We start from the raw sequence: 72,089 nt of genomic DNA on the forward strand, positions 1-72,089 counted from the left end.
TGGAATGGTGAGCTCTAGGACAAACCTGCATGCCTCAGCCACCACCTTGGTCGTTTTCTCGTTTTTTTCTATGACGACTTTGACGAAGTTAACATTAGAATCTATTTTTAGCATCATATGAGCATTGTTGAATTTATACTCACTGATTACCTGTAACACGCGTTTTCTATAGGCCCAAAGTTCCACGATCACTCCATCCTACAAATTGTGAAGTGCCTCATTGAGAAGCGTCGCCAAATTGAGCCCAATTCCTTTAAGGGCGCTGATAGCGGGCCTGTCAGCTTTAGTCTTCGTAGTTAGCACTCCCTCTAGTAGCAGTATTTACTAGGGATCTAGGGTGCACACTATCCCTGCTGCTTCCAATGTGCTGGGTGCCAAACTAGTTGATGCCACATTGCTTCGTCCCACACAAGTTTGGACCTACGATGCCTAGAACTGTAGCTTGCACAGACCCATCTAAATGTCCCCCAATTTTGCAATGGTATCTCTGACCATATCATCGATGTCATTTAAATCACCTTCTTTTAATGTGATCGAATCAAGAGAAGTCTTATTGTCCTTAGACTTCTTGCATGGCCCTACCTTTTGTGGATCTTTGTTGTGCTTAACACGGAATGGAGTGGTCTCTAGGTCCACTCCTCCCTGGTCCGACTGATGTTTCTCCTCCTCTCTCTTTGGACAAGGCGACTTCTGACTCCTGTCAGAGCCGTGCTCCTCTTCTTCCACCTCTCCTCCCATCTGCTTCACGGTGGCATGCTCTGCCTTGGCCTTGTCCTCAGCCTCCTTTTTTCTTTTTGCGACCAACTACTCCATCTTCAGTTTGGTCTCCTCCTTTTTTCATTGCACTGCGGTCTTGCTAGACCCAACTGTCAAGTCCAAGGTAGTGCGCCAATCTGCTTGCCAGTGATTGAGGACTGCTGTAATTGCATTGTTTGTGGCCAGGTATGGCAGGTCATACCATTTCTGCTTAGGGTTCTTGCGTGCACGTATCGAGACCTAGCGGAAATCAGCCCTGAATTCCACATACTCTTGTAGCTTCTCGTACACTGTTGGCGACAGCCATGGTTTGCGGTTGATGGCCATATGGATGCTCATCTCCATTAAGATCCAAAATATCTTGCTATCCTTGACCATTTGAGGGTCCTTCGCAGCCCACAGTGAAGCGAACTTCGCTGCCTCTGGTAGGTCAGGTGCGACCGAAGGAAATTGGCTATCCTCTGGTAACTCCCACGCGACTAGCACTATGGATAATAGTAGCCAGGCATAATGTTATGTTTTGTTGTGATATTATGCCTCTCTACAATTCGCAAGGAACTCTCCGCAAAGGTAGCATGCCCAGTTAAACTATACGCCCTTCGCACACTGGGCTACTAAGGCTACTACTGGTGTCAGTACTTCATATGCCTGACACTTTCACATAATCTTTCCTACCAAGATTTTCATTGTGACTTCGGCCATGGGGTCAGCTATACTTGTGATGGAATAGCTACACGACTTCTTAGCGAGTTTGAATTTGTCCTTCCTTACTTCAGTGAGGTCATGCTCACCTGTCTTTCTGCCAAATGCCCTGGCCAGATTTTTCTCCCGGGTATGGCAGTCGAGTGATCCTATGGATCAGCATTTCAGTGATGGGTATTGACTCTTCTAGCCATAGACACCCATCATGCACCAAGCACAGCAGTTGCTTGATCATAACCATGTTTATGGGTGTGCGGTTATAATGCAGTACCCACAACATATTTAGCAGACCCGCCTTATCCACACATTTTACTCACTTCCTTAGCTCAAGCGCGTCACCCCAGAGTCTTCGTGGAAGATGCAATGCATAAGCTAGTCCATTTCCAAATGGGGAAAGTGTTCTACATCCGCCAAATCTTAGTCCTCCAATTTTAATAGGGGGATGCACCCCAGGTGCGGTCCGTCAAAGACAATTTGGTTTGGAAATAAAGGCGTGTTCAGTGTGACCTTACTCTCATCAATATCCTTTGGAACCTTCACCTTGCCTCTGTGTGGAGGAATGTACTCGGGTAGTTTAGAAATGGAGTCAGACCCCTCAACATCAATGTCCTCCACCTCCTCCATATCAATATCCTTCATGCGCACATGGGGTTCTTCAACCTCAGCTTCAAGCTATAGGTCAATCACCTTACCCTTTTCCTGCGCAGTCGTCTTTCTTGTCTATGGGTGCTTTCTAGGTGATGCGCACACTGGGTGTTGCGCTTTCTGGTTATCCTTCTTTGATTTTGGACCCTCCTGGGTCGGCATAGGCCTCGACGTAGGTGTCCTGGGGGATTTAGGCACTTCTGCCAGTACTTCTACACTTCAACCTCTGAGGAAGCTCCATCAGTTGGCATTACAACCTATGGGGAAGTTCCTTCGGTTATCATTGCTTCTCCTACACTCAGGGTTTCTGCAGGCACCAACATTATGCTAGACAACAACACCTGTGTCTCTGTGGGTAACTTCTCAAAGATGAAATTCGCTATCAGGGCTTCAAAGAGCTCAGGGTTCATATGCACCTGAGAGATTAATACCTCAATTCTCAAAATGCCAAGTGTTTTTTGTTGGGTAGCCACCTGTAATTTATAGGCACTTTTGAATTCAAATCTAACCATTCACCGCATAACTCGTTCATAAATGCTAGATTGACGACCAATTTTCACCGATCTTTCCCTTAAATTTCGACTTAAATGCCGCCCCCCCTGTCCATTTGGCCATTTTCTGACTGTCAAGTCATGAACAGTGACCATAACGGTCACTTTCTGACTGCCCTGCATCGTCCCTTCTTGAGTAGCACAACTCCTTGCACGTGTCTGCTGACACTGTGACATTCCTCCATTTTGCACAGTTCCCCAATCGTGCTATTGGAATTATGGCATAGGTTTGGCACTATGGCACAGGTGTTGTCCTTGATGGCAACCCACTCAAAGGGCAGATCATAGTTCAGGCTCTCAGAATGAAAGAAAATGAGGTATACATAGGTTAATCTTATCAAAAGCGTGTATACACGTGGGTGTACCGATCAAAAGGCACATATACGTATGCATGCACTTTCATGCAAAGAAAAGCGCGTACATGTGGGAAAACTTATGGGTGGTCCATGGTATTTAGTCCGTCATATTTGAACCTATGGTTTTGGTCCTTGGTATTGCATCCAAAGTGTTGAACCCTGGTATTGAGTCCCTAGTATTGGATCTCTATGGTTTTGGACCATGGTGTGAGTAAGGCCTAAGTCTATAAAAAGGGAAGGAGATCATTTGGAAAGAGAGCATTTGAGGCATTGAATATCTTATGAAGAGCAAGATCGAGAATACTATCATTGGGTTATGGTGCAGAACTAGATCTGAATCAAGGAGGAACCTGAGTGCAAGGAGAAGGATAAGTTCTTAAGGTGGTTTGAAGAGAAGTATCTTTGTGAAATCTTTGATCTGTTATATTTGGTGCATAACGTGATCTATAAATATGATAATCTGGGTATAACTAATGTCTGAATAAGTAAAAAGATAAATTATCTTTTATAGATCTGTACACAGGTTCAACGCAGCAGAGGTGTGTATACACACTGGTTCGCTAACTTAAAACAGCGTATACGCTGGATGGCCTTGATACAGAAGCGTATGCACGTAGGTTCCACATATTGAAGTAGCGTATATCTCATGAAATATGTTTTGGTTGTTCCTATTTATTGCTATAGTATTCTGCGTTCAGGATTGGTGTTTGGTTACTGGTACTGTTTTTTGGTTACAACATTCTGAGAAGTTATTGGTTGATTCAATATTTGTTTGTACAAAGGAGGTTGGTTAATGTAGATATACTTGATGTTTGATTGATATTCATGGATCCAGTCTGAAAATTTATGAAACAAGGTCCCTCGAAGAAAAGAGAAGGTTATAGCCTTTTGTAGGTCAACACCTACGTACTAGTACCTCAGCTAGTACAAGAGCTAAGGGGGTTGTAGCTCCCTTCCAGTAGAAGCTGGAGAAGGAGAGAAGGTTGTAGCCTTCTGCAGGTAGCAGTCTGCATACTGGTATAAGACTGCACCAATACAAAAACATTGTAAGAAGAAGTTTCTAATTGAAAGAAGATAGAGATAAATTGCAGTAGGTGGTTTTCACCCACATTGGGTTTCCACCTTATATCTTGTGTTGTTATGTGTGATTCCCTGTTCTGTTTTACTATTCATGGTTACTGTTCATATGGTTTGATGCATAGATTAATGTTCAACATCTGAAGAATAATTTAAATTACAAGTCTACTCATATACGCTTGTTTCCTTAACTGAAGTTGCGTACATACGCGATATTTCCTAACTTAAGTAGCGTATACAAATCTGATTGTGAAATGAAAATAATTGACCAAATAATACTGATTCACCCCCCCTCTTAGTATTATTTCCAACAATTGGTATCAGAGCATGTCCTTCAGAAGAAGCTTGATCGCTTGGAGGAAGATCTATCATCATGAGCAACTATGAAAGAGAAGCATCAATTAGGCCACCGATTCTTGATGGAAGCAACTTCATCTATTGGAAGGTAAGAATCACTCCCTATCTTCAATCTCTTGGTACAGAAGTTTGGGATATTGTGGAAACAGGATACAATTTTCCATTAGCAACTCCTACAGATATGACTGGTAAGAAGTAGTATGAAACAAATGCAAAGGCTGTCAATACTCTATTAGGGAGCCTATCTCAATCAGAATTCGTCAAGGTTATGCAGCTCAAAACTGCAAAAGAAATATGGGACAAGATCGTTCTAAGCTATGAAGGATATGAACAGGTAAAACGAGCAAAACTACAAAATCTCAGAATTCAATATGAAAATCTCATAATGTACAATGATGAAAGTTTGGCTAACTATTTCCTACGTATAGATGAGATTGTTAATTGTATGAAAAATTTGGGTGAAGAAACAAAAGAAGTTGTTTTGGTTGAAAAGGTTCTAAGATCTTTGTCTTCTAAGTTTGAATAAAAAGTTTCTGCCATAGAAGAAAAACAGAATCTACAGAGCCTTACCATGTCACAACTACACGAAATCCTAACCACTTAGGAAATGAGAAAAGAGGGACCATTAGACAAGAGAGAAGCCGCAGTCAAAGCCTCAGGAAAAAGATATTACAGTTACTTAGGACATACATCGGAAGAAGAGGAAGAATCAAATTTTGTCAAGAACCTTCAACGAGGTTCTGGAAGATTTAGAGGTAAGCTACCTTTCAAATGTTTTGCTTGTGGAAGAGTTGGTCACTATGCTTCCAAGTGTCCTCATAAAGATAAGATTGACAAAGGTAAGGAACCATTTAGATGGAACAAAAAAAAAAATGTAAGTAAGAAGAGCTATTACACACATGAAGAAAGTGATGGACTTTCAAATGGCGATGAAGATGAACAAGGTAATGATTATAGACTTTTTATGGCTTTTGAAGATGATGATTTCTTGGATGCTATAGATGAAGAAAGTCTTTATGAAGAAATTTCTAAACTCAAAATTTGCTTAGAAGAGAAAAATATGATTATAGATACTCTGACATCCCAACTTGCTGAAATGGAGAAACACAATGGAAAGTTAGAAGGTGAAATTGTGGGACTTAGAAAGGACATTGACAAAACGAAAGCTCTTAATCTTAGATTTGCTAAAGGATCTGAAACTTTAGATGAGATTATCAAAGTGCAATGTTCTCCTCTAATCAAGACAGCTCTCGGGTATACTAAAGAAACATCTCAAGCACAAAATCCACCTACCTCCAAAGTTATCTTGAGGTTGCAAGGAGAAGTGAGTAGGTTGACAATCGACAGCAAAGGCCTAGTGGAGATCACCAGGTAAATTAGGGACAATTTACTTCAAGAATGAACAGAAATCACCAAGTAAATCGAAGGAAATCTTCTTCAAGGATGAACAAAATCTACAACCAACCACAGGTAAATCATTCCATGTGATTTTCGCCGAAGTATCTCTCTCTAAATTATATCATTCTCAATTTAGCTCAAGCATGAATGGCTATTACAATGGAAGGTTTGATGATCGTAGGAATTTCTTCAATGGCCAATGTTTCTCTTGACATAATTTTGGACATAAAGCAGCTCAATGCGTTGCCTAAAAGACCATCATGACCAGAGAAGCACAAAATCAAAGGAGTGTGACTGGAATCATGAAAAGAACCTACAGCAACTTTTCTGCTCTTGAAAATGAAATAGAATGTACTATCTGTAACAACTTTGGTCATGAATATTCTGAATGCAAGAGTGGGTTTCGGCAAGCAACTCGAAAGGAGCAAGCTTCATTGAGCCCCAAAACATGGAGGAAGAAAGAACCGCAACTAGAAAGATGTGGTATAGCCTTATATGCAGAAGGACAGGAAAATCAGTGGTACATCGATAGTGGGTGCTCGAAACATATGATAGGTGATAAAGAAAAACTTCAATCATATAGCGCCTTGGAAAAGGAAAAGAATGTCTCATTCGGAAATGACACCCCTGCATTCATAAAAGGTAAAGGTTTAGTTCTTTTGAAAGACAAGGTCAAAGCTGGGAATGTTATGTATGTTGATGGCTTAAAGCATAATCTATTAAGTGTCAGTCAAATGTGTGATCAAGGAAATGAGGTAATATTTCGATCAAATGGATGTATTGTCCATGAGCTTGATACAGGGGAAACAGTGATCAAAGGCACAAGAACTCCAAATAATTTATACATACTCAAGGGAGTACAACATCAATGCTATCTTAGCAAGAATGATGAACACTGGCTATGGCATAGAATAATGGGGCATCTAAACTTCTCTCAGATAAGGAAAGCATGTAAATATCAGGCAGTTCGTGATCTCCCTGACATCAGAATTCCAGACAATGCAATATGCAAATCATGTCAGTTTGGTAAGAAAACTAGAACTAATTTCCCAGAGAAGGAAGGATCAACTAGCAAGCCACTTGAACTTATCCATACTGATGTATGTGGACCATATAGGAAAAGGTCACCTCGAGGAGAAGAATACTTTATATTGTTCATTGAAGTCTGCTTTTCTAAATGGAGACTTGGATGAAGAAGTGTATATTGAGCAACCAAATGGGTTTATCCTTGGAAATGATCCAAAGCTTTTATGCAGACTCAAAAAGGCTCTCTATGGCCTTAAATAGGCTCCAAGGGCTTGGTATTATCGCTTGGATAAGTACCTCCATCAACAAGGTTTTATAAAAGGATCAGCAGATAGCAATCTATATATAAAAATTGACAATGATAAGTTGCTAATACTTGTTGTGTATGTTGATGATATCATCTTTCCTAGCAATGAAGAAGACATGAGTCAAAATTTTGCCTTGGTGATGGAGAAAGAATTTGAAATGTCCATGCTTGGTGAGCTCACATATTTTCTTGGTTTACAAGTCCAACAAAACAAAGATGGTATTTTTCTATCAAAAACCAAGTATCTCAAGCAAATCTTGAAGAAATATGGGATGGAGGATTCGAAACCGGTGTGCACCCCTATGGTAACAGGATGTAGCCTTAGTGCAAACGATGAATCAGCAGCAGTACATCAACCAACCTATAGATCCATGATTGGTAGTCTGCTCTATCTAACAGGTACCCAACCAGACATTATGCATGCAGTGGGAATAGTTGGAAGGTTTCAGGCAAATCCAAAGGAAACTCATCTCTAGGCACTTAAGAGAATTTTCAAGTATCTTCAATGAACTCAAAACTATGGCTTATGGTATCCTAGAGATACAGATCTCACACTTCATGCATATACAGACGCAGATCGGGCAAGAAGCATGGATGACAGAAAAAGCACTAGTGGTGGTGCATTCTTCATGGGTCCTAGATTAGTATCTTGGTTCAGCAAGAAATAGAGTTCAATTGCATTATCTGCAGCTAAAGCAGAATATGTAGCTGCTGCATCTTGCTGCACACAACTCTTTTGGATGATGAAAACTTTGCAAGACCTTCAGATCACTTGTACTCCACTTATCTCCATTTTTTGTGATAATACAAGTGAAATCAATATTTCAAAGAATCCTATCATGCATTCAAAGACCAACCACATACCTATCAAGTATCATTTTCTCCGGGAACAAGTGCTTGAACAAAAGGTTAGATTGGACTATGTTCCCTCTAAGGAGCAAGTTGCTGACATACTCACCAAACCACTACCCAGGGAGACATTTGAATACCTCATACAGAAGCTGGGGGTAGTTGATGCATCATCTTGCTATTGAATCTTGTCTATTTTAGAGAAAAGTGGTTGTACGCGAGTTTAATGAGGAGGATCCGTGTACATACGCCTGTTTATGAAGATACAGTCGCATATATGTTGGTTTAAAGAAAAACAATGGGCCAGCTTCAAGATGAAAGGAATCTGATATGGGTCTAACAGAGACCATCTGGCACAGGTTCAGGGGGAGAATATATATTCTTCTAATAAATCATTGTTGGCATTATCCAAGAAGAGCTTGGTTCAAGTACACAGCTGTTTTGGTTTCTGAAGGAACAGGTGCAGAGTGAGAACATGGTTGCTAATCTGAATGATGCTGATAGTAGTTATTGACAACTTTCATAGTCTTGTCTCTATATCATGTATATCTTTTATTATCAAGGTCATGTAATGGCCTATTTTGGTTTTCCCACTATGCCTGGGATGTATGATGTGATGTACTTGTTTTGTCATTTGTAAACTTCTGGTGTATTCCCACTTGGTTGGGAGATGGATGTATGTATGAGTCTTTGGTGATAGGAAGGTCATTTATAATGTATAAAGTCATGCTTCTTTTGTAGAACATATTCTTGCAGATTGTGCCTAAAGTCAGGGGGTGCTTGGACACCACAGCAGAGCAGAGAATTTAGCATGTATTCAGGGGAGCATAACCCTTTTCACTTGATGTCAAAGGGGGAGAATGTTTTTGAGTGACTTGGGGTTGCCATCAAGTCCAAAGGGGGAGATTGTTGGCATTATGGCACAGGTTTGGCATTATGGCATAGGTGTTGTCATCGATGGCAACTCACTCAAAGGGCAGATCACAGTTCAGGCTCTCATAATGAAAGAAAATGAGGTATATGTAGGTTCATCTTATCAAAATCACGTATACACGCGGGTGTACCGATCAAAAGGTACATATACGTATGCACGCACTTTCATGCATAGAAAAGCCCGTACATGTGGGAAAAATTATGGGTGGTCCATGGTATTTAGTCCGTCACATTTGAACCTATGGTTTTGGTCCTTGGTATTGCATCCAAAGTGTTGAACCCTGGTATTGAGTCCCTAGTATTGGATCTCTATGGTTTTGGACCATGGTGTGAGTAAGGCCTAAGTCTATAAAAAGGGAAGGAGATCATTTGGCAAGAGAGCATCTGAAGCATTGAATATTTTATGAAGAGCAAGATTGAGAATACTGTCATTGGGTTATGGTGCAGAACTAGATCTGAATCAAGGAGGAACCTGAGCGCAAGGAGAAGGATAAGTTCTTAAGGCGGTTTGAAGAGAAGTATCTTTGTGAAATCTTTGATCTGTTATATTTGGCACATAATGTGATCTATAAATATGATAATCTGGGTATAACTAATGTCTGAATAAGTAAAAAGATAAATTATATTTTATAGATCTGTATGCAGGTTCAGCGCAACATACGCACGTATACACGCTGGTTCGCTAACTTAAAACAACGTATACACTGGATGGCCTTGATACAGAAGCATATGCACGTAGGTTCCATATATTGAAGTAGTGTATATCTCATGAAATATGTTTTAGCTGCTTCTGTTTATTGCTACAGTATTCTGGGTTCAGGATTGGTGTTTGGTTACTAGTATTGTTTTCTGGTTACAGCATTCTGAGAAGTTATTGGTTGATTCAGTATTTGTTTGTACAAAGGAGGTTGGTTAATGCAGATATACTTGATGTTTGGTTGATATTCATGGATCCAGTGTGAAAATTTATGAAACGAGGTCCCTAGAAGGAAAGAGAAGCTTGTAGCCTTTTGTAGGTCAGCACCTACATACTAGTACCTCAGCGAGTACAAGAGCTAAGGGGGTAGAAGCTCCCTTCCAGGAGAAGCTGGAGAACAAGAGAAGGTTGTAGCCTTCTGCAGGTAGCAGCTTGCGTATTGGTATAAGACTGCACTAGTACAGAAACATTGTAAGAAGAAGTTTCTAATTGAAAGAAGATAGAGATGAATTGCAGCAGGTGGTTTTCACCCACATTGGGTTTCCACCTTATATCTTGTATTCTTATGTGTGATTTCCTGTTCTGTTTTACTGTTCCTGGTTACTGTTCATATGGTTTGATGCACAAATTAATGATCAACATCTGAAGAATAATTTAAATTACAAGTCTTCTCATATATGCCTGTTTCCTTAACTGAAGTTGCGTGCATATGCGGTATTTCCTAACTTAAGTATCGTATACAAATTTGATTGTGAAATGAAAAATAATTGACCAAATAATACTGATTCACCCCCCCTCTCAGTATTATTTCCAACACGTGCAGCTCCCCAACACAGGCAATGTAGTTTATAGTCTCATGCCTCCTTTCAGCTGCCTGGAGTGCTAAGACTATGCTTCCATAATGTTGTCATCTAGCTGGATCGCTGGTGTATGGCTTCAATCGGCTGCCATTCACCCGCCCTGGGAATGGTTCTCCATTCAATTTTACTAGTTGAACTGCTCCACCATTAGTAATCTCCTTGATGACATAGGGCCCCAGCCAATGCATACTAAATTTCCCTGGAAATTTATCAAACTTGTTGTCATATAACAAAACCAGATCATTTACCTTGAAGGTGCATAGTTTGATGTGCCGATCGTGACAAGCCTTTTCGTGATCCTTTTGAACCTGCTAATGGAATCCAGCTAGAAATCTATCTTCTTCAAGCTCTGTTAGCTGCATGAGCCTCTCCTCCAGGGCTCCGCAATCCATCGTTCCTATGAATGCCTCTATTCACAGACTAGGTACAATGTACTCCATCGACATCACAGCTTCCACACCATAAACCAGTCTAAACAACGTTTGTCTAGTCAACATTTTGTAACTCATTATATATGCCCATAGCACCACAGTATGCAAACATCCCAATCATTTCTTTGAGCATTGCAAACCTTCATGAGTGTGCTATCCAATATTTTATTAAACACCTCCACCTTCCCATCAGCTTGTGGATGATAGAGCATGCTCTTACGATGGTACACCTGAAACTCCTCCATCATCGCACTAATCATCTCATTGAAAAAGTGTGTACTACGATCACTCATTAGAATTTTTGGAAAACCAAACCTTGTCAGTACATACTCAAAGATAAATTTTGTGGCTATCATGCTCTTATAGTCTTTCACAAGCTATGCCTCCGCCCATCTAGGTAAATATTCAGTTGCGTGATGATTTACCATGCACCCCTATTCTTTCCTGGCAGCTGAATTGGTCCTACAAAGTCAATCACCCACTTCTTGAAGGGCTATAGTGATACCTACGGAATCACCAGCAACTCATCCCTGCGTGAGGGCCTGCTTGTCCTTTGGCATGCGTTGCATGCACCATAATATGCTTTTCAATCCTTATGTAAGGTTGGCCACCACAACCCAGCGTGTAGGATCTTCTGCGATGTTTCTTTTCCTCTATAATGACCTCTCGTGGCTCTGTCATGAGCCTCAGTGAGAATGTTGTTTCATTCAAAATCTGGCACATATTGTCACAATATTTCATCTGACCCCATTTTGTACAAGAGCCCTGCAATGACAGAAAAGTTTGTTGCATGCACCACTAGTTCCTTCTTATGTTGACTTGTATATCCTTCCTGAGTCGTGCTTGTTGTTAGGAAGTGTATAATATATTCAAAGTGACTATCTGCGATGTGTACTGCAAAGAGTTGCGCATTTGTTAGCCCTTCCTCCAAATTAGTATGTTCCTCTCCCATTTCGATCTGTGATAGGTGATCTGATCCAACATTCAAATGTCCTACTTTCACAATAGCTTCAAAATCATACTCCTGGAACAAAAATAGCCACCTACATATCTTTCCCCCTAGCACAGGCTTGTTGACCAGGTATTTCAACGCGGAATGGTCAGTATAAATCTTAAAGTGTCTGCCCAACAAATAGTACCTGAACTTCTGCAGCACATACACCATAGCTAAGCCTTCCTGCTCTGTTGTGGAATATTTTTTCTTCGCTTTGGATAGCTTCCTGCTTGCAAACTCTATAGGATGATCCAAGTCCCCTTTCCTACCTTGTGTCAATACTGCTCCCAACGCAATACATGACACGTCCACATGCACATGAAATTCCTTCTTCCAATCCGAGAAGACTAGGATTAGTGTGGTGACCATCATCTCCTTCGACACATCCAAGCTCTTCTATAATTCTCCATTCCAATAGAATGTAACATCCTTTTTTAATAATTTTTCCATTAGCACGGTAATATGGGCATAACTCTTTATGAATTTCCTATAGTATCTCATATGCCCCAATGTTTCGCGCAGCTGTTTCATAGTCCTTGTGATCTGGATTTAAATAGGAATGCAACAAATTACAAATATAACCATAAATATAGAGATGCAGCAGAAATAATACTCTATTTCATTAATGTAAAACACTGAATATGCTTATAGATAGAAATGGAAATAAACCAGCTAGGGCGATGGTAGCTTATCCCTGAGAAGAGATGTGGCAGCTACATGCCTCTGAACTATCTTACAATGAGGCTCTAAGACCTAATTTTTGATGAGAAATAATGGAATACCCTAAACATCCAAAACCTAACCCTAGGAGATGAAGCACCAAACTATGGGCCCTGTTTTGGGTAAATTGGAACATCAACTTCCCGGGGTCATAACTTTGGCATCTGATCTCCATTTGACACGCACAATACCTCGTTAGAAAGATCTAGCTAAGGACTACAACTTTTGGATGAGAAACATCAAGCCATGGAGCTATGCTACTTGCAATTTTCCAAAAAAAAAAAACGTCATTTAGGGCCTCAAAACGGCTCTGGAAGTTCAGGACCCGAAAAACTGCCAAAAATAGTAAATTGTGCTACAATTAAGGAAATCGAAAAAACTGAAAGAGACAGTTGTGTGGGTCCAAGTGGGATAGGTGGGTGGCCACCAACATCCACCTTGATCACCTTGGTACCTCAAAATTGATTATGACCGCAATATTAGCTAGGTCCACCATGAAGCCTATCTGCATACCACATGGCCCAGCAAGATCCAAAAAGGGACACAGAACAAAAATTTCTTCAGATTGAGCATGATATAGCATCTTTGACATGTATCTAGCATCAAATGTAAGCTTTCCGCATGGCGCTTCACTAGTCCAAACACTGACCAATCATAGAAGTATACTTCCATAAATATATGAATAAAATCCTTGAACACTGCGATGACTACGTGCGAAAAGATTGCTAGCGCATTATTCAGCCCAAAAGGCATAACTGTATACTAGAAGCATCCCCATTTAGTCACGAAGGTTATCTTACTTCTATCCTCCAGTGTGATATTGATTTGATGGTACGCAGAGAACCCATCAATGAACGAATACGCTTCTTGGCCACCAACATTATCCAGGGCCTCATCGGTGAACAGGGTTAGGAAGGGATCATGCACACAGGCATCATTCAACTTCTTGAGATCTACAAATATCCCTATTTCTTCCTTCTTCTTCTTTTCTTGAACCACTATTGGGCTTACCCAATTAGATTCTTCCATCGTTTCAATAATACCTGCCGCGAACATCTTATCTAACTCAACGCGAACCCTTTCCTTATACTTCGAATTGAGACAGTAAGTTCTTTGTTTCACAGGTTTCACATCTGGTTTTAGGGTGATCTTCATGACGCCCAGGTCTCCTATTATCCATTTCAGATCGGAAAACATCATGGGGAATATGTCTTGATATTCACAGAGCAGTTCAGAGACCTTATCTACTGTCGCGTTGTCCCAATAATCGCCAATATTTGCAAACTTTGGTTCTGCCTCCGTGCCAATGTTTGCCTACCTGGTCTTGAGTGACTCAGTTATGTCTGGGTTCTCTAGTTGTGGTCCTTTAACTCCACGGTGACCTTCAGTCTCCGAGATATTAATCCTTCTCAGGGCTTCATATTCTTCTTGTGTTGTTACATTGTAACACTCCAACGCGTGGCTCAACTGGGTAGTCCAATCAGGTTGAATCAAGTCTAGAAGATCCTGTAGTATCCCAAAGATGGTTGTCTTAACCTCCTACAAAAATTCATCAGTGGATTCAAATCCATCCTCAAAACTGAACATCATTAGAAATCCTTGACGTAAAACATCCCATTCCTCACTCCCATGACAGAGTTTTGTCTCCAAGTACCAATTTATTGGTATAACCTCCAAGGTATGACAAAACAGATGGACCCACTCCGGCTGAGGCTTCACTCCATATGCTTCAGTCCATTTGGCCAAATGATCACGCGGATCATTCCTCCCATCATACTTTTCTGTTAGTCATACCTTTGGGTGGCCAAAGCGTATCCTCATCATCCTTCTATTCAATCCTCGGAACTATCCTTGTGTGTACCCCACCATTTTGCAGGTGTAGTGTGTAGTGCCCAATATAATTCCTGGAAGTGATGCTTCTTGGGAACTTCCCTTTCGAATGCATCCAAAAAGTGATCAACGTCAGTTAGCCCATCATAGTGCGGTAGATTTTTTACCTTTGATGATACGCAACGCAACGACTTGGTCATCATATTACAGCACAACGTAGATACTTCATGTAGTTGGTTCTTCCAGTGCTCTAGTTCTGCATCCAAATCTAATGTGCAAGAGCTCTCACGGTCCCATGCAATACGTCTGTGTGCTGCCTGATTCACCCAATCCTGGTCTCGCCTCGTTATCTTATAAATCTAGTCCAAATCCTCATCACTTCCATAATCGTGGATTGGTTCTATATAGCACGGTCCTTCTATAAGATCTGGTGGAACCACTACCCAGAGTGATTTCTTCTCAAATATCATCTTCCGCTTCTTCAAGTTGATTACCTCATTCATGTTAGTGGCCCAATCGATCCCAAGGAGCGCGGGGTAGGGATTGTTGTCATCCACAATCTCTATTAATTCAAAATCCGCTAATGCCCTCATGCCTTCAATGTCAACTTTTACCCCCTGCAACCTTCCCATTGGGATGATTTTCTATTGATTCACCATCCTTAACTGGATCAGAGACCACTGGAGTGCAGGTCTCCCCATTCTTTCCCATGTTTGTTTCGGAAAAACATTTGCGTCGGACCCTAGATCGAAGGTAACTTGGTCCATTTCATATTCCCCTATCTGTGCGGTGAGTCTCATCTCACGTCCAGTCATTACCTTATGCTTACCAAGCATTCTGACTGCACGTGGTTCGCCAGTAGTGTTGTCCTTTCTAGCGCACCAATTAATCAGTTCCTACAATCCCTTCACAGTGTCATTATCGCGGAGGAGTTTCGTGTAGGTCTCCAAGAACGTGGTAATCGTGGATGGGTCCATTTCTTCAACCAGTTTCTCTTGACTTCTTGAGGTAGAGGCCTCATCGAAACTTTTCTTCACTTCCACAAATGTTTTATCACATTCCAGATCAAACCCGAACTCCTTTTCTAGTGCTTTGTGGACCCATTCGTCCTCTGCAGGCAGCTTCCCCTTATCCTCACTAGTCATCATGCCACTTCGCATCATAATTGTTACCTTAGGGTCTTCATCGCAAGGCTCAGCACTCATCATCTATAGGTTCTGAGTTGGTTATGGAGACTGCGGCCCTTTTTCACGAATCTTAGCCAACAATATAGGGCAATCTTCAATCACATGGTCAAACTAAGTACAATAGCGGCATGAAAATCGAGTTGGGTTTGGGCAGTCTCTCTCATAGTGTCCCAGTCCTCCATAATTATAACAAATAAGCTACCCTTGACCTCTACTAGGTCCTCCTCCACCTCGGCCTTAGCTGCGCCCTTGATACTCTCCTTGCACTCCTCCAGCGCCTTAGTCCAGAGGTCGCATTTCTACATGTCCATCATTAATTTGTAACTATGGAAACTGTGCTTGTCATGACCTACTGATTGACAAAAATTGCAGAAGAGTTGTTGTGTCATCTGTATGAATTTCTAAAGCAAATGGCAATTGTTGGTCGCATGTTTCATAGCTACCTGGCATATAGCACACCATAGCATGGGCCCTATACTTGGCCCTACTGCAACCTCCGGCCTTAAAGGCATTGGTCACCCTGCTATAACATAATTCACAAGGACTAGATAATGATCCTTGTCATGCCCTTGACCTTTGCATTTCAGGCACTAGACTTCTTCACATGCCTTTGGCTGAGCTGTTTTGTCTTTCTTCAGGCTGTGCATTTCAAGGCAAAGGTTCTGCAACTACGCGTGAATCTACTGAAACCCCATATTAGCATCCTACATTGGTGTCTCATGTAGTCTCATTGCGATTTCCAGAGCTTCTACCTAGGTCCCAATCTTTTGTTGTGATAACACAACCCTTAGGTGGGGCAGGAGCGAGGCCACAAACCATTCGTGGTGTTGCCCATCAGTTAGTTTCATGTTGGCTTCACAAATCATACACTTCAGTCTTTGATTCAAATCCCAGGGCATCTCCTTAGACTTCATCATGATCTCCTTGAAGCCCACAATGGATTGCGCTTGAGACTTAGGTCTACTAAATTCCTTATTCAGTGCAGCCTAGATATCTACCAATGTAGACGTCAGGTTATCAATACTATACTGAATGTACCATGTTAGTGTGCAGTCCTGCAAAGCACTAACCAAAGTTGATTCCTTCATTTGATCATCCATTATACCTTGAGCTTCCCATACAGCCTTCGTGATGAACCAAAAATGGTCTAGATCTTCATTTCCTATGCCCTTGAATATAGGTAGCTTTACGGAGTTTTCCATTTTGAACAGTGGTGGAGGTCGCAGTGGTGTGGGTGATGGGGTAAGTGGTGGAGGTGAGTGTTATCACTCAAGAAAAGAATATTTTAAATTTTGAACATCAATTTTCTTAAATTTGTCAAAGGGTTGGTGTCAATTTTGGGTCTAGTCTTTTCATCTTGTTTTAGAGTCTTGTTAAGAGTCTTGTTAGTATGTCAAATGGGGTCAATTCTTTGTTTTAGTCTATCATTGGTCTCATATCTCACATGAATATCATATGTTGAAACTCATTTCAAAGTTCATAGCGCAGAAACCCGGTCTAGGTGATCAGGGGAGTAGGGGGCTTAAGCCATGAACAATGGCGATCATTTAGCTATGAAAGGAAGACTATGTTTTTGAAATTACACGGCAGTTTAGTAGCGCACTACAAAACTACTGTAGCTGCATGTTACAATTCGGTTGATCAATTATGATTGACAAAGCGGCAAATCTTTTGAAAGGTTTTGTCATCACACATGTATATGGGATAGGCTTATAGCACATAAAGAATGTGGCACTCAAATAGATTGTTGGGTAATTAAATAAGATCAACATGGTTAATTGGTTCCGAAGATCTTTGAGGAAACCGAAAGCATAAAAACAGGGGCAGTTTCCTACTTCTCAGCAGCAGTAAAGAGATAAGACATTAAGGGCCAGCAGGCAGCCACAAACATCCACCACAACTAAATTAAAAGAGACCACTTGTCAAAGAACGAGAATTGATTGTAATTAATGCTATTACTAGCATGATATGGAGTTAGACTCCTATTTGCCTTAGGTTTCTAAAAAGTTTAGTTAGCAGTTTGTTACATTTAATAAGTAGTTAGAGTTTGAATAGGTGTCATAAGAAGTAGAATTCGAGTTCCCCTCATGTTGGAGGAGGAATCTCAGCCTTGTAAAAGAATTCTATATATAGGAGAAAGGGCAATGTACCAGGGGTTGGAAAATTTCAAAAAAAAATTGAAACTATTGTGCTATGTATATGACTCTGTTTTAGTAATACAAGACTTGGCTTTACTTCTCAGGAATCAGAAGGAGTTTACTGTTCAGAATGTTGTGTATCATCCTCTCTTTAGTATTTGCAGTGGTATAGATGTGTGATTACTTAGAAATCACTATTTGTGCTCTAATTTCCTTCACATATTTATAAACTGTGTTGTCCTGTATGTTTCTGGTGTATTCTGAATGGTTAAATTTTGTATGCCCTGACTTTTATGTAAGGTTGATATCATTGTTATACTGAAACGAATTTGACTCCATAAGCCCAATGGGTACTTTCTAGTTGTGTTTCCACCACTCATATTTTTACATTCATTTCATAAGAGTTAGCCATCTTAATCATAATCAAAGATCATTAATCCTTTGAGAGAGCCCTCTCAGGTTGGGGAGGCTAAGCCTCAGCCTAAAGTAGGTTTGAAATAGTTACTTAAGGTCTTCCTGGTCAGCAGCCTTCCAGGGTCAGATTTTGAGATAACAGTGAGGATGGAGGTAGTGTGGATGGATGGGATGATGATGGAGGCAGTGTAGGTATTCATGGGAACCCTTGTCTTATCAACTGAATAACGCTCAATAGAGAAGTTTTCACTGCTCCTTTGTCATCACTCAAAGGAGCTCAATCAGTGGGCTATACTTAGGAATTTTTCTTCCTCCATCCTTGAAAGACCTTCCACTTCCTCTAGCTCCAAACATCAAGGTAACTGCATGACCTGCTTTTCACACAAGAGCATCTTAATCCAAGTATTTAGTGATTTCAAATACTTACCTCACAGCCCCTTGAAGAAGCGGCACTCTGCTTCACTTTAGCTGACCGAAGTATCAACCACGAACTCTGTCACAAACCCTCCTATGATACAGTCGAGCAAAAGATCGACACTGTGTGCAATTTTATCTTTAGAGGCTTCCAATTTCCTTACTAACTCTGGGGTCCAGACAATTGGACTGTCAAGCCTCCACCTTCCCTGGTCATCTGCCAACTTCGCGATCCACTCGTATAATTCAACTGGGAAAGAACAGAAGAAGATTTCATGAATTTCTATGTACAAATATCTATATAACCACTATTCATTTGTCAATAGCGTATTCTTGTTCTCTTGCACCATGAATTCGTGGATGTTTCTATCCAACCAGTCTTCAATCTCCTTGTTAGTTGGATTCCAGTGATGCGACATCACACATCTCGTTATACAGATCCCAGTCCGGACAATGGAACCATTTGATGGATTCATGGGCCCTGACCCAAGTTCAACGTTAGTCAGTCAAGCAAATCCCTACACCACCGGCCCTTTTGGCATTAATCCATGGAGCGTGGACTGAAGTCTCACCTGTAGCAGTATGGGGGGATGCAGGAACCAAGTTTCCGCACCATGAGATGGTTGCGATGTTGATTTTATACCTTAACGCTTCCTTCGAATAGATCGATAAGCATTTAGGGCTTATCGATGTACTTCTCTATTAGTCTTTTAGAACTTCCACAAAGGTCTACTATCGTCCTTCGCATAACCCTAACAAGTGATCTCAGCACTTACGCGCCTTTGTAAATACTTTGTTGTATAGTTCTCTGAATTATCTTAAGTGTTCGCCAAACCTATCATGCAATTTAAATTATCGTTGCATAAACATATATCTCTACTTGTGTTCATATAACAGAGGAAAACATATAGGTTCGCGCATCAATTTAGCATTAAAACATAAACCCAATGCTTAACATAACATAATCGCATGCAATTGACTGAAATAAAATACATAGTAATTTCATAATACTCTTATTTATTGATAATCCAGATTTTCAATACAAACTCTGACCACCCTACGCACACAGCTGCAGGGGTCCATCCACTCTGCTGCAGACTTCTACCCTAGGCCTCTGCACACTCAGCTGCAAATCCTTCTTCCTACGCTAAGTCTCTCAGTCTTAGCCCCATTATAGACTCATCAATGACTCCCCTTCACTTCACCGAACTTACTTAGACTCCTCTTAAGACCTCCTTTTTATACAATCCCATGATCCGCGGACCAAGGGTAGATCTCATCGAGCTGACACAACCTATCTAGACTAAGGGTGGAAACCATTTTTCACTCTTTACATCCTCACGCTCCATGACCACAAAATGCAGAGACTTTACATTTCTTTATACAAAATTTAGGCCTTCTCCCTAAAACTTGGGTTTTTAACCCCAAAATTGACCCCAGGGGATCTGTTCCCAATAAGAGGATCAGGTGGAGCATGGATTTTAAGATCATAGATCTAGAAAGTGTGACACTTTTGGACAACAATGATGCAATGTTGAAACATGGTAGGTTGAAAACAACCAGCACTGAAAATATTTTGGTTGGTGGCATAGCTAGACATATGTACGCCACATGCTCCAGGATGGCATTCATTTAAAGATTTCTCGGCCTCTGATGAGGCTCATTATAGGATAAAATATATGGACTTTAATACACCTCCAAGCTTACTAAAATCAACTCTTCTCATAATGTTTTACATGTTTTAATTATATTTTGCTTAATGAGATGAGTAAAAGTAAGATGTTATGTCTAGTGGTCTAATGTGCATTGATTGCATGTTTTCGGGAGAAAAATATGGCTAATTAAGGTGGAGGAATGTGAATGAAACAAGGAGGAGAGATTATAGGAGATGGATATCGCTCATTAAATCCTCACTCACTCTAAGATCCGTCAATCATATCACACCAACTCGGAGTTGCAGGTAGCAGAGTCATGAGGATCATTGGCAGCCAAGCCAATGATAGTTAAGAACCAGTTAATCTTAGGATTGGGAGCCAAGCCTCCCTATATTTAAGGAAGTTGTTGGAAACTTCAGTTGTTTAAATAAAGAGGCTTAGAGCCTCATCAGGATTCATATTTTTTAGGCAAAATAGATAAGCATTTTCATGTTGTAGGATTGTGACCAAACACTCTTATGTATTTTTTGATATGTTAATAAAAATGAGCATTCCCTTGATCCAACACTAAGTTGAATTAGAGGGATGAAGCTCTTGGTTTAGGGCCCAACCCTAGTAGCAGAGGTTCCTCTTACTATACTTGTATTCTTACGTTATTTCATAGATTACTTGTTAAATTGATTTTGCCATTGTTACATTGTAAGTATTGGTGAATTTGATTAGTTTGCTTCCATTTGTGCATAGCTTTAACAATAGAATTAGAGAGATAAGGAAATATCAAAAAAGGCTGATAACAGGTGGATCTTACCTTATTCCTCCCTTCAGGGACCATGGTTTGAGGAAAAACTCCCATTCATCCCAAAAAGATAGAATTTTGGTTTCTTATGAAACTTAGGGATTTTTTGCTAATTAGGACATCATCTTTTAGTAATATAAGATAGGTTGTAGTTGTCATTTCTGATATCTTAAGTTCTATATTATATTTTATGTTTATTTCATAATTGGTTTCAAGAATTTCCATGCATGAACTTGGCAAATAAATGATGCAATTTTTTTTCCTTATATTGTTGTAAACCCTTCTTGTTTTGAAATGATTTATGAATAAATGCCAACAATGATGTGTATGTTGCAGGAGTTTCAATGTTGCAGGAAGACCTCATATCATCAGCCTCAGCCAAAACATACCCACCCATTATCACCAAAGGCCACTAAGTTCTCAATTCGAATTATCATTTCACAAGGACAACTTGCCATGCCTGTTGAGCAAATCCAACCATCATAGATCTTTGGTTTGAGTTCTGAGTGAGTTCCAACAACTTCCTTGCCTTATTCCTTCCATCACTCACCTTCCCTAAGATCCATACAACTGTCAAAATCACTTCTTATGCTTTCGCCTTGTTCCTGTAGGAAAATAGGGGATCTTGTAGGTGAAGTAGGACATCCTGTAGGAAAACCTGTAGTGGCCTGTTTTGAGCCTGATTTGTGAAAAATGCATCACAAAAGCTAGGAGAAGACCCCTTCTAGCCTCCCAAGCCATTTTACCCATCACACTTATCTTGCTCCATTCCTATCCCACCTTCCATGCAACCAATAAGGATTAGCATTCATGTTTTCACAAAAAGACAAAAATAAAAATGTTGTTATGCTTATTCATGTGCGCAGTGGATAATGCTTGTTTAGATCATATTTCATGCTTAGGTTAGTTAGGGTTTTACATGTGTTAAAGTAGAATTATTTTGAAGCAAGGTATCTTAACAAATAGCTAAATGAGTTATGTGTTTCAGGCATCTATTTCAGTCTTTCGTTAGTCCAGTAGGTAGCATTTCAATCCTCTCAATTAGGGTACAATTATCCTTTTTCAATTGGTAATCAAACTTCTTCTAAATCAATAGAAGGCTGGTTTGAGAAATCCTAGTGGTCTATCACCCCAACTCACCAGTGACAAAGAGTGGACCTATTACATCTATTTGTGTATACAACACTATCACCTCCAAGTTTGTATGAACCTTGGGTTGATGAAGTAAAGTTGGTATCCCCAAGAGTTGTAGCATTCTTGCTACAATACTGGTGCTCATCACTTTTTGGCTCTGTTTTCAGGGAGGTGTCTGAGTAGATGTGATTTCTTCTTTCTTTCTTCCATTTCTTATCTCTTTCATTTTGTTATTAGTTTCATTTTTGCGAAGTATTTTTAATTTGGTTTGCTTTCCTTTCCATTCTACAAGTGGTTTCATTCAGCAATTAGTTTCAATTTAGTTTGTCTTTTCAATTTTCTGATTAGTCTTAAAGCTTGAAAAACAAAATAGAAACACTTCTTTCATGCCTCGTAGGAATACGGATAACTTAGGAAAGTTTCTACCAAATACCCCCACCACTTCAAACAACCAACCTTCCCTCTTCTTTGGTGGTTGTGAATTAGAGGACCCCTTAGGCGAACAACCAGATATTTTTGAAGATCCTATAGGGGAAGAAGAAGAACCCATTCCAACTAACATAATGGCTAAAAAGAGAAATGAAAGGGAAGATAGAGAAAGAAATGAGGGTGCTTTTCCCATCAGGGAAACCAATGGGGATGCCAAGATGAAAAACATAATCCCCTCTGCTCTTCCTCACTTCCATGGCCTGACCTTAGAAGATCCAGATACTTTCTTGTTTGAATTTGTCATCATATGCAGAACATATGATTACACCACTGATGATTAGAAGTTGAAATTATTACCATCCACTCTCAAGGATGTAGCTCTACGCTGGTTCATGGGTTTACTTAGGGATAATATCAGCGTCTGGGCTTAGATGAAGCAAGCTTTCAACAACAAGTATAGGGAATACTGTAGGTTCAAAGACACCAAAGAGGAAAATTTTAGAATGACCTTGGGGCATGATGAGTCCTTAGAGGATTATGAGGAAAGATTCTAGCTTAGCTATAAAAGGGTCGAGTGCACACTTGATCCTAAGTCACTTAAGCTAATGCTACTCAGGTGAATCAAGGAAGATCTCCTGGATAGCCTAAACTTGCTATCAGGAGGGGACATCTACTAGCTACCCTATGAGGATATCAAGACCATTTTTAAGAACCATTATAGGGAAGCTAGAAAAAGAGGTAGGTTTAGTTAAACAATGGCCGGCTCATCCTCTTCCAACAAATCTTTAAAAAGTGAAATTGGAAACATGTTGGAAGATTTTAAGAGTGAAATGTTGCAAACCCTTTCCCTGCAAATGGACACTATGCAAATCAAGAGGAAGCAAGAGGAAGCAGAGAGAACATTAGCCATATTTTGCCCTAGATGCACAAGGAGGCACCCTAGGAATGAATGTCCATTAAACCTTATAGAAATCTACTCAGTCTGTGAAGAAAACCACTCCACAGACAAGTTCCCTTCTCTACCTGCAGTAAAAGTTGTGTATCAGGGAACTAAAGGGGTGACTAAACATCCTTGTTGCATAAATCAAAGGAGGCTTCATGGGCCTCAACCATACCAACAGGGCATGAATGGGTCATCCTATGCATATTACAACCCTAACCAAAACACATCCATTCCATCTTGGGCCCCCCATGCTCATCCCTCCTCATCTACACCTTCTCCCTAGTCTTTTGCACCTCAATACCATTCCCATCCGACCAACCAGCCATTTCAACCATATACTCCTCCAAAACCTCAATGTAATGCACCACCCCAGTGGTGGAGGCCCCCATACAACAATACTCCAGATTTATTACCTTCACCTCCATCTCAACCACAATTTTTACACCCTACTCCACCTAAACAACCTTAGATGCTTTCCCAACCAAACCCGAACCCGTACAACAGAGAGGCACAACAGGTCTATAGTGGAGAGACTTCCTACACCAATTATGTTGTGAAAGTTTAGGAAATCAACCTTAGGTCTAAGAGAGTGCTCCCAGATAGCAAACCTCCATCTCCACCTAGGGAGAGTGAGGAGGAAGGAGAGGAAAGTATGCCTAGAGTGAATCGACCACCCTTTCCTGAAAGATTAACTCATCTAGTCCAACATACCCCAGAAGAGAATGAACTTTTGGGTGAATTGAAAAATCTATGTGTCAAAATCCCACTTCTCCAAGCTATTAAATATGTACCTATTTACAACAAGATGATTAAAGAGAGGTGTTTCAAACATCCAAGGAGGCGAAAAAGAGACACCCCTACCATTAATGTCATGGGACAGCTGTCCGACTTAATGTTGGGGTGTGTAATTTTCCCAAAGTATTTAGACCCTAGGAGCCCTATAGTAGATGTACACATCAAAGGCACCATTATACCCCATACCTTGATTGATCTTGGGGCTTACATTAATGTAATGACTAAGGACACCATGGTCAAGTTGAATCTCTAGGGTTCATGAAGAAAGACCACGACAATCTTGCAGCTTGCAAACCGGTCCATAGTGGCCCCTGAGGGGATTATTGAGGATGTGATGGTATCCATTGACTCTTGGGAGTGCCCTATAGACTTCTTAGTTCTCTAGCCTAAGACCAAATTTAATGCTTATCCTCTCATACTTGGGAGGCCTTTGTTAGCCACTATTGATGCCTACATAAGCTGCAGGGCTGGAAACATGACTATCAAAAATGAGCATCTATCTAAGCAGTTGGTCATGTACCCTCCTTCTCAGCCATCTTTAGAACATGACTTACCTTTATGGCTAGAGTAGGAGGAAGAGGATGAAGTCTACTCCTCCCAACTCTATACCCTAGAAATTGCCATAGGAGGAGGACAACCTAATGAAGATGATTTGATTGAACACATCCCCCAAAATCCAATTCCCAACACCATGTCTCTAGAGGAAGTAGTGAAGGAAACCAATAATAACCATCAGATTGATATATGCTTAACTCAAACCCTACTAGTGTCAAGACAACAGAATTCGACCCTAAAAGAACACTGAAAATCAACCCCTCTCTCTCTGTACACCAAGAAGAAGAGTTATGTAATATGCTAAGAGAGCATTTGGATGCCTTTGCCTGGAGTTACAAATAAATGAAGCAATTTCACCCCTTGGTGTGTACTCACCACATTTATATCAAAGAAGGTTGCAAACCAGTCTGACAACCCCAAAGGAGAATGAATCCAATTCACAAGGATATAGTCAAAGAAGAGTTGCAAAAGTTGTTGGATGTAGGATTCACTTACCCTATCTTAGATAATGAGTGGGTGTCTCTTTTGGTGTTGGTTCCAAAGAAAAATGGAAAGTGGAGGATTTGTGTTGATTACGGAGAGTTAAACAAAGCAACAAAGAAGGACCATTTTCCTCTACCTTTCATTGACCAAGTGTTAGATGGTTTGGCAGGGAGAAAGTTTTTCTCTTTCTTAGATGGGTTTAGTGGGTACAATCAAATCCAGCTTAGCCCAGAGGACTAAGATAAAACCACCTTCACCTATCCTTGGGGTAATTTCGCTTATAGGGTCCTTCCTTTTGGTCTATGTAATGCCCCTGTCACTTTCTAGAGGGCAATCCTGAGTATCTTTGCAGAGCTAGTCCATGATGCAGTAGAAATATATATGGATGACTTTACACCCAATGGGTGTGATGTATAGGAGACTCTTTCTAACTTGGGTAAGGTTCTGAATAAATGCATTGAAATGAACTTATCCCTTAGTCCCGAAAAATGTGAGTTCTTGATGACTGCAAGGATTGTCCTAGGTCACTCAATATCCCAGGAAGGATTGCAAGTAGACCCAAATAAGATATCCATCATCAAAAGGGTCTCGACTCTACAAAAATAGAGGGATGTCAGAAGTTTTTTAGGTTTAGCCAGATACTATAGGAGATTTATAAAAGATTTCAACGAGTTAGCTTCTCCATTATTTTGGTTATTGGCCAAAGAATCCAAATTTTTATGGTCAGAAAGCTGAGCCTTGGACACCCTAAAGCACAAGTTTACTATTGCTCCTATTCTCCGAGGCCCAAATCGGTCTCTCCCTTTTCATATCCATGCCGATTCCTCTCACATAGCTATAGGAGTAGCGCTAGGCCAGATAGACGACAAGTTACCTTATGTCATTTAATTCAGCAGTAAGAATTGGTCGAAAGCCAAGATAAAATACACAGTGGTTGAAAAAGAGCTCCTAGCTATCATGCATCCATTGAATAAATTTAGGCATTACATTACTGGTTAACAAAAAATTGTGCATACTCGCCATGTTGTGATTGAAGACTTGATGAATAAACCTGATGTAAATGCCCAAATTATTAGATGGTTACTTTTATTGCAACAATTTGATTTAACTATTATTGATAACCATGGCAAGGAGAATGTTGTTGCATGTTTTTTATCCAGACTGACTTTTCCTCGAGGGGAGGATGGAATGGTTGATGATCATTTACCAGATGAACATTTATTTTCCATTTCATCTCTCTCTCTATGGTTTTATGACATAGAAAACTACATGGTGTCGATGTTGGGTTGTGTTATATTATTTCCATGACTAGCTCATGTAATTACCTGGGGGTTAGAGGGGGGAGCTCACAAGGGGTTTGATGGGTACCCGTAACCCCACTTTACGGGGTCTGGGGCAGGGCCCTAGAAAAGTTTGGTTTTGGACACTATGTTAGGTTGGGTGGACCCACCTATGGTTTGGTGCATGATTTTCACACATGGTTTTTGACGCGAGGGTTTTCAGTCCATGGTTTTGGACACGATGGTTTTTCGGTCCATGGTATTGGATGTTTCAGCATGTATAAATATGTATTGTAACATTGAAAGGAATATAATGAAAAATCAACCCGGTAGTCCTGGTTTTGGGATCTAGGGGAAACTCTCTATGTATATGTGTTTTATGTGTTATGCTCTTGCATTTTTTATTTTCTATGTTTTAGAATTCTTATGCAAGTAATTTCTATACGGGGTTAAAACCTACATTTGGTATCAGAGCTGTTTTGGCTTCAAGTGGATGCCTTTGTTGTTGAGGGGTTTTGCTCGGGCCTATGGTAGACCCTATTCAGTGGGAGATCTGCGAGATTGATTCTGTTGGTGAAAGAAGATGGCGAGTAGTGGAAAGATAGAGATCGAGAAATTTAATGGTCAGAGTTTTGAGTTGTGGAAACTAAAGATGGACGATCTGTTGGTGGATAAAGATCAGTGGATTGCGGTAGATCTAGGTACTAAACCAACGGGAGTGTCCAATGAAGAATGGAAGAAGTTGAATCAGAAGGAAAAAAGTACAATACGATTGTGTGTCTCAGATTCAGTATTGTTGAATGTATTAGGGGAAGCTCCAGTGAAGGCTTTGTGGGACAAGTTAGGGACTTTGTACCAATCTAAGTCTCTGGTGAATAAACTATTCTTGCAAAAAAAGTTGTATAACCTGAGGATGAAAGATGGAGACTCGGTGATAGAGAATCTAAACGCATTTAATACTGTGGTAAGTCGGTTAGCATCTGTTGATATTAAAATTTTAGATGAAGATAAGTGCATCAGTTTGTTGTGTTCTCTACTAGATTCGTGGGATGGTCTGGTTATTGCAATAGGTAGCAATGCAACTGCCTTGTAGTTTGATGAAATAGTCTCAGCCTTGCTGACGAAGGAGATTAGACGGAAAAATATGGAGAGCCAGAATGGTGATGCCTTGTCTGTATGAGGAAGGTCCCAGAATAGAAACAAAAATAAGTCATCGAGTGGGAGATCTAAATCTAGAGGGAGATCTAAATCTCTAGGAAAACTTGTAAAGGTGGTGTGCTAGAAATGCAGAAAGGAAGGACACTTCAAAAGGGACTGTAAATCTAAAGCTCCTGATAAAGGAAAGCAATCTGATGATGCTCCTTCTGTAGAGGTGAAAATCACCTCAGATGAAGGTGGGGATGTGTATTTGGCTTCTTCAACTACACATGTAGATCATGAGGCATGGTTGATTGACTCAGGTGCATCCTTTCACCTCACTCCCGATAAAAAGTGGTTCTGCGAGTACGAGAAATACAATGGTGGTGATTTCTTCTTGGGGGATGACAAGAAGGCTAGAATCATTGGTCGAAGAAAAGTAAAGTTGAAGTTGCAAGGTGGAAGGGTTAGAACACTTCCAGGTGTTTTGCATATTCCTACATTGGCCAGAAATTTGATTTCTGTAAGAAAGTTGGATGGTGCAGGTGTAAAAACAGTGTTCGAGAAGGATACCTGCAAGATGTTTTGGGGAGCACTGGTATTGATGCGGGGAGTTTGGACTAGAACTCTGTACAAGCTGCAAGGTAGCACTGTTGTTGATGGGTGCAACAGTTCTGTGGTTCCTGAAATTGGAGTAGAAAATCTAGTGGTCTCTGGAGAGAAGACCATGCTGTGGCATCAAAGGCTTGGACATATTGGAGAGAAGTGCCTTCGAATACTTCATGATAAAGGTATGGTAGAAGGTATTAGTAATAGCTCTCTAGACTTTTATTTCTGTGAAAATTGTGTATATGGGAAGTAGAATGGGGTGAATTTCCCCTCTGGTGGTAAGAGGGCGAAACAGATATTAGAGCTTGTGCACAGTGATGTGTTTGGACCTGTGAAGGTTCCATCACTAGGTAAATCTGTGTACTATGTATCATTTATAGATGACTTCTCAAGGAATACATGGGTATATTTCCTTAAGAAGAAATCTAAAGTCTTTGACAGGTTTAAAGAATTTAAGGCTCTGGTGGAAAACCAGACAGAGAAGAAGATAAAGGTGCCGAGGACAGATAATGGTGGAGAGTTTTGCAGTAAGGAACTTGAAGAATTCTGTAAGAAGTGTGGTATAGAACGGTAGAAGACTACTCCATATACACCTCAACAAAATGGAGCTACAGAAAGAATGAATAAGACGTTGATGGAAAGGGCAAGAAGCATGCTTAGTGGTGTTGGGTTAGGACAGGAATTTTGGGTAGAGGTGGTGGATACTGCATGTTACTTTGTCAACAATTCACCTTCATCAGCATTGGAGGATAAGACTCCACAAGAGGTATGGACTGGTAAGAAACCCTCTCCTTCACATCTGAGGGTATTTGGATGTGATGCATATGTACATGTTCTAAAGGAGAAACGAACCAAGTTGGATAGTAAATCTGAAAAGTTCATCTTTATTGGGTATAAGGATGGTTTAAAGGGTTATAAGCTTTGGAACCCAGTCACATGGAAGGTTTTGTACAACCAAGATGTGGTGTTCAGAGAGGTAAAAGATGTTATTAAACATGAATTCCAACCAAAGGAACCTGAGAAGATAAAGTTTAAGCTTAAGGAGGAAGAATCAGACTCTACAGTAGAGGAGGAATCAGAAGATGAAGAGCCAAAAACTCCAGCTGTGAGAAGATCAGTTCGAGAAAGAAGGCAGCCAAAAAGGTATAGTCCATCTGCTTTTTGTTCAAATTTCGCTTTGCTTGTTACTGATGATGATCCTAGAACTGTGAAGGAAGCAGTGGATTCAGAGGATGGAAAACTCTGGAAAGAGGCCATGGTTGATGAAATGGAATATTTGCACAAAAATGAGGCTTGGGATCTGGTGGAGTTTCCGGCTAGAAGGAAATCCATTGGTAGAAAATGGGTGTTCAAAAGGAAGAAAAATGCAGAAGGAAAAGTGGAGAAATACAAAGCTCGGTTGGTAGAAAAAGGTTATTCCCAGTTGCCAGGAATTGATTTTGGTGATATTTTTTCTCCTATTGCCAAGGTAACTTCTATTAGGTTACTTTTATCTGTTGTTGCTACTTTTGATTTTGAGGTAGAACAGATGGATGTGAAGACATCATTTCTTCATGGGGATCTGGAAGAGGATATCTACATGAAGCAGCTTGAAGGCTTTGCGGTGAAGGGTAAGAAAGAACTGGTATGTAAGTTAAAGAAGTCTCTGTATGGGTTAAAACAATCACCAAGGATGTGGTATCAAAAATTTGATACCTTTATACGGGGACTTGGCTTCACCAGATGCAAAGTAGATCACTATGTGTATTTTAAATTAATTGGTGACCGTGTTATTTATCTGGTCTTGTATGTGGATGATATGTTGCTGGTTGGAAATGACAAAGAAATTATCCATGATTTGAAGACCCAATTTTCCTCCAAGTTCGACATGAAAGATCTTGGTGCTGCAAACTATATTTTGGGCATGGAAATTAAAAGAGATCATACAAAGAGGAAGCCCTGGTTAAACCAGAGGAACTATGTCGAGACAATATTGCAAAGGTTTAATATGCGGGATAGTAAAATTGTGAAGATTCCTATTCCTGTAGGTGTGAGGTTATCTGCTGAACAGTGTCCCAAGACACAAGAAGAGGAAGATGATATGTCATGTGTTCCATATGAAAGTGTAGTCAGTAGCCTAATGTATGCAATGGTCTATACTAGACCAGGAATTGCACATGCAGTGGGAGTATTGAGCAGGTTTATGTCAAAACCAAGGAAGGAGCATTGGACAGCAGTGAAGCAAGTTTTCAGGTATTTGCGTGGCACTAGCAATTATGGTTTGTGCTACCAAGGAAGACCAGGATTGGACAGAGTGTTGGATATTCATGGCTTTGTTGATGCAGACTGGGCTAGAGATCTAGATCAGAGAAGATCTACAAGTGGGTATGTGTTTAACCTATTTGGAGGTGCAGCCAATTGGATGAGTAAGAAACAATCTATAATGGCACTATCAACTACAGAGGAAGAATACATTGTAGCCACTCATGCAAGCAAGGAAGCAATTTGGTTGCAGAGATTGTGTTCAAGTATGTGGTTAGTACATGAATCTATAAGGATAGACTGTGACAGCCAAAGTGCAATTTTCTTGGCAAAGAACCCTGCATATCATTCAAAGACAAAGCACATTGATGTTCAACATCACATTGTGAGGGATATGATAGAAGATAAAAAGGTGTTGCTGGTAAAGGTGGACACTTTGAAGAATACTGAAGATGCATTGACAAAATCTGTGAGCTCTGAGAAGTTCTCTTGGTGTAGAGAAACAATGGGCATTGTAGGGCTGGATAAATGACTAAGCTCTCTTGTGGCTCCCTGTGGAAAGAAAACAATAAGGGGGAGAATGTTGGGTTGTGTTATATTCTTTCCACGACTAGCCCATGTAGTTACCCAGGGGTTAGAGGGTGGGAGGTCACAGGGGGTTTGAGGGGTACTTGTAACCCCACTTTATGGGGTTCGGGGCAGTGCCCCAGAAAATTTTGGTTTTGGACCCTATGTTAGGTTGGGCGGACCCACCTATGGTTTTGTGCATGATTTTCGCACATGGTTTTCGATGCAATGGTTTTTGGTCCATGGTATTGGATGCTTCGGCATGTATAAATATGTATTGTAACATTGAAAGGAATATAATGAAAAATCAAGTTGGTAGTCCCGATTTTGGATCCAGGGGAAAATCTCTGTGTATGTGTTTTATGTGTTATGCTCTCGCATTGTTTATTTTATGTATTTTAGAATTCGTATGCAGGTAATTTCTGTACGGGGTTAAAACCTACATTCTGCACAATTTCCCACAAATTTGTCCTCCAAGGAAAAGAGAAAAATCATAAGAAAGAGCACCTCGTTCACTTGGATTTGAGGCAATATCTTCATGCTAGTTCCAGATCAAATTCTGTGGAGATGTGTCACGGAGGAGGAAGTCTTCAACATCCTTTTGGCCTGTCATGATGGGACTTGTGGAGGTCACTTTGCAACCAAAAGAACAATATTCAAGGTACTACAAGCTGGTTATTACTGACCCAATCTCCACCAAGATGTGAGGAGGTATACCAGCCATTGTGATCGATGCCAAAGGATGGGGAAACCTGCCGTAAGGGATGAGATGCTTTTGCAACCTCAAGTGACTTTCGAGCCATTTGAAAAGGGAGAATGTGTTTTATAAGTTTGGGTACCCTAGATAATTGGTCACTGATCAAGGCAGTCAATTTACATCTCATATGATTGAAAATATGTTAAGCCAGAAGAAGATCAAACACAGAACATCTACCCCTTACCACCCACAGGCTAATGGGAAAGTGGAAGTAAACAAAAAAGCATTGGAAGGCATTCTGAACAAGGTGATTAGAAACAATAGAAAGGATTGGGCAGACAGATTAGCTGAGGCCACTAGGGCCTACAATACCACCGGGAAGACCACCACTAGCTTCACTCCTTATGAGCTAGTCTGTGGGAAGAAAGCCTTGATGTCCATTGAATTTGAATACAACACCTTAAGAATGGAAGCACAACTGGATCTAGAAATCACCAGGGCACAACAAGAAAGATTTCTCTAGCTAAAGGGGTTAGATGAATTGAGTATGCAGGCCCTTCTACACATAGAGGTGACTCAAGTTCAAAGGAAAATATGGCATGACAAGAATATAAAAGACAAACAGTTTCAAGAAGATGATTGGGCTTTGTTGTATTATTCTTGCTACAAGGATTTTAAGGGCAAGTTAAGGAATAGATGGTTAGGACCTTATGTAATAGGAAAGTGTCATGATAATGGTGTTGTGCAGATAAGAACCATTGATGCATAGCATATCCCTTTGCTTTTCAATGTGTATAGATTAAAAATCTACAAGAAGCCCTTATCGAGGAAAGAATTCATCAATACATCAGCAAGACAGTGACGGTGATAGAGCAAGTCTCAACTTCCACCCCACCAAGGCCCTGAAGAAAAAGAAAAAAAAAAAAAAAAAAAAAAAAAAAAAGAAAAAAAAAAAGAAAGAAAAAAAGAAAAAAATAAAGAAAAATAAAGAGAAAAATAAAGAGACTCAGGTGAAAACCTCCATGAGGAACCTGAGTCCCATTGTTGGGTTGAAAACCTCTTAAGGCAGCCCAAGGGTGTTAAAAAAAGGCCGGGGGGGGGGGGAATAAAAATATCTCTAGGTGAAAACCTCTTTTGAAGAACCTATCATAGGAAACTAGGATGGAAACCTCCTTGGGGGTAGACTAATTGTTTTTTAAAAAAAAATTAAAAAGAGAAAAAAAGAGAAAAGATACGAAAGATGAAAAATCTATTTTGCAGGTTTGCAAGAAGAGGATAAGCACAACATGAGGAGGACAACAAGACCTACAAAAGCCATGTTTTAATTCACCCATCTCATATCCTCCATTATTCACCTAGACTTCCATATATAAACCACTCCAACTCATTTCACACAAACTCTGTGTTTTCTACAGGATTCCCTATAATCCTACAGGAGTTTCCTATAGAAATAATAGGAGACCTTGAAAATCACAAGAAGAGAAGACCAAGAGAAAAGTGATGACACAAGCCTGTGTCTGAATGAAAAAAAAATCCATTCACCTCACCACACCATAGCGAATACCTTTCATCACCATGTCACCCCTGCATCCATTAGAGAAATCAATTCAAAAAAAAAAGATTAAAAAAAAGGAAGAGAAGAAAAACACAGAAAAGAGAGAAAAAAGGAAAGAGGAACCATACCCAATGGCAACATCCCTCACCTACCATTCCATACCACCCTTCTACACTCATTCCAACATGCCTTCTACTTCAGAGCTGAGAAAAATGTGAAACTTTAAGGGAGAGGCAACTACAAGACATCCTGTAGACATCGTGTAGGAAATCATATAGCAGCCTATCTCACAAAAGAAACTACAAAGACTGCAACCACATTCAGCACAAGGACTGCAAGGATGAGAAAGCTCATCTAGAGCTCAATAGCAACAGGAAGATCACCAGCAACAAGGTCCAACACTTGCACATCAAAAGGAACAAAGCATCAAAAGAGGAAATAGACGGTGAAAATATGCAGATTGAAAAGCATAGCAAAGAAGCACCACTTTCCAGCATGCATCATCAATGAAGCCAATCTGACAGTGCCTCCTAAAGATGGGCATAAACACTTGATCTTGAACCAACAATTGATCTTGAACCAACATTTTACTTTTTCTTACTTTTCTTACTTTACTTTTTTCTTACTTTTTTTACTTTTTTTTAACTCCAAGGGGTTGTATGACTTTTTGGGTCATCTTACTCATGCTCTCTCATAAGTACAATATGATTAAAAATGTAGGAATAATACGAGGGTTTATTTTATAAGTAAAGGTGACCAATTAACATGGCCACCTTTGGCCAGTCAACGAGAAGAAAAGAGTTAGACCACTCCACACGTGGAAAAGGTAAAATCAAAAGAAAAATGGAATGAATCCAAAAATGGTTAAGGTATGGAGGATAGGAGTGGGAGATGATTACGAGGTAAGGTGAAATGATGGACTGATAGTGGGACCAACGGTCCAAAAGGAGGTGCTCGTACTCGGCTAGCCAGCACACCACCCCACACGATCATCCATAAATAGAAATAAAACATTGATTCCCATATGAAGAAATCAAAGGCAACTTCGAGTATTCATCAAACGAAGACGATTCTCTCGACATTCCTGAAATAGCACCTACAGGAAATAGTCAACATCTACAACAAGCAGGAAACTGTTGAAGCCCCGAAAATCGGGTCGACAACAAGGGGGATACCCACCCGGTTCGGACCTTAGTTGGCAGCTCCTTATCCGTTTGGTATAGCGGGTCCGACTGGGGATAATGGGACTAGTTTCCCAATCTAAGGGGTGTGTGTGTGTGTAGAGTTGGATGATGCTGATCTAGGAGTACTTAAAGCTAATTTAATTCAAACTTCTAAACTAACTCTATGCTATTGCAATCTAATGAGAAACATCACATCTAATCTATGCTAACCCGGGGTGTATTTCTTCTATTATGCGATCTAAAGAGATTTCGAACAATAACTGGTAATAAAGATCATTCAGCTATCATAAGAATAGAAATCAATTAAGATAAACCACTATGCATAAAAAGTTAAGCAAAACAGTTGTGAACAGCATATCGCATAATAAGTTATTCATATATCAAACACAAATAAATGACTCCACCGTACAAAAGTGCCGAATGGTAACCCACACATTCATGCATTAACATATAAACAACTAAAAACTGTATATCACTTTAATAATATAAGCAGAAATGGTCAAGAGATAAAAGTACCATTTATGACTGGTTCCACTGATAAGCTTCAAACAACAACGATTTATCTCTACTTGTTCTAACATCTACTAAGAGTACAAAAGTGCAACATCAGTAGCAGATATCAAATGCAAACATTGATAAATCTCGATCCATCCATTCATCAAAAACCCCCTCCGAGGGTGCAAAAGTGCATGTTCTGAGGACAATTTTTTGACAAATTTTTGGACCCTTCTCCAAATGCCTGAGAAGGGTTTAAATACTGCTAACTAATTAATCTTAATTACATAAATTTAGGACACGGTTTTAAATGACCGCCCTTCTACTAAAGCAAAATTATTTCTAAAAATTGAATCTAATTCCTAACCATTTCTGTATTTGCTCCTTAGTGCTATGAGCATGCAACATTTTCCTGGGAAGAGTCGGTTGGTCATCTTTTCCTTTCGTTTGAGCTACAAAAATAGAAATAACAAGCGCTGGCACCACTTTCTTGTAAACTAGAAGATATTTTCGAAAATCTTCGTCTGGCTTGGTGTATTCACTGTGTGTATACTTGGTAATAACCCAAATTTCTCTCAAACTAATTCTGCTTTTGCTATTTCGGTTTCCGGTCTTGCGAATGACTGAATAAGTTAGGGACTTTGCTCTCTGAACAATTTTCTGTATTGAAAACTGCCTCCGTTCTTTGTTCCATGCTTTTTTGGTGCGTTTTCCCTCTTTAGCGCCTTTTTCTTTTTGCTTTACCCAGTGTAAGCTTCAGGATCTTTTGTAAACATGCTGCTTTTGTGCGCCTTTGACTCTGAGTTTTGGATGGCCTATTGACATCAGTATCTGTTGAGTGATACTCTGGAATCTGTGGTCCTGTTGCATGCGGCATCCATTTGTGAAGGCATCTCTTCTCTGTTCTCCGAGCATTGACGCTTTCCCCTTTTCCTTAGATGTTTCCTGCACATTGCTTTATGTTATTTGATGTCTTACAGTTTACGCAAAGGAAAAGAGTAATGATGAAAAGATTGACATGAAAGCTTTAAGCTCTAATGAATGCATAATCATGACACCCATAATGAACTGACTCTTCGAAAAACACAACACAATCCTTCTTGGATACTTTGGCGTACAATCATTAATTTCTTTTAAGGCGCGCACCTAATTTTGGTCTACAGCTGTCCTTGAATACTGTGCCGAGGAAATTTTGCGATGGGTGATTTCTACGACTCGCATCGCAGTATCAAGGATTGCATCGTCAAGATGTGTCATCACAGGAATTGATGATCGCATTCATCGCAGATCGCAACATCGCAGATCGCAATATCGCAGATCGCGATATCGCAAGTCGCGAATCGCAAATCGTGCTTAGTCATCCAATCATTGTGTGCTGCTTATGCGATGTTGCGATATGCGACATCGCATATCGGCCGTCGGAGATTCCTTAAGTTTTTTGATTTAAGAGTGCTTCATAATATAAGCGATGCGATGCGATGAATTTTGCGTCGCTTCTTTGCAGCTTATTATGCGCATAGGAAAACATTTCAATCTCTTCTCGTGATGCGATACAGCTTTAGGGAGTTAAAATACAAAAAATTTGATAAAATGTTTTTTTTTATTTTTATTAATGGTCCCCATTTGCTTGGTGTTATCGCTAATACCAAATAAAGAGGGGGGTTGATGGTGGCCACAACAATGGCGATTCACTGTGAAGAACCAGTTATCTCTGCTTTCTTATTGAATTTTAACTTCCAAAGCAGAAAAATTTTCATACGTCTAAATTTTGTTATGGACAGATAGAGTACATTACGATCCTATCAATGATATTTTGTCTCAACCTTTTCATATTCCAATTGTTTGTTTCCTCAGGCTTAGTCCTTGTATTCACACCAGACATCACTTGGTCTTTTAAAGATAAAATAAGGTCTTCTCTGCGTGCTGGCTTTTAAAATATGCTCATTTGTTGTAGGTAGAGCCTCTGCTGCCCGCAAGCGTCCATAGCCTCGACAGGGTTACCTGTTACCCAGCAATGATCCTTTATCCTGCTTAAGGCTATTTACAACTTTTCAGAGAAAAACCCCTTTTGACACTTTTTCCTTTTTTTATTCTCTAAAGAACAATGTCTTGGTTTGGTGGCCAAATTATGACATAGTCATTCACTTGATTTACACTTTTGCTGAACAAGCTGGCTCGTGATGAGACCCCTTGTCTTTTGATTGCAACAATCTTGAGTCGTTGCCCTGTTTTGGTGGACAGTATTGGCAAAGTCAGCAAGTTATAATATCTGTGATCATGATAAGCCGGCTCGTGATGAGACCTCTTATTCTTTTGAGATACAGTGTTTTCTCGGATTGTTCCTCTGAATGCTGCGATTTCCTTTAGCAGGGAGGAAGTCATTATTTTTCCTTAAGAAAGCTCTGGACGACAATAATAGAGTTTGAAAACAGCAATTTTACAGAGAATATTTATTTTATTATTGATACCTTTCATTGTGCTGATATAAAACAATTTTTTACCAAAGGTTGCTTTCATCAAATTTTTTGAAGTTGAAACTAGTATCATATCTAGGCTAAAGTTAACTCTACCTGTCAATAATAAAGATCAGATTTTTCAAAAAAATTTGCTACTTGTACAAGCAAAAAAGCTCAAAATCTGATAGAGAATTGGTGTCTTTTTCATGAACCCCTTTAGTAACCATCTACAACTGGTTTTATTTATAAGAAAGAGGAAAACAAATAAAAACTAAAACTATCCTACAAAATAAAAGAGTGATCTTCTATGGAAAATATATTTTAAGGATCTGTCCATTAACAGGCAAAGAATCCCTTCGACCTGCTAAATCCTGCAACACAAACGTTGATGGGCCTATGACTTCTACAATCTGAAAAGGACCAAGCCACATCTTCTGAAATTTTTTATGTTTGCCCTTTTCTTCATGAGCCTTATCCCATTTCAAAACTAAATCTCCCATCTAAAAATTCTTTCTGGTCATTATGCTTGAGTCAAAAGAGGATTTTATCAGCGCTTGGTGATGAGCATGGGTTTTCTTAGCTTGTTCTCGTCGTTCTTCTAATTTAATTATTTCCATTTGTCTTAGTTGTATGGAGGAAGTAGATACCTCATCGATGTGTTGTACTAAAGACAAAGAGGGGATGACTAAGTGAGTTGGAAGAACCACTTCTTTCCCATAAACTAAATTAAAGGGAGAAGTGCCGATTGAAGCTTTCTTTGTTATTCTATCTGCCCATAAAGCATTTACCAAAGCTTTGTGCCAATTCTTTTGGTTCTGGTCAACTATTCTTTTAACAATCCTAATCAGGTTTTTATTTGTCGATTCAGCCAATCCATTACCTTGCGGATAGTAGTTGGCTGAATATTTCAGTTTGAACCCTCTTTTAAGTGCAAACTCAGTCATTGTATTTCCAGAAAAGTATGAGGCATTATCAAACATTAAGGTCGTTGGCAATCCAAACCTAGTGATTATAAATTGATCTATGAATTCAATAATGTTTTCAGAATTAGTTGTCTTGAGAGGAACTACTTCTACCCATTTACTAAAATAATCTGTTGCTGTGAGGATGTACCTATGCTACTTAGAAGAGTGAGGAATGATCTCACCTATTATGTCCAAGCCCCACTGACTGAATGGTTGCTCGATGTTTACCAGCTGTAGTGGCATGGACGGTTTCTTTCGTCTCCCTGCAGCAGTCTGGTAGACTTGGCATTTCCTCATGTAACTGTGTGAGTCTTTGAACAGTGTGGGCCAATAATATCCTGCACGTAAGATTTTATGTGCAGTAGCATCTCCAGCATAGTGTCCGCCTGCTGGTCCATCGTGGAGTTCCTGCAAAACCTTTTTGGCTTCAGTTTTCTCAAGACACCTAAGAAGCACAGAATCGTAATTCCTTTTAAATAGAACATCATTTATGAGCTGGTAATGTTTAGCTTTCAGTCTCAGAGCTCTTTTCTTGGTGTGATCCAGGTGTGATGGAGCATACCCGTTCTTAAGATAATAAATGGTGTCAGCATATAATGATTGTGCATCGTTTAGGCTTACCTCATACGTATGTACCTCCTCAGATGAATTCTCAGGAATTTGCGATGCTCCAGCCAACATTTTGCAGAAGCCTTGACCTCTTACAATGCTTGCTGGTTTGATCTCAAGATCGTATTCTTGTAAAGCGGTGATCCAATTTACTCTTTTTTCACCCACATCCTTCTGTATTAGAAGGTTTCTTACCGCTGGAAATGGTACTATGATCTTAGTATGGGCTTTAAGTAAGAAAGGTCTGAAATATTTGATCGCTTTGAAAACGACATATGCCTGTTTCTCCACGTCTGAATAGTTGAGTTCAGCACCTTGTAAATTCGAGCTAAAAGATGCAATTGGAGCTTCCGCTTTCTCTTGATTTGCTTGAGTTAGAATTGCGGCATATGATTTCTCTGAGGCAGATGTGTATAAGATAAAAGATTCTGAAAAATTCGGGGTTGCTAAAGATGGAGCGTTAATGATAGCTTGTTTGATCAGGTTGAATGCTTCATGCTCATCTTGACCCCATTTAAAATTTGAATTCTTTTTAATCATGTTTTGCAAAGGAGAAACAATTCGTGAAAAATCTGGGACAAATCTCTTCACAAAATTGATTTGACCAAGGAAAGATTGCATGGCTTTTTTGTTATGAGGCATGGATATTCCAGAAATTTCTTTGATTCTGTCAGCCTCAATGTGAATACCAGATTTTGACACTATGAATCCTAGAAGTTTTCCTTCACTTAATGCGAAAAAAGATTTCTTTGGGTTAAGTGAAATCCCATACCTTAACATCGTTGAAAGATTTGTTTCAAGTCTTTGAGATGGTTGCTTCGCTTCTTGGAGTACACTGTTATATCATCCAGGTAAATCACTACAAATTTATTGACTAAACCCTTGAATGCGATGTCCATGGCTCTCTGAAATGTAGCGCCGGCATTGATCAAACCAAATGGCATCTTCCGATATGCGTATGTGCCCCATTTAGTTCGGAATGTGGTTTTTAACTGATCATCGGGATGTACCAGCACTTGATTGTATCCTGAAAATCCATCCAAAAAAGACATTAATTTTGAGCCTGCTACTGCCTGTAATATCTGCTCCATAGGTGGGAGGGGAAAATTGTCCTTTTGACAGGCTTTGTTGAGATTCCGAAAATCGATACAGATTCTAATATCTCCGTTTTTCTTTCGAACGGGTACCATATTGGAGACCCATTTGGAATGTCTGACGGGGAAAATTATTCTGGCTCTCAATAACTTATTTAGCTCAGTTTTTATCTAATTTTCTAAATTGGGGTGGATTTTTCTGAGTTTCTGTTGGACAGGTTTCTCATTGTCAATCATAGGGATAGTATGTTGAATGATAGAAGTGTCGTATGTCTTCAGCTCATCATAATTCCAGGCAAAAACATTTTTGTATTGTCTCAAAAGACAGATATACGCTAGTTTTTCTTCACGGGCTAGGCCGTGGCCTAGATTAACGTTTTGTGGTTTATCATTGGTTCCTAGGTTTACTAATTCGTAGTTCAGAGTTGAACTGTAGAGCTTAGAATTGGTAGACCTTTTAAACTGACTTTTCAAATCATATAAGTCTTCTAACTTAAGCACCGATTTAGGTATAACATTATCAGTGCTATGTTGTTGTATTTGTCGATCATGATGGTCTTCGTCAATTATTTGATTGGAGTAGGATCCTTCAGAATTGAGGAAATTTACAATGTCAAGATCGTCATTGAATACTCTCCAGTTTGTAATGTTGTCAGGGATGGACGGTCTAAAGATTAATTCTATTGAGAATCTATCTGGATTAAAATCTTCGGAGGGAATAAGTCTAGAGGCTACGTTGGCTAAGAAGTCTGCGCTCGCATTTTGGAGTCTTGGGATTGATGAAATATTGAATGCTATGAAATGTGCAGTCAGATCTTGTACTAAAGATTGATAGTGTTTCAAATGACCTGATAGGCAATGTATGGTGTTACGTACCTGTTTGATGACAATTTCAGAGTCTCCGAAGACTTGAAGGTACTTAACGTTCAACCCGATTGCTTTGTATAGGCCTTGCACCAAGGCCTCGTATTCTGCTGTATTGTTTGTGCAATCGAATTCAAGTCTGCACGTAAGCATGGTCTTATTTTCTTCTGGGCTAATCAGAACGCATCCTGCTCCTACTCCCTCGTTAGATTTAGAGCCATCAAAATATAATTTCCAAAACAAAGATGTATTTACAGGTTTATCTAAAAAATTAACACACTTTGAATTATCAATTTGGGAAAAATTTTCGACTTGGGACAAAACTGAATTTTCTAAGTAAGGTGAGGTATGAACATTGAAATTGCCGAGGAAAGAATCTACCGAGTAATTGCCTATGATACTGCTGTTGTATGCTATTGCTTCATTTTCTCCCTCCAATTTCGTTACTATGTACTTCTGGTGTAACTCTCGTTCAACCTTTATTTGATTCGGTTTACCATTGTAGGGTAACCACATGTGCGACCAGTCGGTTGAGAAGTATCCATGGAGTTTTTCGGACCAATCCCTGCTAAGAATCAAGCCATAGAATTCTGGGATATCAGCTACTAGAATGTCAATAACCTGACATACCTTCGGGTTAGACGACAATCTTATGGTCACTTGATTAAGTTCACCAATCACTTCAACTTGAGATCGATCAAGCTGAACTATGCGTACTGCAGATTTTTGTGGTTGAACATTCAACTTGGCACATATTGATCTGGGTAAAATATTCGTTGAAGCACCAGAATCTACCAAACAATTGTGCACATTTTTATTGAAAATTTCATAAGTGAGAAGAAAAGGGGGAGTATGAGACCTTGATCTTCCTCCAATCAAGGCAATGTCATTTGGATCAACCTTATTGATCGTGTTGGTTGGAGGTCTTCCCATGTTGTGGGAAGCTACAGCTGTAGGAAAAGATGTAGTAGGCACGGCATGTAATTCTTTCATCATTATCTTCTGTTGATGTTTCAATTTGCTCAACTCATAAAGAGTGATATTAGCCCTAGACTTTTTCATGTCATCAATAATATTGTACTCCATTTCATCCAACACAATTAGTGTTCTTGATGGAGGTGTTTGATCTGATTGGACTGGGCTAGATTGAGTCACTTTAGCGGTCGTTTTCTTTATTGCGACTTTATCTTTTGCTTCAGGGCTTGCGCCCTTCTGCTTAGGGTTAGTTTGGGGAAGATCAAGTTGATTTTTGCTTCGTGTGCTAACCGGAAATGCTTCTTGATCTTCTTCTTGTGGGAGGATGAAATCCCACATTCCTTGTAGTTCCACAACTTCTTCGTCATCGGTTTCCCCTTCAGTGGTATTCTCTTCTTCTTCCTCTTCTTCGGATTCGACGTTTGAGATAGCGTTGGGTGGTTTCACATCCATTGAAGGACTTCTTTTAAAAGCTCTATAGGGCTTTCTTGAAGAAGTTTCTGCTACTTGTTTTTTTATGTCAATCATCTCATTGGACATGGTTTTTAACACATTTTGTAATCCTTCCAAATCGAAAGGGTCATTCGTTTGTTTCTTCTTGGGGTCTTCCTTGAAGGAGACTTTCTTAGATTTGCATTCCTCTATCGCAGATCTTTTTTCCAGGGCTACTACGCGTTTCTCTACTGCTATCGCCTCTGTCAAGTTTTCAACTAAGGTTGTCTTATTTGCCCTATCCATGAAGATTGCCAAGTTTGATGGTAAGGCTATAATATACCATTCACATCTTACTTCTTCGCTGGGTTGGGAAGCAGCGGGAATTTTTTTGAGGATTTTATTGAACCGTAAATTGAAATCTTTGATGGGTTCTCTAGCCTCGGCTTTAAGATTGGACAGGTCATTGATTAACGTCGCCGTTGATCTGTCATCACCAAACTTGGTAAGGAATTGACTTTGAAAAATGTCGCAACCTATGATAGACCCGGAAGGTAATGAAAAGTACCATGACCCGACTGTTCCTTGCATTGTATAGGGAAAAAGCCGGACAACAGCATCCTCGTTGGTAACTCCGTTGAGATTAATAGAAAGCATGAAATTATTAATATGCTCTTCAGCTAGCATGCCTGCTTCTGGATTGAATTTGGGTAGCCATTTCTCAGGATGGGCCGGTATTTGGCTCAGGGGTGGGGGCATTAAAACTACCCCAGGATTGTTCCATGGAGACTGGGCCATCGTTGAGCTGCTAGTAAATGAAAGTGCAGAGGATGATCCCTGAGTCTGGGAAGATGAAGATATTATGATCTTTGATGATTGAAGAGGAGGGGTTGTGGAAGATGGATGAGTGGTTTGGAATGAAGATGTGGGTGGCTGGCTTCGCGGTGAGGGAGTTGAAATGGACGACGTAGATGAAAGAGTCTCACTGTCAGACTCTGGAGGTGTTTTCCTTACTCTTTTCCTGGTGGGGAGAGGGAATTCAGTTGGCTGGATGCCAAATTTTTCACTCTTTAATCTAGTCAGGGGATGAGCAGGATTGTACTGCGAAGTCACGCTGCTTTGAGATTTATCAGACCTCTGTGTAAAAATAGAAAATCCCTGGAGTTTGCGAATCAGAGTTTGAACTTCAGGGGGTTCAATGGCAAATTGGTCTGAAATATTAGGGTATGTAGCAGCGATTGATACTCAAGCGACTTCTGACTCTGGATTTAAACGTACTGAGGAAGTCGGGGGAGTTGATGAGGGCGATTTACTCTCAGAATGGTATTTAGATTTTGATTTAGGTGCCATTCATAGTTTGGGCCCTCCTTCTAGCACCAAATATGTTGAAGCCCCGAAAATCGGGTCGACAAAAAGGGGGATACCCACCCGGTCCGGACCTTGGTTGGCAGCTCCTTATCCGTTTGGTATAGCGGGTCTGACTGGGGATAATGGGACCAGTTTCCCAATCTAAGGGGTGTGTGTGTGTGTAGAGTTGGATGATGCTGATCTAGGAGTACTTAAAGCTAATTTAATTCAAACTTCTAAACTAACTCTATGCTATTGTAATCTAATGAGAAATAACACATCTAATCTACGCTAACCCGGGGTGTATTTCTTCTATTATGCGATCTAAAGAGATTTCGAACAATAACTAGTAATAAAGATCATTCAGCTATCATAAGAATAGAAATCAATTAAGATAAACCACTCTGCATAAAAAGTTAAGCAAAATAGTTGTGAACAGCATATCGCATAATAACTTATTCATATATCAAACACAAATAAATGAATCCACCGTACAGAAGTGCCAAATGGTAACCCACACATTCATGCATTAACATATAAACAACTGAAAACTGTATATCACTTTACGAATATAAGCAGAAATGGTCAAGAGATAAAAGTACCATTTATGACTGGTTCCACTCATAAGCTTCAAGCAACAACGATTTATCTCTACTTGTTCTAACATCTACTAAGAGTACAAAAGTGCAACATCAGTAGCAGATATCAAATGCAAACATTGATAAATCTCGATCCATCCATTCATCAAAAACACCCTCCGAGGGAGCAAAAGTGCATGTTCTGAGGACAAGTTTTTTGAGAAATTTCTGGACCCTTCTCCAAATGCCTGAGAAGGGTTTAAATACTGCTAACTAATTAATCTTAATTGCATAAATTTAGGACACGGTTTTAAATGACTGCCCTTCTACTAAAGCAAAATTATTTCTAAAAATTGAATCTAATTCCTAACCGTTTCTGTATTTGCTCCTTAGTGCTGTAAGCATGCAACATTCACCTGGGAAGAGTCGGCTAGTCGTCTTTTCCTTTCGTTTGAGCTACGAAAATAGAAATAACAAGCGCTGGCACCACTTTCTTGTAAACTAGAAGATATTTTCGAAAATCATCGTCTGGCTTGGGGTATTCACTGTGTGTATACTTGGTAATAACCCAAATTTCTCTCAAACTAATTCTGCTTTTGCTATTTCGGTTTCCAGTCTTGCGAATGACTGAATAAGTTAGGGACTTTGCTCTCTGAACAATTTTCTGTATTGAAAACTGCCTTTGTTCTTTGTTCCAGGCTTTTCTGGTGCGTTTTCCCTCTTTAGCGCCTTTTTCTTTTTGCTTTACCCAGTGTAAGCTTCAGGATCTTTTGTAAACATGCTGCTTTTGTGCGCCTTTGACTCTGAGTTTTGGATGGCCTATTGACATCAGTATCTGTTGAGTGATACTCTGGAATCTGTGGTCCTGTTGCATGCGGCATCCGTTTGTGAAGGCATCTCTTCTCTGTTCTCCGAGCATTGACGCTTTCCCCTTTTCCTTAGATGTTTCCTGCACATTGCTTTATGTTATTTGCTATCTTACAGTTTACGCAAAGGAAAAGAGTAATGATGAAAAGATTGACATGAAAGCTTTAAGCTCTAATGAATGCATAATCATGACACCCATAATGAACTAACTCTTCGAAAAACACAACACAATCCTTCTTGGATACTTTGGCGTACAATCATTAATTTCTTTTAGGGCGCGCACCCAATTTTGGTCTACAGAGAGCTTTCCTTGAATACTGTGCCAAGGAAATTTTGCGATGGGTGATTTCTGCGACTCGCATCGCAGTATCGAGGATTGCGTCGTCAAGATGTGTCATCACAGGAATTGATGATCGCATTCATCGCAGATCGCAACATCGCAGATCGCAATATCGCAGATCGCGATATCGCAGGTCGCAAATCACAAATCGCGCTTAGTCATCCAATCATCGTGTGCTGCTTATGCGATGTTGCGATATGCGACGTCGCATATCAGCCGTCAGAGATTCCTTAAGTTTTTTGATTTAAGAGTGCTTCATAATGTAATTTCGCGTCGCTTCTTCGCAGCTTATTATGCGCATAGGAAAACGTTTCAATCTCTTCTCGTGATGCGATACAGCTTTAGGGAGTTAAAATACAAAATTTTTGATAAAATGCTTTTTTGGATTTTTATTAAGGGTCCCCATTTACTTGGTGTTATCTCTAATACCAAACAAAGAGGGGGGTTGTTGGTGGCCACAACAGAAACCTACAGGAAGCCTACACGATACAGAGAAATCAGCATACAAAGCTATCAGTGGACACTAAGGAAAATCAAATCAAGGGTTATCCTCACTAGAACGTGGAAAATTGAGGTATGATCCATACCTTCCATATTTTCCATTTAAAAAAAAAGGATAATCCTCAATTCTGTTAGGAATTTGCAGTGCATCTCGGGATAGAAAAATTGTATTGCATATCACTAAAAGTCAAATTCCAAAACTTCCTCACCTACTAGAAGTCTTAAACTGTACCCTCACAAGCCTCAAGAATTACTAGGAAAATATGACAGGAGGTTTCAATAAGAGTTAACCCACCTACACAACAAGGATTGACAAGCATCCTCCTATGGTGGAAATTTTTACAAGGCATCAATGGATGGGGTTCTTTGAGAGGATGAGAGGATATGATGATCATGTGGCCAGAGAATTTTCCCTCTCACTCATACCCCTCACTAGGACTAGTGCCACTGTTGTGGTGAAGGGTTTATGAATAGAAATTACCCCTAAGGTTATAGAAAAATCACTACACTCCCCCTAGGGTTTCCATAGAGAAAAGAAGACAAGGGTAACAACACCCTTGCAAAGAAAAGCTTCCTTTTTGGAAGGAGAAGAGCCAATAGAGGAAAACAATTGGGTTAGAAGGAAGACCATTCCATACCCTTGGAATGAAGTTAGTTACCACCTCATCAAATATATTTCATGTTAAGGGAGATACAATGTAGTGTATGGATACCACTTCCGACTGCTTCAAGAAATGAGATTTGGAGAGAACACACCTCCTCATAACAGATTGAGTATACCCTGTTTTCTTCTATAATCCATGATAGACATGAGAATTAAGGAGCAAGAGGGAAAAAATCAGCAACTAGCCCATCATGGGCTGATCAAACTCATCCTTAAAGATGCTCTACAAAACTTATGATTCCCTATTGCATGGACAAAATTTGAGACATGCAGATAGAAGGAGAAATTCAAGCTATTGAGTATGACAGAAGCCCTACTGCTAGTGAGGGAGAAGAAGAAACAGAGGAGGAAAAAGAAAAAGAAACGAAGGATGAAAATGAAGAAGAGACAAAGGAGGAAAATTAAGAAGAGACAGAGGAGGAAAAAAAGAAGAAATAGATGAGCAGAGTGAAGAAATAGAGGAATATAAAGAAGAGCAAGGAGACAAAGAAGAGGATGAAAAAAAATGGAAAGGAGGAAAAAGGATAGAAGGGTGAACAAACATTTGTAGCTCAAGGAACATAAGAAGAATAATCACCAAGGGTGTCTCCAAAACCTACAAATAAAGAGGCAACAACTACTCTAACTTCCCTAAGTACACCTATAAAATCAAAGGAAAGAGGCAAAGACAAACCCCACTGTACTTCAAGACAAGAAAGAGAACTAGGATTAGACAAGGGAGACCTCAAATCCCTACCAAAACTCCATTTGTCATTGAGGATTCACCAAAGAAACAAGAGAAGGTAGTCCCTCTAAAGAAAAATGAAGGAGAAGGAGCATCAAGAAAGCTTCTCCCAAGTCTCCAATCACCTATGTTAGGAGGCCTGTCACAAGGTCAGCCTCATCAAAGGGAAAAGGTCTCCTACAGGAGACATAGCCAACCCTACAGGAAGCAGAGACCATCCTATAGGAAACTCTTTCAAACCTACAGGAAACATAGAAAAGAGACGAGGAAGGAATTACTCAACATGAAACAATGGAAGAGGGCGAAGAACTGAAAGAACCTCACCCATAGCCAAACCTTAGCTCCTATTACAGATTCATTGAAGGAGGTTGGGTGATACCACAGAAGTTTTCCATTCCCATATTCTTTGAACTTCAAAAAGAGAGGGCAACGATATAGAGGTGGATGAAAATTTCTAAATCAAAAGGGGTAGAGGATATAGGCCACATGGAGGAGAAATTGTAGGAGATGGGTAGAGAACTGAGAAGCATGAGAGACATAGAAGCAATGATGAAATCTCAGTTAGAGACTGAGAACACGTGGCTAAGGAAGTAGCTACAAGAAAGGGAAAGCCATTTGGCAACTATGGCAAGATTTTCCATGGAGGAAATCCAGTGCAGGATTCCAGTAAAGTTTTATGCCTTGTACCTCAAGGGACAATGGCTACAATTCCAGATAAAGAACCTGGCACAAACAGTAACTATGCCCTTCCAAGACTATAGAAAATTCATTGATCTTTGTGATAAAAGAACCTTGGAAGATAGAGAAAAGATATCTGAGTTTTACCTACACAATTTGGCCTTGACAGATTTAAATGTGTGGCGCCCAAATCCAAAGCTATGGGACTTGAAATTGATGGCCTTATCATCTTGGATTAATCACGAGGAGGAAAGAGCTACAGAGATGAAAAAGGTATTGGAAAAAGAAGGGGCAAAACCCCTTATTATCAGAGAAAAAAAATCTAACCCAATGGTTGTCATCAGCACCGACAACCTCATTGCAAATGATCCCAAGCTTGCACCAAGTTACCTTGTTGTATAAGAACAGGTAATCACACACTTTAAAGACATGCTAAGATTTATAGGAGATGACAGCCAGCAAGCCTGCCAAAGGAGATGGAACACCTTGCCTTACAACCTAAAAATCATAGAATATCGTTCTCCCGACAGAATGAGAGAGGCAATAAATAGAAACCCAATGTATAAACAGGCACTACAAAGACTCAAAGTCAATTGGATTGGATTGAGGTTTAGTTCACCATTTATTTTGGGAATGTTGGAAGGAAGAAAAAAAGAAGAAGAAAGAAATCAGTGGGAAGAGATAGAGAAAAATGCACGGTCTTATTCACAAGAGGAAGAGACTACAATAGAAGCATCGGATGTCAGGGAGGCCACAAAATAAATGAAGGACATGGACATAGATTGAGTTTCTTAGAGGATGAGCAACACTTTCAGTAGGGGGTGATGATGAGGCTAATCATTGGGTAAAATATATGGATCTTAATACACCTCCAAGCTTAGTAAAATCATCTCTTATCATAATTCTTTACATGTTTTAATTATATTTTGCTTAATGAGATCAGTGAAAGTAAGATTTTATGTCTAGTGGTCTAATGTGCATTGAGTACAGGTTTTTGGGAGAAAATTATGGATAATTAAGGTGCAGGAACTCGAATGAGATAGGGATGAGAGATTATAGGAGATGGATCTCCCTCATTAAATCCTCACTCACTCGAAGATACCTCAATCAAATCACAGCAACTCAAAGTTTCAGGAAGTCAAGTCATGAGGATCATTGGTAGCCAAGCGAGTGATAGTTAAGAACCAGTTAATATTAAGATTGGGAGGCAAGCCTTCCTATATTTAAGGAATTTGTTAGAAACTTCAGTTGTATAAATAAAGAGGCCTACAACCTCATTAGGATTCTAATTTTTTAGGTAAAATAGCTAAGCATTTTCGAGTTAAAGGATTGTGACCAAACATTGTTATGTATTTTTTGATACATTTATGAAAATGAGCATTCCCTTGATCCAACACTGAGTTGACTCAGAGAGCTAAAGCTCTTGAGTTAGGGCCCAACTCTAGTAGCGTAGGTTCCTATTATATTATTTGTATGCTTAGGTTATTTAATAGATTACTTGTTAAATTGATTTTGGCATTGTTTCATTGCAGGTATTAGTGAATTTTATTAGTTTGCTTCCATTTTTGCATAGCTTTAATAGTAGCATTAGAGAGATAAGGAAATATCAAAAAAGGCTGATAATAGGTGGATCTTACCTCATTCCTCCCTTCAAGGACCATGGTTTGAGGAAAAACTCCCATTCAACCCAAAAATATAGAATTATGGTTTCTTATGAGACTTAGGGTTTTTCTGCTAATTAGGTCATCATATTTCAGTTCTAGAAGATAGGTTGCAATTGTCATTTCTGATATCTTAAGTTCTATAGATTTTATGTTGCTTTCATAATAGATTTAAAGCATTTCCATGCATGAACTTGGCAAATAAATGATGCGAATTATGTTTCCTTATATTGTTGTAAACCCTTCATGTTTTGAAATGATTTATGGATAAATGCCAATAGTGATGTGTATGTTGCAGGAGTTTCAATATTGCAGGAGGACCTCTTCTTATCAGCCTCAGCCAAACCATACACACCCATGATCACCAAATGCCACTAAGTTCTCAATCTGAGTTATCATTTCACAAGGACAACTTTCCATGCTTGTTGAACAAATCCAACCATCATAGAGCTTCGGTTTGAGTTCTGACTGAGTTCCAACCACTTCCTTGCCTTATTCCTTCCGTAAATCACCTTCCCTAAGCTCCATACCACTGTAAAAATCACTCCTTATGCTTTCGGCCTACTCCTGTAGGAAAATAGGGGATCCTGTAGGTGAACTTGGACATCTTGTAGACATCCTATAGGAAAACCTGTAGTGGCTGGTTTTCAGCCCAATTTGTGAAAAATGCATCACGAAATCTAGGAAGACCCCTACTTGCCTCCCAAGCCATTTGACCCATCACATTCATCTCGCTCCACACCTATCCCACTTCCCATGTGATTAGGTGCTCATGTCCTAAGTGTCGTAAAATGCTCAAAATTTAAAGTGCTCAGTTCCTTGGCGTGATCGTTGCCTCTTTCCTTTTGAAGTTCACCACTGGTGGTTTGAGCACACCCCCTCACAACATTGCTCCAGGCGTAAGCGTCATTGAGGGTGTGGTGTTCGAGATCGTTATCACATTTGGTCTTGTTTACACTGTCTACGCCACCGCGGCTGACCCAAAGAAGGGTGACCTCGGCACCATTGCTCCCATCACCATTGGCTTCATTGTGGGGGCCAACATCCTAGCCGCCGGCCCCTTCTCCGGTGGCTCCATGAACCCCGCCGACTCCTTTGGCCCTGTCGTTGCGAGCATAGACTTCACCAACAACTGGGTGTACTGGGTAGGCCCCCTGATCGGAGGAGGCCTTGCCGGTCTTGTCTATGCAGGCATCTTCATTAGCGACGAGTCATGCGTCCCCCATGTGCCGCTACCCGTTTCTGAATTCTTAGATGAGCTTAAAGAAGATGCAATCCTTGACAGAAGGACACGCACTTCAAGAAGGGGCAGTGTAGATTATGTTCGGGTTGGTTTCAAAGGCAGCAAACCGAACAAAGCAAAGTGGATGGAGGTGGACAGAGTGAGGGAGCTGTACCCTCACCTCTTTAACAGGTAGTTGAAGGCCTTTGGGGTCCAAAAGCTTCCCAATGGGGAGGCGTGATCAGGTACTCATGTCCTAAGTGTCGTAAAATGCTCAAAATTTAAAGTGCTTAGAACTAGTTCAAAGTTGAATTACTAGAAAGTTCTCATATTCCCGATTCCGGCGCCAAAAACGGTTCGAAAAACGGTCGCCGTATGAGGAAGTTATGGCAAAAAGAAGAATTTGTCCATAACATTAAAAATTTTAATTTTTCAAAAAAAAAATTAAAAAAGGAATATTCCGCCGGGCACGAAATCCGAGGCAACCACCAAACATTAAATGTAACTGCAGTTAAGTTGGTAGAATTTTGGCAGGAGCGCCAAATTTGGCGGACCCGCCATAATTGGCGGAGCTAACTGGAGTTAACTAAAGTTAGCTGGAGTTTTTCTAGGGGCAAACTGGAGAAACTTTAAATGGCCATAACTTTGGCTAGGAAAGTCGGTTTTGGACGATTTTTTTTTTGATTTTGGGTATTTTAGACCTTATGAAGCCATTGGTGCTGGTATTACGGCCATCTGAGGTCATTTTTAGAGGTTTGGGAGCCATGAAAGTTCTAAGAGCCACTAGGGCCCAGTTTTGTGAAGACTGTATAGGGTTGCAGGTATCCATTGGAGGTGATCCAATAGTCAATCCTGAAGGATTCAAGTGTTCTAAATCCATTTTTACCATCTATTTCTCCTGCAGATGCTTCTATTCTACTATATTTTCAATTTTAGCATTTAATAAAAACAAGGACAAGCCCGGTTGGGAGCTTTGGACCCAGCAGACGTAGCCCTGGAGGGGGTGAACTGCTTTATCAACTTCTTTTGCATTTGTGGTTGATTTATTTTGCAGATCAAATTCATTTTAATGTGTTAAACAGTAAAAGGAAATAACTCTGCTATGCTTAAATGGGTCATGAACAGCTGAAAATTTCATGTGTTTTCTTTCTACAAGACATGGAAATCTTTTAAACATGTTTAATTCTGAATTGAATACCTTGCAAAAAAATTTCAAGTAGTTTCAAATTCAGATCACCATGCAACCAAGAAGGATTAGCATTCATGTTTTCAGAAAAAGACAAAAAGAAAAAGGTAGTTAGGCTTATTCATGTGCACAATAGGTAAGTGCTTGTTTAGATCAGATTTCATGCTTAGGTTAGTTATGGTCTCACATGTTAAAGCAGAATTCTTTTGAAGCAAGGTATCTTAACAAATAGCTAGATGAGTTGTTTGTTTTAGGCATCTATTTCAGTCTTTCATTACTGCAATAGGTAGCATTTCAATCCTCTCAATTAGGGTAAAATTATCCTTTTTCAATTGGCAATCAAACTTCTTATAAATCAATAGAAGCCTCGTTTTAGAAACCCTAGTGGTCTATCTCCCTACCTCAGCAATGACAAAGAGTGGACCCATTACATCTATTTGTGTATACAACACTATCACCTCTAAGTTTGTACCAACCCCGGGTTGATGACATAAAGTTGGTAGCCCCCAGAAGTTGCAGCATTCTTATTGCAATATTGGTGCTCATCAACCTCCTCATGAGTGAAACACTATTTAAAGATGATATTTACACCATGACGATAAAGTGTGTCGCTAATTATAATGTAATTTTTTCCCTATATAATAGCCCTCGTGAAAATTCTATGTAATAAAAGTTAAAAACAATAACCACGGTTGATGGGACACTTATTCCAAGTTGAATGTTGGGAAATACATCACAAGGGGTGTTCATTTGAATTTTTATGGCTAAGGAAACTAGAAAAGTAAATGGCTGAGGCTTTGGAAAGGCAAAATGACATTTTTGACACATTTATTTATGAAAATAATGGAAATTAAGACAAAAAGGGAGGTGAAAGGTCACTGGTTGCATGTGAGGAGGAAAATAATGGAAAATGAATAAAGTAGAGGCCTTATTCATAAAAAGGCTTCTGAGGATGAGTTGGTAACATTTTCTCAGTTGAGTTTTGGAGATCTCTCATTATTCTCTCTCTCTCTCTCACTCTTGAACATTGAGAGTTCTCTTGGAGCATTTTGGCATTGGAGCTAGAAAGGAAAATAAGGTAAGAGGAAGCGAAGATCAAGCAGGGAAAGGCAGGATCAAGCAGCTAGAACAAGCTTCATTGCAGGTATCGACTTGCATGTGTATATTCCTTGCTAGATTTGGCATGCATGGTATTGAATGTGGTTCTGCTCTATCATGGCATGGGTTTTGCTAGGTGTAATAATTTTTTTTAGACTAGCCTTGCCATTTCCACATAGCCATGGTGTGATGGCATTCTCATGTTATGGTTGAGTTGGATTGTTGGATGAATTTGAAGCTAAGTGGGGTGGATCTTCAAATGCTAGAGCGCATGGCCTAATTGTCCCTAAACCGAATTATGGATCACGGTAAATCCAATGGCCTAGTGATCCCTAAGCTAAACTGTGGGTTGTTGTAAAGCAAGGATTATGTTGCCACAGTGGGCCTAGGAATAATTGACAGTGAATGGTAGGATATACGGTAAAGCCAAGAGGTGATTTTCTCTTCGTTGGGCCTAGTACTCTTGGGTTTGGGATATGTGATAAATACTAGAGAGTGGGTCTCATTTTAGGGCCTAGTGATCCAGGTTTGGATTGCGGTAAAGCCTCCAAGACTAGGACATAGGAAAAAATCCTCACAGTGTAGGTGTAGAAACCCAGTGGCATCCATGCTTGTTTGGCCTAGTGGTTGGGTGGAGATCATGGTAAAGCCTTTTATGATGTGTTCACTGTGTTGTCCTAGTGATCCAGGATGGATTGTGATAAAGCCTGGTATCTATTGATGAGGGTCAGGTGTTTTATCCTTGGTATGCCCTAGTCGGTTCATTTGGTTCGAGTCCCACATTCATGCTTGGAATATGGCACGGGGGTGAATGTCTGAAGAGATATTTGGCTCAGTTGTTCTATGGTGGGGTGGAACATGGTAGTCCCATCTTCGGTTGGTTTATTTCATTCATTAATGAGTAATTCATTCCATTTATTTTCATGTTTAAATGTACTGATGTATATGGGGATTTCATGGTTGATATGCTTATGATATTTATGTCCCTATTATTATAGTTATATGTATGTTTTATGACACCAACTATGTATGGATCTCAACATGTTTTTACTTGTGAATGAATGGATAACGTATCTATGGCCTAATAGATGATAATGCAGAAAATGACATGAGGGAACAATGGTTCATATCGATTCTCATATAGGTATCAGATCCCTACACTAAATTATGTTGTTTACACCTGTAGATTACATGTTGATTATATGTTTGATAGAATGCGTGTCATGGCTAGTAGGGGTCTAGTTAAGTTCTTGTTCAACTTATTTATTTGGAATCGTTGTTTCCCTGTACTTTTATTGATTTCTTGAAACTATCCCTCCATTATGGGCATTGACCTCAGCTCTGGGCATAAAAAAGTGTCTTAAATCCTGATGTCGCTGGCATAGAATTAGCAATTTTAGTCTCTAGTCACTGGCAGTCAAGCCTGTGAGAGCGACTTTGGGTTTCTGGATGGTCTCTTGCCCATAACATGTGAGAGACAAACGTCTAAGATTTCCTGAATATCAGTGAGACCCAGGGACAGGTTGTCTAAGTGGTTGACTTTTATCCTGAGGATTTTGAAGTTGATGTTGGATGACTGTGTGATGTTTCCATTGATTCCACTTCCTTAAGGTCACATAGGAGGTCAAATCCAATCATAGTAGCCTCTTATCTCATGTTTACCCCGATTGGGGAGTTACTTGGGTAGATGTGGGAGGAGGGTGTTATAAAATGGTACCAGAGCATGGTTTAACCCTTGGACTGGATGGGTAGTGTGCGTTGGTCATGCATGCATGCCAGCTGCATGTGTTCCTCTTACACTTTCATTTTATGGGCTTGCTTCATTTGCTTGATGACCGATTATGGTTGTAGGAAGGTTGTTATGGAAAATTGGATATTGATTTTGTGGAATTCATTTGTCATGAGTATATGACTGGTTACATATATATATCGCTTACATGTTGATTTTATGTCACCTACTTACATCCCGGTATGTTGGGCTACATTCCTGTAGGTTTTATTACATGTGTCAGTCTTGTAGGTTGATTACAAGAATTAATCACTTATGATCGACTACATGCATCTATGCGTATGTGTAGTTGATTTGGCATTGCTTATGAATGTTGATGGTTGCATGTGGCAATGTGTACAATGGAGTAATGGTTGTTGTCATGTATGAGGTCATAGCATGCATTTTTTATATGGCCTTGCATTGATGACTTGACCCTAGCTAGAATGATGTTTATGCGTTGATGAACTTACTTGTCATATGTCTATATTTTTTTATGATTATGTTATAAATGTATCATTATGATTTGATGGTCTTGTAGACAATGCATCCTCCCTGAATTATGCTAAGGTATGTTGACTTATTGTGATTTGGTTTATCTGACATATTATGTGTTGCAAGAAAAAGATAAAATGGCTAGCAATGTGGTAGACTACATAGAATATCCCTATGCATCAGATGAGAAAAGTGGTGTGGGGAGATATTCTAACTTGGAAGACACATTGAGAAGCATGAAGGAAGAAATAAGGAATTTTAAATCAGACAATGACAAAATCATGAAGGCACAAGAGAAACAAGCAGAGGTGAATGTGATACTACTTCAAAGTTTGTCAGACTTCAAGCAATAAGGGCTGATTCGGATCAGCAATGGACATGAGGATAGAACTAATGGGGAATATGGTAGTAGGTCTCCTAGTAGACACAGTTCAGATAGATCTGATACGGTGAGAGATGGCAAGTTGTTGGACACTCTGGATAGAAGGGGTGATGAGTACATGTATCATTCTAGTTTTGGTTCTGATAGACATCATGGTTGTCATCGTTATCATCATTAAAGGAGAAATGATAGGGGATACTTTCCAGATGAGTTCAAGAAAGAAAAACTACCTATTTTTGATGGAGATGTGAAGAAGCTGGAAGATGCAAAGGCTTGGATACTTGGGATGAAAATATTATTTGAGTTGCATGAGTACGTGGATAACATGAAGGCCAAAGTAGTTATCTTCATCTTGAAAGGTAAAGAAAACATCTCATGGGAAGATGTTAAGCCGGTCAAAGACACATGACAGATGACTTGAGTTGGCGGGAGTTTAAGAGGCTTTTCAGGAAGAAGTACTTGTCAAAGAGATACTACAAAAGTAAGACCAAGGAATTCTATGAGCTAAATATGGGATCAGTGACAGATGAAAAGTACACGACCAAGTTCATGGAGCTATTGAGGTATGTATCGTATCTTACTAATGAGAAGGCTAAAGTTCAACAATTTTTCAGTGGTTTTCCATTAGCATTTAGAGATCGGATTGAGTATGATGAGCCTTGGTCACTTGAGGGTGTTATTGGGAATTTAAGCATTGCTATGAACAATCAAAGTGCAATAATGAATCTCAGCAAGGATGGAAGGGAAAAGACAAAGGTAAAGGTAAATGGCAGCCTAAGAGGACAAGGGCTCAGCATGGAGATGAAAAGGAGAATGTTGCACCACAAAAGAAGTTTAATGCAGCTAGACGGGGACATGAGTCATAGAAGAAACATAGAAGTGTGGGTACTAGTAGATTGGAATGTTGGACATGTGGAAAGGAACACCTTAAGAGAGATTTTCCACAGAATCAAGGTGGTAGGCCTCAAATATACAATGAACAGGAGGTGCATACTGTTGGGAATCTTGGTTAGATTGTTCCTCGTATCTATGCAATAGTGGACAACATACATCTAGAAAAGCAGAAATCTATGATTGAGATGGGCTGTAAGCTTTATCATCAAGTTATTTATATTTTGATTGACCCTAGATCTAAGTATAGCTATGTTAGTCTTGAATTGGCGGATGAGTGTGGTTTGAGTAAGGAATTGCATGTAGAGTCTTGGTTAGTGTAGTTGGATACAGGGATAAAGAAGCGAGCTCATCATTGGGTAAGAGCTTGCACATTTGACTTGAATGCAATGCCTACCATAGCACATCTAAATCTATCATCGTTGGGATATACAATATGTTGCTGGGCATGAATTAGTTATATCTACATAGAACCAAGGTAGACTTCTATGACAAAGCTATTGCGTCTGTTGATGATAATCAGGAACAAAGAGTCTTGTAGGGTAAGAAGAAAGCCACATCACTCAGGATAGTGACAACTATGCAAGAAAAGTGTAGTCGTAAGAAAGGGTGTATGTTATTTGTAGTCCACATTTCTAGTGATAAGCGAAAGGAGGTTGAGGATGTAGATGTGTTGAGCAGGTGCCCAGTTTTACAATAGTTTCAGGATGTATTTCCCGAAGAAATTACAGAGTTACCATATCATAGGGTAGTATACTTTTCTATTACGTTAGTGCCAGGGACAACTCCAGAATCAAAATTATCTTACTAGATGAGCACACCTAAGTTGGTTGAGTTAAAGTTGCAACTGAAGGAAATGTTGGACAAGGGATACATTAGGCCAAGTGTATAATCTTGGGGTACACCAGTCTTGTTTGTGAAGAAGAAATATGGAATCCTCAGATTATGCATTGACTACAATAAGTTAAACAAAGTGATTATCAAGAACAAGCACCCTTTGTCGAGGATTGATGACTTGTTCGATCAGCTGTAGGGAGCATCACTATTCTCGAATACTGATCTGAGATCTAGATGGCATCAGGTATGCATCAAAGAAAAGGAAATTTAGAAGACTGCATTCAGGACCAGGTATGGGCATTATGAGTTTGTTGTTTTTCCATTTGGATTAACTAATGCTCCAACTACATTTATGTGCTTGATGAATAGTATGTTGCATCTGTATTTGGATAAGTTTGTTATTGTGTTCATTGATGATATTATGGTATATTCTAAAAATAAGGAAGAACATGTTGAGAATTTAGCAGTAGTGTTGAGGTTGTTGAGAGAGCATTAGTTGTATGTTAAGCTCAACAAGTGTAGTTTATTTCATATTGAGGCACACTACTTGGGACATGTTGTCTCCAAGGAGGGCCTTGTAGTAGATCCAGAGAAGATGAGAGCCATCATGGAATGGGTAGCTCCTAAGAGTGTGGATAAGGTGAGATATTTCATGGGTTTGGCAGGCCATTATCAGAGGTTTATCAAGAATGTCTCGTAGATTGATTATCTTATCACATCATTGCAAAGGAAAGGTAAGAAGTTTGAATGGACAGAGGAGTGTGAGCCTAGATTTGAGTAGCTTAAGCAGTTGTTGACACATCCACTAGTGCTATGGATTGTAGATCTAGACAAGGAGTTTGTAGTATGTACAAATTCTTGCAAGAGAGGACTTGGTGGAGTCCTTATGAAGGATGGATAGGTGATATGTTATGATTCTGGGAAACTATACGAGCATGGGCAATAAACTACCTCACACATGATCTTCAGTTGGCAGCGATTATACATGCATTGAAAATGTGGATGCACTATCTTCTTGGTAGGAGGTTTGTACTTATGAGTGATCAGATTGTGTTGAGGTATTTGTTTGACCAGTTGAATATGAACATCAGGCAACCTAGATGGTTTTCTATAATCAGTGAGTTTGATTTTGAGATCAGGTATATCATAGGTAAAGATAACATGGTGGCAGATGCTCTCAGTAGACAGGTACTGGTAAATCACTTGGCAACAATGAGATCCTATGGGATAGATCTATAATATAGCATCTTGTACGCATGTCAGTAGGATGTCAGGTATATGGAGGTTGTGTAGAGGTTGCAGTAGGGTATTGGTATAGGTACAGGTATTAGTACAGGTACAGGTGGTAGTACAGGTACACAAACAAGTACATGTGCAAATTGATAGGGTATTCTTATAGCGAATGGATTGGTCAAATTCAAAGATAGGATACATGAACCAAATAAAAGTGAGATCAAGAAGGTTATCTTGATAGAGTTTCGTGTGAAACCCTATTCGGTTCACCCAGGTTATGAGAAGACACTGACAGCAGTGAAGAGATTTTACTATTGGCCTAATTTGAAGAGGGATATAGCAGAGTTTGTGGCGAAGTTTTTTGACTGTTGGAGAGTGAAATCAGAGTGTAAATATCCAACTAGAGCGCTACATCTGATCTCAATTCTAGAGTCAGAATGGGAGTCTATTTCCATGGATTTCATCATAGGAGTGCCGAAGATAGTGAAGTAGCATTATTCCATCATCGTTATTGTGGACAAGTTGAAAAAGATTCCACATTTCATTCCAGTGAAGTCTACATTCTCAGCTAGCGATGTGGCACAGGTATTCATCAGATATGTGGTTAGGTTGCATGGTGTTCCAAAGAATATTTTGTCAAACAGGGATGCGAAGTTCACTTCCAAGTTTTGGAAGGATTTGTTTACAGGTTTGGGCACAGATTTGGCCTTCAGCGCAACTTATCATCTGCAGGTAGATGGACAGACAGAAAGGGTCAATAGGATATTGGAGGACATGTTGAGGATGTATGTGATGCATCAGCAACAAAATTGGGAAGAGTATCTCCCCTTGCTAGAGTTCACATACAACAACAGTTATTAGGAGTCACTAAGGATGAGTCCTTTTAAGGCATTGTATGGGCGGAGTTGTAACAACCCTATCAGTTGGATTGATCCAGTTAGAAGGGTATTGATTGGATCAGATATGTTGGGAGACATGGAATAGGGAATGTAGGTGATCAAGAAGAATCTAAAGGCAGAACACGATAGGCAGAAAATTTATGCAAACAGGAACAGGTCATTTAAGGCATTCCAAATTGGGGAATAGGTGTACTTGCACATCAAACTAAAGAAGAGCTCCTTACGGGTTTGATCATGTGCCAAGACAACACCATGGTTTTGTAAACTCTTCAGTATCATTGAGAGGATTGGGCTAGTAACCTATCGACTTGCATTCCATGACGTTTTCCATGTATCATTGCTTAAGAAGTATGTTAAAGATGTTGATCATGTGATTGAATGGTCTGTATTGTAAGTGGAATCAGATGGAGAATTCCAAATGGAGCCTCATTGTATATTGCAGATAAAGGTGCTCATGCTCCAAAACCGAGAAATCGAGTAATTTAAAGTGTAGTGAAGCACTTTGGGCCCATTGAAGCTACATAGGAGATGGCGGATTAGATGCAACTATGTATCCTTCCTTGTTTTTTGGTTGAGGCAAAGAAACTTTGATATGGTGTTTGATATATTCTTTGATATGGTGTTTTGGTATATGCTTTGATATGGTGTATTGGTATATGTTTTGATATGGTGCTCTGGTATATGTTTTGGTACATGTTTTTGGTATATACTTTGGTGATATTTCTATATGTACATATGTATATGGATGTAAATACTGACATGAGTTATGTTATAAAGCTCCAATAGTCGAGATTTGTGTCATGTCATTATCATTATGTTGTCATATTACTATGATATCATGTGGCTATCATATCCTGATGTTATGAAGTCATGTGGGTTGGCACTCAGTAGGATGATTATTGTAAATATTGTAATGAGCTAGGTTATAAAGCTCTAGTATGCGGTATGTTGTCATGATGTTTTGTTTTAAGAAGGTCTTTCATTGTAAGTATTGCATCGAGCTATGGTATAAAGCTCCATGAGCAGTCTTTATTCTTTTAACGGGTTGTTGAGGTATATGTGTGATTGAACACGGAGGATAGTGTCCCCCAAGGAGGAGGGTTCTGTAACAGCCCTGGTGAAAATTCTATGTAATAAAAGTTAAAATCAATGATCACGGTTGATGGGAAACTTATTCCAATATTAATGTTGGGCAAGACATCCTAGGGGGTGTTCATTTGATTGCTTATGGCTAATGAAATTGGCAAAGGAAATGGCTAAGGATTTGGAAAGGGAAAATGGAATTTTTGGCACATTTATTTATGAAAATAATGGAAATTAAGAAAAAAGGGAGGTGAACAGCCACAGGTTGCATATGAGGAGGAAAATGAAGAAAATAGAGGCCTCATTCATAAAAATGCTTATGAGTATTAGTTTCTAACCTTTTGTCAGTTGAGTTTTGGAGCTCTCTCATTATTCTCTCTCTCTCTCTCACTCACTCTTGGACACTTAGAGTTCTCTTGGAGCATTTTGGCATTGGAGAAAGAAAGACAAAGAAGGTAAGAGGAAGAAAAGCTCAAGCAGGGAAAGGCATGATCAAGAAGCTACAACAGGCTTCATTGCAGGTATCGACTTGCATGTGTATTTTTCTTGCTAGATTTGGCATGCGTGGTATTGGATGTGGTTCTCTTCTATCATGGCATGGGTCTTTCTAGGTGTAATAGTGTTTTTCAACCTAGCCTTGCCATTTCCAGATGGCCATGGTGTGATGGGGTTCTCAAGTTTTGGTTGAGTTGGATTGCATGATGGATTTGAAGCTGAGTTGGGTGGACCTTTGAATGATAGAGAACATGGCATAATGGTCCCTGAACCAAACTGTGGATCATGGTAAAGCAACTGGCCTAGTGACCCCTGAGCCAGACTATGGGTTGTGGTAAAGCTAAGATTGTGTTGCCTCAGTGGGCCTAGGAATCCTTGTCGGTGAATGATAGGATATACAGTAAAGCCAGGAGGTGGTTTTCCCTTCGATGGGCCTAGTAATCCTGGGTTTTGGATATGCAGTAAAGCCTAGAGAGTGGGTCTCGATTTAGGGCCTAGTGATATGGGTTTGGATTGTGGTAAAGCTTGAGAGACTAGGAGACAGGAAAAATTCCTCACGGTGTAGGTGTAGAAACCAAGTGTAATCCATGCTTGTTTGGTCCAGTGATCGGGTGGAGATCACGGTAAATGCTATTGTGATGTGTTCATTGTGTTGGCCTAGTGATCCAGGATGGATTATAGTAAAGCCTGGTTTCTATTGATGAGGGTGAGGTGGTTTGGCCTCTATATGCCCTAGTTGGTTCTTTTGGTTTAAGTCCCACATTCATGCTTGGAATATGGTACAGGGATGAATGGCTGAAGAGAGATTTGGATCAGCCATTCTATGGTTGGGTCGAACATGGTAGTCCCATCTCTGGTTGGTTTATTGCATTCATTAATGAGAAATTCCTTTCCTTGATTTTCATTTGTAAATATACTAATTTATATGTGGATTTCATGACTGATATGCTTATGATATTTATGTCCCTATTATGATGTTTATATGTATGTTTTATGACACGGCTATGCATGGCTCTCAACATGTTTTTACCTGTGAATGAATGGATCATGTATCTATGGCCTAATAGATGATAATGTAGCAAATGGCATGAGGGAACAATGGTTCATAGTGATTCTCAAATAAGTTTGAGATCCCTACACTAAATTCTATTGTTTACACCTGTAGGTTACATGTTGATGATATGTTTGACAAAATTCCTGTCATGGATAGTAGGGGTGTGTTTAAGGTGTTGTTCAACTTATTTCCTTGGCATCATTGTTTCCCTAGATACTTTTACTAATTTTAAGATATCACTCCATTCTGGGTAGTGACCTAGGCTCTTGGCCTGAAAAAGTGGCTTAAATCCTAGGGTTGCTGGCACAGAACTAGCAATTTTAGTCTCTAGGAGCTAGTAGGCAAGCATGTGAGAATGACTTTGGGTTTTTTGATGTTTTTTTGCCCATAACATGGGAGTGACTGAGGCCTATGATGTCCTGAGCATCAGTGGGAACCAGGGATAGGCTATTTGAGTGGATGACCAGGAAGATGCAGTAATGAATGATGCTGTTCACAGCAATGAAGATGAAGATGTTGACCATGAAGAGTATGATTTGGAACATGCAGAGAATGAGGCAATGAAGAGTGGGAAATGAATGAAGATGAGCAAGAAGATGAAGACTTTCTAGAAGATGATGATGACGACGACTTTGCTAGGATGCTTGGTGGCATCTTCTCTTGATTAGAGACTTGTATTAGAAGATCTGTTGAAAGCTGTTTGCAAATCTGTGCATGTATTGGCAAGCACAATGGTGGTTTTCTGTTGTAGTTTTGCTTGGAATGTCAGTGTAAAATGCCAATTTCATGTGTTGCTTGACATGATGTTCTCGCAGCTATTCAAGATAATTGTTTCTTTTGTCTATACTGAATCTTGTTAATGATGATACAAATCCTATTTGTTTAATATTATAGAGGAGCCTATGCAAAAGCAAATATCATAACTTAATTGTAGAGCATATTATGCTTCTCAGCAGAGGGATCAATGATGCCTTTGAATCAATTACCTCATTGGCATTTGCAGCTACTAGCATTTGAATAATGTAGACCTGGGTAAATATTCTTAATTATATGAAGACGATAACACTTTGCAGCTGCAACTATGAACAGTAGGTGATTCCTCCTGTAATCTGTGGAATTTTAAGGCATTGAGTATTAAATAACTTGCAGATGATTGTTTTTTAGTTTTAATACTGTCATTGTAATGCGAACATTTTGTCTTGGAAATTTTTACAGTTGCTTCTGATCATTCCAAAATTTCAATAATATTTGAATTACATGAAAGTATTTTTCTATTCGAGTAACACCATGGGTTAATTATTTCGCTGTCTCCATAGCTGAAGATACCTCGGTATTTTTTGTTTGTTTTAATATAGTTATTAATTTGTGGTGGATATGAAATGGGTATATACTATATAGTATTGGGATATTTATGGTTTTTCATGTTCTGTAAAAGAAATTGTTGCATTTGAAGTTGTTTGTGAAGTATCCGTTACAATTCCTCTATTAAATAAATTATATTATTATAGTACATTGGTTGTCTGGCCAGTTGAATGAAGATGACATCTCCAAATAAAATTTATGCAGCTCTGTGAAGTTCTATGCCAAAATGTGCCAACTAAAAAGATTCATTATTTTATCATTAAAAAACATAATTCATTATTTTATTGTGTAAATGCCATAATTTCCGTTAAAAATGGGACAATCATCCACTAAATAACTGGGAATTATAAGCCTTTGTTCAATTCTATTTTTTGGGAGCTCCAGAAAGTGGCGGCGTTGCTGCAACTGTATGTAGAATTGATGCAATATTTTCTTATTCAAAGGTTGAAACAACCCTTTTTTCACAGAAAGTAGAGTAGATCTATGGACAATATTGTAATTGGTGTACACTTGGCTAAAGTATATATTGGGATGGATTTTGGAAGACGCATCTAGCACATTTTTTACTGTACTAGGGAATTTCATTAATAATATAAATATGCACAAAAATATTTACAGAGACCTCAGCAGAATCCGTTAGCTTGAGACTTTCAGGACAGTTTGATCGAACAATGTTAGGTTGAGAGACTTTGAGGACATTTTTGATAATTCAACGTTCATGTAAACCTAGAAAATGGCTTTCAAAAGAGCAAATGCTTAAGTTGCGATCAATTTTGCATTTTAGAGAAAACAATTGTATATACCTGTGTTGTATTTGTAACATTTTTTTTTAGCAGTAATGGTTATGTTTTGGATTAGGAGAGGGTTGTAGTTGAACTGGTCAGTGGTGTAATACAAACACAGACTGCAGCCTTCACATAAAATAGTCATAGCCAGTTTCAAGCTATTCTGCTCTGGTCGATTCTACATATCAAGCAGGTATACTGCCTGTGGCGACAAAAGAATTACACTACAATGTGGATAAAATATTCGAAGAAAATAAAAAACATTGTACTGGAGGGACATCAGTGTTGGAGGACTGGAGGGACATCAGTGTTCAAACCCCCTCGGCCACTAAAACTGCTGCTTGGTTAAGAGCTTGTGTTTTTGGACCTAAAGAAACAGGTTAATGGCCCAAGACTCATAGGCATCTGGCAGGAGTGAATGCTTGCCACCTTACAGACTACGAGTGGGTTATTCTAGGTGTCATGGTTTTTTTGAATAACGGTGACGAGTCACCTTGCATTAGTAGATAGTAGCCAGAGATAGCTGTCGTCACTTTGATAGTAGCCAGAGGTAACTGTGGTCACTGCTGGTTTGACAACTGAGTTATGACAACTGCGTTATGATAGGTTTTTCCACTCTTAGAAAAAAAATCAGTGTTCAAACCCCTCGCATATCCATAGCTTCTGGAGAGTTGGCATGTCGTCATCTAGCTGGTTCATGGGGGAACAGATTCTGGATTTTTCTCTGCCACCAAAGAAGAGTTGCGTGCTGCAGCCCTAGCTCGCATACCTCCAGAGGAAACATCCCCGAACAATAACTCTGAAGACAGAGAGGCCATTGGGTTGGGAGACAAAAGGACAGTGTGAGGACAACCAAGATGGGCCAGCACTTTTATTTATCAACAAGAAACTTCAAAGAACTCTGCCGCAAATCCAATTCCAGGGAGACACAAGGACAGCGTGAGGACAACCAAGATGGGCCAACACTTTTATCAACCAGCTTCAAAGCACTCTGCCGCAAATCCAATTCCAAATGTGACCTGCGTGGGACCTGCATGAAGGCTTTGAATTTTCCTATGACTCCTTAAACGCTGAGTGATGGGTACCAGTTTCAAGTGCACAAGATTCTATTCTCAGAGCATCTTATAAGGAGATTTTGAAGTTAACAGATATGATTGCGGGAAATGAAGGAATCTGCATCACGTTTTAGCACAGGAAATGTAAAACAAATGCGACAGAGAACAGACTTACTCCAAACACTTAAGCGATAAAAGAAACACAAGATTTCAAGTATTTAAAGATAAAATGCATTAGATGTTTTTCATAAAATAAAACCCTAAAACCTACCGCTACAGACTGTAAAGGCTGAGAAGAATTAACCGCTAAATTGTTCTACCGTGATCAATTCAGAGCCTGAAATACAGAAATTTAAAAAGGCTTTTTGCAGATCCGAAAAATGTGGGTAAAGGGTTAGTTAATGCCCACCTGGTGGATAACAGACAGGGCGAATTCCGCCCTGAGAACTTGAGATGCCCTGTAAACAGCGGTGGAAAGCTCTGATAAAACCTTTGAACCGAAAATTAGTGAGCGAGAACCTGAGATTGGGCGAATGAAACAGAGCGTAAAAGGTCGAAATGACGAACTCAACGAAGAATAAACTAAGCAGCTCGCAAGGGGAGAAGGAATACTTAGATGGTTCATGGGGGAACAGATTCTGGATTTTTCTCTGCCGCCAAAGAAGAGTTGCATGTTGCAGCCCTAGCTCGCATACCTCCAGAGGAAACATTCCCGAACAATAACTCTGAAGACAGAGAGGCCATTGGGTTGGGAGACAAAAGGACAGTGTGAGGATCAACGATCAAACTTCGTTCAATCGTCTAACACCACAAATCCACGGTCAACAATAGGACACGGCATCGGCTGGGGCAATTCATTTCAAAGGGAAACGCCTTACGGCGTAATAAAGGTGTCTCAGGCCAAAAAAAAAATTAGCATGTAATAGACTCCTCAAGCTTGAGAAAAACTGTCGTGGCAAGTTTCCAATCACAGAGAAACACTTAATCAATGATGGGAGCGGAAAAAAATCTGCCGAGACATGTTTCCAAGCCAAAAGAAACTCTTCTGTGTGTAAAATGAGAAAAATAAACATCTCAAACTCCCAAGAATGCTTCTCCAATGCCCCAGGAGTGCCTCGCCAACACCACAGATGTCATATCCATAGGGAACACTCAGAAACTCATCTGCGAATGTGTGTTTTCAGCTCCAAAGAAATGCCCAATAGCAAAGGAATGTCCAACACTAGCGAATGCCAAAAAATGGATAGCAAATGAATGAATAGGAAATGGTGTAAGTCATCCGACTTGGGATTTGAATAGATTTTAATACAGGGAAGTGGGTCGATGAATCAATTAGAAAAGGACAGGACAGATTAAAGTTTTCTTCCTTTATTTTCTTTTATTGGAATGGGGTGCACCCGCATGCAGGGGATGTGTGGACATCCCTCAACCCACAGGATATGTTCAGGTGTCCATGACATGGCGAATAGGGAAGGGGGATATACCCCCACATACCCTCCCAAACTGGATACAACCCAGCCACACCCAGGATGTACCCAACATCCCCATCCAGGATCTGTACCTGAGATACAGGTCTACATACCCATGACACAGAATTACTTCGAATCACTATTTTACAGCTTTTGTAAATTTTCAATTTAAAGATAGGAACACGAAAATGCATTTGATCAACCAACTGATTTAATAACAGAACACTTTTATAGTCCTGAGAGCTAACCGAAATGGTAAGGATTTCAAGAATAAAGATAGCATAATAATGATACTCAAATGTTATTTCATTCAATAAAATAATAGATAAACATAGAAAATCCGGCCAGTAGCATTGCCACTGTTACAAAACACAAGTTACTTCCCATTTTGATCCAGCAATGAGAATATTTAAGTAAAGAGAAATATAAAAATGCACAATGCAAACGGAGTCCTCTGGAAAAAAACCCAGTCTCCAGGAATCCGGAATGTGCAATTTGTGATTTTCCAATGTCCTTGCGGACCAACCTGTCCCTCTTTCCCCTTCATTACCTTTTAAGATCGGTACCAAAACGAGAAGGGATAAGCAGTTTGGTATCCTTTTGTTAGCCAACTGCTCCGTTATAAAATAAAACATTACACATGCAACTCCCAACTCCATTATAACATTAATAGTGTTAATTAATGATGCATTTAATTGCAACTTGACAGGAATATGTTGAATTTAAGGAAGTCTATATATAACTACAATGGAGAACAACTCATTTCCAGCATCATGTCTATGGAGTTAAATTCTTCATCACACAGGACATTTACCCGCTAAAAGTCTTGGATGAAACAATCAAACGTCTTACCCTTGCTTCTATTGCATCAGTAGATGTTGCAGCAACCTTCTCATATCCACTATTTGTAGAGTCTTCATGAAATGTTATTCCACGACTATTTCTGGATGGAACAATATGTATGGTATCATTGTACCTTCAACAGTTTCTCTGGACGTGAGTCAACCTCTTCTTCCCATTGAGGGATCTGTTCCAGGTAGCATGAATTCATTGCACCTACACAGGAATGAGGCTAACAACATCAGAGATGCAAGCGCCAAACTTAAACCTTCAGCAGCAACCAAACCAGTAGTACACATGCATATATATACACTGACAAGAAGTAACAGGCTGCTTCCGGGTATATGTTTCATATTTTCCATGATCATCATAGCTGATAAAACCATGCATTTTCGCTGCATTGTCAAGAGCAGCTCGATCTAACCACCTAGTTTTTCTCTTGTCAAGAGCAGCTCAATCTAACAACCTGGCTTTTCCATTGAAACTATACTTGTACACAATTTGCACAGCTTCATTGTCAGACAAATGCTCCCCAAGGCCATCCCACAAAAATATCATGAATTTATACTCTGCTTTGATATCACATTCATGAACATAGGCCTCTCCCAACAAAAATGTTATCTTTACATTGTTCATATATCAAATTCCAATATCTATTAAAACATGATTTACTCAAGTATAAAATCTGAATTATGCCTTTAATCAGCCAAGAGTTGTCCTTGGAAACCACTATATTTTGACCATATGGATGGAGTGCTTGAAGCTCTTTGCAAATCTCCTCCATGGCTACACTGTGATCTCTAACGAATCATTCTGCCCTTATTGATTTGTTTCCACAAATCCCTAAAACGAGCCCAGATTTTGCCAATGTTTTCCATTAAATACAATTTTTCTATTTATGTAACTGACCACACAGAAACATGAATGATTGATTCTGCTGAAGAAATGGCACTGATCACACTCCTTGCTTCATAACGTGCACTATTTGTATTTTTCACTTTTTCTTTTAACCAGCCAAGAGTTGTCCTTGGAAACCACTATATTTTGATCAACTGGATGGAGTGCTTGAAGCTCTTATGAATCTCCTCCATGGCTGCACTGTGATCTTTAGTCAATCATTCTGCCTTGATTGATTTGTTTCCAGAAATCCCTAAAACAGCCGTGCAGTTGCCAATGTTTGCCATAAAATACAATTTTGCTAGTTATGTAACTGACCATACAACAACATGAATAATTGATTTTGCTGAAGAAATGGCACTGATCACACTCCTCGCTTCATAATGCCCACTGTTTGTATTTTGCACATTTTGTTTGCAATCCAATCTTATGCCATACCTCAAGTCTTCTGTAGCTAAAACATTACATGAATGGTTTGTATTTTGCACATTTTGTTTGCAATACAATCTTATGCCATACCTCAAGTCTTTTGTAGCTAATGCATTACATGAATGATTGATTCTGCTGAGCATACAACAGTGGTCACACTCCTCTCTTCATATGGTACACTGTATTTTGTTTATTTTGCTTGCAATCCAAACTTATGCCATACCTCCAGTCTCTGAAAGTGGATCAGCATGAGGGCTGTTATAATCCACTTGTGTTTCCGAGCTGGGAGAATCAAATGGTGGAGCCATCAAATCTGTAAACCCTACTGTACCAGCATGACTACATCCCTCTCCAAAAAAGTTGCATTTTCCTTCATTAGCCTTATGTTTTGCATGGCCTGCCATTGTGCAGTAGGTTCTGACCAAATTCTCAAATGGGACATTACTTTCACTCTGAACCGAGACATGTTTCTTAATAAAATCAGATCCTGCCCCATAGAAAAACAATGCCATTGCACTGACTGTACTAAAAGATTGGCCCTCCCACTCAATAACTTGAGATACTCCAAGAGTGCTTGATGAATCTGATTTTATACCATACTCTTCAAAAGCAGGAGCATTTATTTCTCTAGGGCCAAAATTCACTGATGCACGAGCCAATAGTCATGGATGGTAGCCATTTGCTTTCAGAGTTCATGTAATGCCATGTCTCTTTTCCGAGTAATCACTGTAGGAGAACAATTGATCTGATTAGATTTAAATGTGGTCAGGAGAACAAAGGGGGGACTTTATAAAGTCACATTATTATGTATTTACTTGCCCATGATATTGGTATCCATGGTATTGGTATCCACAGATATTGGGGTGGCAAAAGATTATAAAAGAGAGCTCAAGATCATTCTTTAGGCATGTCTGGATATCTGATGGATTGTTTAATTTGACTCTTGGAGCTTGCTTGAGGGTTTATAACCCTGAGCATGATCTTCTTCGGTGGAGCAATTACCCACCCTAGTTGATTAAAATAACTAGTCTTTGGTGGCAAAAGACTCAACCCTAGCTAGTCTTGGAGGAGCCATCCAGGTTTCTCATTGGGCACCAACAAATTCATTGGAGAGGTCATTTGTATCTTCAGCCATTTGTGCCATTGTCTTAACAAGTTCTCATGTATATTCAGATTCATGTTTAATATAATAACTCTGAAGACAGAGAGGCCATTGGGTTGGGAGACAAAAGGACAGTGTGAGGACAACCAAGATGGGCCAGCACTTTTATTTATCAACAAGAAACTTCAAAGAACTCTGCCGCAAATCCAATTCCAGGGAGACACAAGGACAGCGTGAGGACAACCAAAATGGGCCAGCACTTTTATCAACTAGCTTCAAAGCACTCTGCCGCAAATCCAATTCCTAATGTGAGAATATGAGGTGTAGAGCACAATAATTCAATTCCAAAACCAGGCCATCTATCTGACTCATAAAATGAAGATAAAACTTGACCTTTTATTGCTAAAACTGAATATCCAAGTAAGACAAGGAATTGCAGCTCTACTACTCACAGAACCAAGTATATTCTGAAACTGCTACTGGTAATCTGCCTCCGAACAGGGTTGATGGGACATGCTATCAATTTATTTTAAATACAATGTTTTCATGGCTTCAAATTCAAATTTTGGTTTAAAGGAAGCACTACAAATTTTTATTTATTTGATACTGATTTTATTGTGCATAAGATAGAGATTTTGATATTATATACCAACAATGATATGTGTGGGAATATGCCTCTGAACACGGTTAATGGGACAGGTTATCAATTCATTTTAAATATAATATTTAGATGGCTTCCAAATTAATTTTTTGTTTAAAGAAAGGACTACTATTTTTTATTTATTCAATAGTGATTTTATTGTGCATAAAGTAGAGGTGTCGATTTTATTTACCAACAATGATATATGTTGCTTCATTTCCGGTAAATATAATTTGGCACCCAGGAATAGTCGACAGTGCAAAGAAATGAGGTCACTAACTCTTGCCGTTGATTAGGTAATTGATTTTTCATTCACTTATTGCTTCGCCTACTAAAATGTCCAAATACCCATGTAGCTAAAGAACCAATCAAGACCATAGAAGTGGTTCAATTCACAGCAGAACTCGGAGGTGAAAATAAGGCAACTCAACTGATATCGGGAAAAAGCAGTCAAAGTGCAGTGCATTGGTTGATTGTCCGAATTCAATGCTAGAGAACATTTGGCTTATAGTACAAGAAATACTCTTGATTGTCCGAATTCAATCTTTTCTTGCATAGATATTATTGTGTCCAATATTATTATTTAATTGCTTTGAAAAAAAAAGGGAAGTTTAATTAGAATATATACCCCTACGTCTAAATATCTGGAATATCACCATTTCCTCCATATCACTGAATCTAAATATCTCTCATATTTCTCCCTTTCCTCCATATCACTGAATCTAAATATCTCGCATATTTCTCCCTTTCCTCCATATCACTGAATCTAAATATCTCTCATATTTCTCCCTTTCCTCCATATCACTGAATCTAAATATCTCTCATATTTCTCCCTTTCCTCCATATCACTGAATCTAAATATCTCTTATATTTCTCCCTTTCCTCATATCACTAAATCTAAATATGTCTCCCTTT

The sequence above is a fragment of the Pinus tabuliformis genome, chromosome 5_2 (assembly GCF_031772625.1).
Source record: "Pinus tabuliformis cultivar Carrire ecotype Pingquan chromosome 5_2, CPIR1, whole genome shotgun sequence".
Taxonomy (NCBI): Eukaryota; Viridiplantae; Streptophyta; class Pinopsida; order Pinales; family Pinaceae; genus Pinus; species Pinus tabuliformis.